The following is a 72,089-nucleotide window of genomic DNA, read 5'->3' as shown; positions in this document are numbered from 1 at the left end:
ACGAAACTAAAATGAGCTCTAACATGGTAATTAAGCGTTTCCGGACACATGTCCACATAACATCTTTTCTTTATTTGTGTGTGAGTAATGCTTCCTGAATGTTTGGCCGTACCTTTTTGTAACACCCTGTATAAATGATTTAGGAGACAGTCTAAGCAGCCATCTTAGGTTATTTGCAGATAATACTGTCGTTTATCGTCTAGGACAGTCATCGGAAGATGAAAACCAATTGCAAAAAGATTAAATGAGATATCTATTTCGTGCGGAAATAGTAACTGACGTTAAGTAACGAAAAGTGTGAGGTCATCCACGAGTGTGCTAAAAGGAGTCAGTCAGCCTCCAGTTATACGATAAATCAATCGGATCCAAATGCCGTAAATTCTACTAAATACCTAGGAATTACAATTAAGAACAACTTAAATTGGAAAGACACATAGAAAATATTTTGGGGAAGGCTGACCAAAGATTGTGATTTATTGGCAGAACACGTCGAAGATGCAGCAGATCTACTAAAGGGACTGTGTACGCTACGCTTGTTCTGTCCTCTTTTGGAGTACTGCTGCTCGGTGTGGGATGCTTACCATATAGGATTAACGGAATACGTCGAGAAATTTCAGAGAATAGCAGCACGTGTTGTGTTATCGAGAAATAGGGGAGAGAGTGTCACTGATATGATAAGGGATTTGGGTGGACATCATTAAAACAAAGGCGTTTCTATTGCAGCGGGATCTTCTCACCAAATTTGTATCACCAACTTTCTCCTTCGAATGCAAAAACAGTTTGTTGACGCCAACCTACATAGGGCGAAATGATCGTCATAAGTAAAATAACGGAAATCAGAGCTCAAGCGGGAAGACATAGGTGTTCGTTCCTCTCGTGTGTTGTTCGAGAATGGAATAATAGGGAATTATTGTGAAGGTGGTTCGATGAACTCTCTGCCAGGCACTTAAGTGTGATTTGCAGAGTATTCATGTAGATGCAGATGTATACGAAGGCCGCCAGACCGATAGTGCAAAGACCAGCGGAAGATCGCTTAGAGTTAACCGGATGAATATCGCCCAGAACCGTTGCACTTGGCAGAAGAAGTTGCAGACGTACCTGACTTCAGGGCTCGGAAGGGCACATCATGTAATGGTATAAATAACTGATTACGATGATGATGTCATTTGATTGCACCAACAATTGTGAGGCAGACCGAGTAGCAATTGGGAATATTTGGTAAGAGATTTTCAGTTCAGGAATTTACTTTACAACCAAGGGACACCTCCTGTAAAATCTGGTCAGAACCTGGGGATGGGCATTATGTTTAAATTAATTCTTGCCTCATATGTTCCAGACCATAATTTAACACACCGTGTGAAAAAAAACACTTCCGAATGAAGTCGATGGTTGGTTTGACATCGCAGGTGTTTCGACCTACGGTGACTAATTCCTCTAACGTTTGCTGTTTAGTTTCTTAATCAACACTCTACACTCATTTACTGTAGCTCTCTACCTTAAAAACACAGAATCGGTATGTATATTTCTCCCCTCGTACGTATAACAAGCCGCTGATTGTTCGCAGTAAAATTAGTAGGGACGAGTAATCCTAATTTACATCATGTTTAAGTTGCGCATTCGTCACGCTCTTTCAGAGTTGCGTTCTTTACATCCTTTCTCCTTTTTGTGCTCGTTTCCAGCACTCTCGAATGACAAAGCTCTTTGACTCGTTCTGTGTGCAAGTATTCAACCTTTACTAGAGGTTGCGAGCGCAAGTAGTTTAAGCAGTCGCCGCCTGTAGCAGCACCTCACAGTCCTCGTTGGGCGAGTAGTTCGGCTGACGTCCACAAAGATGACGCCAGCTACCAGGCAGTCAGAACTGCAATTCACAGCTTTATGTTGTGGATTTAGAATGAGTACGTCAGTTGTTAGTGAGTATTTAAGACGGCAAGTTGAACGAAATTTATTACTTGCACTGATATTGGTTATCCTACACATATCGACGGCCTGTCGTTGCATTAACCTTGTTTCTTTCCTTTTCTTCTAATCTGTTTATTGTCTAGGGAAACAAACAGCGAATTGCCAAAGTGTCGGGTTCGTCTCCCCGGTCACCGAAAATGTTCTCAATCCCAACAGGATATGGGAATTCATTTTTGGTACATTTGGAAACTTGACTTGGAAAGTTAGACACATGATTTAAACAAAACCATCTCTTCAAAAGAATTACAGTGAAACATGCGAATTTATGGTTACAGTAAATTAACATTTTTACGCTTGTGTACCGCTAATATATTCTTAAAAAGGCAAAATATAATTACAACACAATTTAAAATTTACACCTTAATTTTCTTTGAACAATAATTCGTACAATAACAATTTATTTCTGCGTAAGAAAAATTAAAAAAAACGAGAAGTTAAAGAACTGAAAGCAATCGACCATTAAAAAAAACTAGACATATCGAATCTTCCTAGCTTTCGCTTGCGAAATCTCTTTCATTCGACCCGCATAATTTAAATCCTTTCCTCTATTCACTGTTAGACAGTCTTTTTCTCCCGCAGGTCATGTCTACATACGGCCTGAAAGAACGATTAAGTGAAACGAACTGTTGGTGTCGGTATTTTTCCAGTATTTGTCTTCATCTTGCTTTTCTCGTCTCCACTTTGCCAATTTCTCTAAAAAAATTTAAAACAATAAACGAAAGTACGAAGGAAGCGACACTGGTGTAAATAAAGAAATGATTCCAGTATAAGTCTCATGGAGCTGAGGAATCCGTTCCTGTCCCGCAATTCGTTGACATTATTTCACACTCTATCGAAATCACAGAATCTTCTTTCCGAAATACCGATAAGGCATTCGAAATTTCGGGTTTCAGAAATAATTTTTTCTGGATTAAAATTCTTTAAGCTCATACATTAATAAATCACATCACAGTATTTTACAACTTCATATCATCAATTATTAATGACGTAACAAGTCAAAATTTATGCAAGAAATGGGTTTAAGTACAGACAGCAAATTAAATAACGTGCTGATACAACATTTTAAATTTAAACTTCTAAGCAAACAACAATTTTTTCGGCCATTATTTCGCATATTTTTGATTGAAAAAAAGTACACACACGCAAGGATCCTTGTTTTTCATTCAGATGTGTTGTGGTCTTCAGTCCAGAGACTGATTTGATGCAGCTCTCCATGCTATTCTATCCTGTGCAAGCGTCTTCATCCCCAAGTAACTACTGAAACCTACATCCTTCTGGACCTACTTGCTGTACGTGGTCTCCCTCTTTGGGTTTTACCCCTCCTACTTCGTTCCGGTACTTAACTGGTGATCCCTTGATGTTGCAGAATATGCCCTACCAACTGGTTCCCTCTCCTGGTAAGGCTGTGCTACAAATTAGTTTGTTCGCCAATTCTGTTCAGTAATTCCTCGTTAGTTACGTGATTTACCAATTCTAATGTGTAGCATTTTTCTATTGCATCACGTTTCAGAAGTTTCTATTCTCCATCTGCCTGAACAGTGTACTGCCTTGCAAAAACTTTCAGAATAGCCTTCGCGACGAAGCAACCTGGGATCTCTTTACTTTCTCTCTTATTTTGTCATATGCCTCCTTAAATTCATTTTATTTTCATTTTTGCCCAATTACCATTAACATGCATGAGTATAAGCTGCAGTTCTATAAAAGAGAAAGGTTGACCTCACCTTAAGGAGTATAGCACCCGGTCCCTGATTTTGTGGTTAGTTTTGCGTACATAATTAATTTCCTAATTTATTTTGACCAATCCTAGTTAATATCTTTTGCTACAGATCATTATAGGGTGAAATCAGCAAATGTTTAGTACCTATATTCTATTGTTGACTTATAAACAAATATAAATTCTGTACTAAATATAAACATTTGGAAGAAGAACTACTAGGATTCTTAAAGTATTTATTTTGCTCTATTCGAAAACACATTAGCAAAGCCAGCCCTTAATTAATTCCAAAATAATTACCAGGTTTCTCAAAAGTATTGTTTGTAAAACTATATTTGTTAATCTCATTATATAAACAAATAATTCGGCTAACCTTTGTGGTAGAAGGAACTGTTAAAAAGAAGGAATTTTTCGATGTATTAAGTTAACTGAATGAGTTATTTTTTATTCGTAATTTCAGTAACTTAAACATCGAACAATGTATCGTTTCAGTGCCTATTATGGGAGGATACATAAAGTACCGATTTTTGGTCTCGAGATAATCAGTCAGTCCAAGGCCGACTTTCAGACGTGAAACATATGTTGGTTAGATTAACAACAATGTATAAACTTAACAGTGGAATAAGTTTAACACGAATAGGCTATGTGTTACAACAGTTAATGACAATGTCTATTCAATTTATTCAAAATAGTGTCTCAGTACCATGTTATTCTGCAAGAAATCTGTGGTTGGGTTTTTACTGCTCATAGATGTTTAATAGCAAGCTATTGTAGGAGTATGGTGATGTTGCCTGCAACCTATTAATGAGATTTATTAACATTTATCAATAGTGAACTGGTCATATAATTGTGCAATATCGGGAGTTTGTGAACAGTGAAAGTAAAGAACCACGAAACTCAGTTGTGCAACTGTCGGCTATATCATTTACCGTAGTCAGTGTTGAACTTCCACCCCCCATTTTGCAGCCAGTATAAGAATGCAATACGTCGACACCGAGGACTATCAACGAAGAAATAAAGCAGGCGTATATCACAACATCCTAACACTTGGATATAAACATGATGTTAACAAATTTCTCTTCTTCACAAACTCGTTTCTCGTCATTGCCATCCTCTCAACTTCGACCAACGTGAGTTATTTTGCTGCCCAAATAGCAAAATTCATCTACTACCTTAAGCGTTTCTTTTCCTAATCTGATTTCCTCAGCATCACCTGATTTACTTCGTCTACATTCCAATACAGTTCTCCTGCTTTTGTTGATGTTCATCTTATCTCCTCCTTTCAAGACTCTGTCCATTATGTTCAACTGCTCTTCCAAGTCCTTTGCTGTCTCTAACAGAATTACAATCTAATCAGCACACCTCTAAGTTTTTATTTCTTCTCCCTGGACTTTATTTCCCACTCGAAATTTTTCTTTTATTTGCTTTTTTGTTCGCTCAATGCATAGATTGAATAACATCGGGGATAGGCTACAACTCCTTCTCACTACCTTTTCAAAAATTGCTTTCTTTCCATGCGCCTCGACTCTTATAAATGCTATCTGGTTTCTATACAAGTTGTAAACAGCGTTTCGCTCCCTGTATTTTACCCCAGCTGCCTTCAGAATTTCAAAGAATGCTATCCAGGGAACGTTGTCAGAAGCTTTCCCTACGTCTGCAAATGTTATAAATGTAGATTTGCCTTTCCTTAATCTATTTTCTATGCTAAGTCGTAGGGTCAGTACTGCGTCGGGTGTTCCCACATTTCTCTGAACTCCAAACTGATCTTTCACAATGTCAGCTTCTACCATTTTTCCCATTTTTCTGTAAAATTCGTATCAGTATTTTTCAACCATGGCATATTGAACTGTTATTCCCACCTGTCATCACCCGCCTTCTTTAGAACTAGAATTATTATATTCTTTTTGAAATCTGAGGGTATTTCGCCTGTTTCATACACCACTGGCAATTAAAATTGCTACACCACGAAGATGACGTGCTACAGACGCGAAATTTAACCGACTGGAAGAAGACGCTGTGATATGCAAATGATTAGCTTTACAGAGCTATCACAGAAGGTTGGCGCCAGTAGCGACACCTACAACGTGCTGACGTGAAAAGTTTCCAACCGACTTGTCATACACAAACAGCAGTTGACCGGCGGTGCCTGGTGAAACGTTGTTGTGATGCCTCGTGTAAGGAGGAGAAATGCGTACCATCACGTTTCCGACTTTGATAAAGCTCGGATTGTAGCCTATCGCGATTGCGGTTGCATGGGGGCTTAATTATTTTAGATGCAAATATTTTTTTTTAATTTTTAGTAGCTGACTGTCAGGTTATGCAGTCTCGTACCGGTTGGCCCTAATTAGTATTAGTACGCAATCTGACTGCATAGAATAACAAAAAAGAATGAGAGAAAACTTCCGTTAACACAATTAATTAGTTAAGTCCCCAGCAACTATAAAACGTACGAAACAACAAAACACGTGTGTAGCTGTTCTGTGTATGGAAGTGTGATTCAACGTACACACCTGGCACGGTTCTTCCTCAATAAGACCAGATATTTTAAACATCACTTATACTGAAGTAATTAAAAAAATAAACAGAAATACTATAATTGCACACAGAAACCAGAAATACAGTCTAATACAAAAACACGAGCCAGATGCTTTGTTGACTGAACCTGTGACGAAGAGGCATTATTGTTTAAGACATTGAAATAATACAAAAAAAAGGAATTTTTTTACCTTCATACATATTGACGAAAAGCACATTACAGCATCCCTAATCCAACAACATCTGGTGTCTAGCCCATCAAAACAATATGACAACATCTGAACAAGCACTCTCCATGGGAACCTCTCAACAACGACTCACCACTGCTACATCTCAACAAGCACTCTCCACCACGACTTCTCGATAAGAACTCTCCACTACCACATCTCAACCAACACTCTCCACCACGACTTCTCGACAAGAACTGCCAGTGGAAGCGGCTGAATTATACTCTTTGGCGCGATCTCTGGCGCTGTGGCTCAGTGTAGCCACCTTTCATATGCCCCTCCTCCAAGGGCCAGAATTTGATGGTATTTTTGCCAGAATTGGTGGTGAAAATACCACCAAATTCGTCCAAAAAAATACAGACTAAAATAAGAGATAATATTAATAAGTAAATATCACTTCACTAAATAAATTTTGGCTTTGAACTGACCCTTCAATAGCCTAATATATAAAATACATTAAGTAATACAAATTGAAACGTCCCCTTTGAACAATTATACAAGACTGTCCTTAAACTGATACACAATATTTTTTTAGCGCAACGCAATCTGACTTTCAAAAATCCCTACAAAAAAAATGGCCCTGACTAACATTAACCTATGCGTTTCACAAATCGCTTACCTCACAAAAATCTTGGTTACTCGAACTACTGCAATACAGCGCGCGCCACTACTGCCAGCTAAATAAAAGATTCAAGCTATGGAAGGCACTAGCTACTGATAGGGATAGTTAGAAAATGAAAGATATTAATAGAGAACAAACAATGTATTTACCTTAATATCATTATATATATATATATATATATATATATATATATATATATACATATATATATATATATATAGCAGTTCATGACAAATTTCAAAACTCCGCCATCTCTCTCCCCACATCCACCACTGCTGGCGGCTCACCTCCAACTGCGCAACACTACGCGCTGTTCAAATCCAGCTGCCGCTGCCCAACACTACAATGGCAGACAACAATGCAAACTAGCCACAGACTGCACACAGCACAGCCTACTTACATAGCCCCCATGCTCCCCACAAAAAATTTTACAAATTGTTTTGGGCAGTGGCCAATAATGATTTGATAAAATTTTTCGTAATTACAATAACAAAGATATGAAATGCTCACACTTATTGATACAATGTTGGTCAAAAGCTAAACTTTCTCACAGTCCATAAAGACAGTCCTAATCGTTCATCGCAGTAAAATAGCGATGTTTTTCTCAAAGTCTGAGCAGTAAAAGAAAATGCACATGGAAGTAGTGGATTTCCATGCAGTCTTGAAGAAGTAGTGTTGTCCTTCCAACGGAAAGACAGTGCTGACTCTTGACATGCAGACAAGTAATGGATCACAACAGAGCAAACCCACAGCAGAGTCATTCGAAGTTTTGAAGAACATTGGTAGGTAGGTCATCACAGAGCATACCCATTGTAGTCCTGGTAGAGATTACGATATTGGTGGGCCACCAGAGGTGCAGACCCACTGTAGTCCTTGTAGAGATGGCCAGCAGCCATCTGTTGTGACTGTGCAGGTGCACAATCACCATTGAAGAGTCTTGCAGAGAATATAGCAAGTCCATAACCACCACTTGTGCACTCACAAAGTGTTTGGAATTGTCCTTAGAACCAGCAATGCTGTTATCCTGTCCCTTGATGAATTATTAACATACGTGCAGACACTAACAGTCCCTACTTCTCACATATTGTCCATATACTATGACCAACAGAAACGTGTGCAGTGAAATGAAACTTACAAGTTAATAATATGATGAACTGGTGTCAATTACAATTATATAACATAAGAATACAATTACAAAGGTACAAAATACATCATTAAAGAACATAACAATACAGACAACATTTGTAGTAACACAGACTTTACAAAAGAATAGAAATAAACATATACATCAGTGTTACAAAAATAATAACATAAGTACATACATAAAGATCAGAATAACTTTTGAAACATCACCTTCACATATGAGCAACAAAACAGAATAAATAATGTCTCAACATCTTTACAAAGTAAATAACATAGTATTAGAAAAATTCCACAACATAGCTCTCATCAGCTAAACACATAAAGACAGGAAAAACACAAATACACAAGGGTACACAGACATATAGAGGGATGACACAAAAGGAAAGGACAGGGTTTGTTTTACTGCAGTATTTTGCATGGAGATCTCCCTTTGTTCATCATTATTCCCAAAAGTACTATCTAAGCCTGCTTTCTGTATTCTGTTCACATCCTCTTTCAAAATAGTTTTTCTCCACTGTACACTACTTTTTTTTTGGCCAAACCATTTTCTTATATCTTCTCAATGCATTTCTTCCAATTCATCATAGTTAGTTTCTTATATAGTCTACCCCCTTTTAAGCTAACTTAAAACTACTGAGCTCAGATGCTAAAACTAAGGGACGAGGCAATGCAGCAGCACAAAACAATTAGCACAAACAGCAATGATAAAAAATACAAAAGGCAAAGCCAGCAGCATAAATTACAACCAATATAAGGCACTGTGCGGCAAACAAGAAAAATAAATCAGTAGTAAAACTGGCTTAACAGAGTAATACAAAGTCAAATTCAGTAACATTATGCCTGGCAAACAGCAGCAGAAAATGAAATAACTTATACCTAAACATGACAAAGCTCAAGCAGAAAAAATAGTACACTAAAAATGGCCATGTCTAATACCTATGTCACATCTTAATACTAGAGTGATGCATCACTGTAACTTGCTCTAGCAGACAAGTTACCAAGTCACTGACAAAAATTATGTATGCAATTCCTGTGAAGTGGAAATGTCTTTTTGTGCTCCCTAATTTTTTTTGGAGTACATCAATCATTATTTTTTACTGGATCTGTAGGCATAAAACATCTATATTAGTACATCTATAAAATTTTATTTTAACCAATGCTGCAGTGCAGCTAGAAACTAGATATTAAACAAAATGAGCAATTATATATATATATATATATATATATATATATATATATATATATATATATATATATATATATATATAAAGCAACATATGAAACGTCATTCACTAGGCAAATGGCGTCTCCAAAGGCAAAAAATTCTCTCAACTAGAAAGACAATAGATGTAAAATGTTTCTCATGATTTCATTAGGCATTTTAGTAAATATCATAAATTAAGAGCTCCACAGTGTAATCATATGTTTTCAAGTTCGACCATGTCGTTTTTGCGATGCTTTCTACAAAGGAACGTCATAGCGAGGATAATGGCTTCCCTTTTTTTTTCTCCACCTGTGCCTCTGAAAGGGGCACACGCTAATGGCTTTTTTTCCAGGCGACTGTCGCCCAGCTGGGTGCCCACGACACATTACGTGCAGGTGGTCACTTAACTTTCTTACCGAACTATTTACGATACCAGTTTCCGCTACAGTGACAGTCTCATATGAAAATTTCACAGGTCGAAAATTTACGTTACAAATGTGTAGAAACAAAATCCTATAAATATAACAGTGTGCAAAAAATTTTCGCCTGCATTGTGATACAGTCACGCATTTACACACATTTCATAACTCTTAAAGTACGATTCTTGGTTTCCAACAACCTTTTTCACAAACCAGAGTCCCTAACCACTACTCATTATTCCTTAACTTATTCGTCGACACTTCTTCAATATTTCATCATAACATATGTAGCATAATCAAATAACTCATATAGCATCAGCTTATTGATCATAAACATACCGCAACAGCATAATACATATAGTCATCGTAATAATAACATCATAACACCTCAGTCAACTCTCAAAATCGTTGTAGCTTCCTCCAATAATTTCAAAACCTAAAAAAAATTCTCTGCTCTTGTCAAAAGTGTCATCTGCCTCAAACGTACTTTAAAAATCGTGATCCCATACCAAATATATCATTCAATGCTCTCATAATATCACAATGGGTCCGAAAAAATATGAACAGTTCACAAAGTACAGACAAAATACAATTTTGTAAGTGTGAAGTTACCCAACTGTGTAATTACGTAAATATCTGTCACTGATGTAGTAAAAAAAAGTTTCTTTCTCTGTTAAATGATCAGATAGCTGTGTAATTTATGTGTTAGAGAAATATGGTACCAATGTGTAAAGTTGTATAAGCAAATACCATATTAGCTAGGGCTGCTTGTGCCTGCCACACACATGGTACGCAAAGTAAGCGTGTACCCCCCTGAGGATTAATGTAATTATACCCTCAGGTGTTACAGATTATTGCAATGGAATGAAATGTATCACGGAAAACTTTCTTTGTAATTCAAAACATTTAAAAATAAATGTTTTAAGTATAAAATTAATCACTCAAATACGTGTACTGTAGCGCTAAATGTGCGCCTTGATGTAAGATAATTCTGTGGAAGTGTCGTAGTTATCGTCCTCTGTAAGCAAAGTTCTGCAGAAGCCAATGTACTTACCTCATGATAAACCAAATTTCAAGGAAACCAAAATGTTGCATTAAAATCTCATTAGCAGTACTGGTAAATGTTCTAAGTATGTGAGCCTTATAGTCGTTACGTAATCGTGCAACTAACAAGCAAGAATGCACACACACAATAACACTGTGTCGTCTATTCACAATAACAATGCATTCGCAATTTCTGTTTAAATAAGTTCTCTTGGTTCTTGATTGGATATTTAACTTCGAACATTGTTGCTTGTTAACAGATTCTAAGTCTGACAAAGCATACTAGCAATGTAAAGTGAAAAGTTATATGCCAAAGACAAAGTTAAAAAGCAGATTATCTTTCAATAAACGGTTTTACATGTGAAATGTGGTGCAAACCTTTACTCTTCCTAGTACGCAGAGTTTCAACTTCAACGCAATTATCAAATGGTATACGTCGGTAAAGAATGCTGGAATTTTTCTCAAGGTTAGCATCCATGTTATTTTTCTCTGAGCCAGCTGGCGCACGCGGCTGCCTGCTGTGCGAGTCATTGTCTGTCTCTTTGTTGGCGGGCGCGTTATTAGGATTAGGAGACCTAACTTCTACAAATTCACCTTGACGAGAAGGCCCTGCCCTGTTTGAAGCTCGCCAGTTCTGATGGAATTCAGGTCTGTCGTTTTGTCGGTAGTTTACATAGTTTCTTGTTTGTCGGTCATGTGGTGGAGAATATCTCCTGTAATCGTAACTGCGCGCTGAACTGTTGTGTCTGAAATTACTCTGTCTCCCTTGATAATAATAGTTCTGGTTACCATATTGTCTGTTTCTATTATTGTCTCTGTCATATTCATTACTACGGAAATAAGAACTTTCTCTGTAACTATTACTCTGCCAGTGGTTGTCATACGGGTGGTGTCTGTTTTGGTCACGATATGTGTTGTGAGAATAGCCTTGTCGTATCCAGTTATTATTTCTTTCATCGCGGAATTGTGACAGATGTGACCTGTAATTGTTGTGCTCCTGTTTCCGCGTTCCCCGATTGTCGGTGTCAATTTCCAGTTCTTGTAACAGTCCCTGAAAAGCCTCAATGTCTTCTTTACAACGTCCTGCTAAAATAATATGTCGTAAATGTTCAGGTAATTTAATTAAGCAAATGCGGATGAGTTCGGAGGGGCTGTATGGGTTTGACAGGTACTGCAACATGTCTTCAAAATATTTCACAAGACTGGAGAATTCAGATTGTTCGAAATGTTTCATTATTATGATGCCATGTTTTACTCGGTTTTGTGTGGCTTGAGACCAATATGCTGAGAGGAAGGCATGGTAAAACTCTCCTTCACTGTGGCAATCGTGAATGACCGATCGCATTCTTATAGCTGGTTCATTCTCTAAGTAGCCACACATAAATTCTAATCTGTGTTCTAACGACCAGTTGGGAGGAAAAGAATGAGAGAATTGATGGAGCCATGCTTGTGGATGAATGTCGCTGCCAGAATTCTTAAATGTTTAGAATTTACGTGTAGTAATGAACAGCTTGTAGTCAAAATCATCATGTCGGTGAGTCGCATATCGGTCATTGTTAGGTCGTGTCGGCCGTTCCATCTCAAAATTCGGTGCACATTGCCAATTTCTTTCATAACTTCCGAAATGCCCTGTGTTATTATTTTGCGGCTTTTCCGTATTTCTAAGTCCCTCTTCCCGTGTTGGAGCGCGAGTGTCGTCTGAAATACGTAATTCTTGTATTACCTGTGTCAGCTGATCTTGTACTTCACGGATTTCTCTTTGGTGTTGCGTATTAATTTGATTCAGATTTTGTTTCAGTTTCCTAATTTGTTCGCTCTCTTCTGTGTCATTAAAGACTACCGGTTTTCTGTCATTCAGATTATCATCTACCTTCGTAGATAAATTATTTAGCTGATCCGAAAGTTCAACTACTTTCTCTGATAATGAACTAATTTCCTCCATGTGTCTTTCTGAACCAATTTTCAGAGTATCTACTGTGTCCTTTAAGTTTTCTTGAGTTTTTGCAAGTTGCGTAACCGAATCGGTAGATGCAACTGAGTCAATTTTAGCTTACAGGGTCTCATGATGATGAACAATAGTTTGCAGTTCTTTTATGGCTGCTTCGTGATTCTGTAATGCATTTTCATGCCACGAAAAAATAGGTTGAAAATGCTCACAAATTTGTGTTTTTACGTCAATACAGACTTTTTGACATTTCGATTCAATGTTATGTAACTCAGTAGTTAAATCTTCACGTGTTTGTTCAAGTGTGGTGTCTAACTTTTGAAGATTTTGTTCCATTGTGTTTAACTTTTTAAGATTTTGTTCCACTGTGACTAACTTTTTGAGATTTTGTTCCACTGTGTCTACATTTTTGAGATTTTGTTCCACTGTGTCTAACTGTTGCTGTGTTTGGCTCTGGTGTTGTTCCATTGTGTCTAACTTTTCAAGCTTTTGCCCCATTTGTTGCATTAATTGTAATAACAATGCACTGGTGTCTGAAACATGTTCCTCAGTGCTTTTCGGCAGTGAATTTGCACCGGCAACATTCACATTTTGACATGCGGAAAATGTGTCTTGACTCATTTGAAAAAACGGTGAGAACCCAAAACCTGAATCTACAGTATTTGCAATATTGTGTTCTGTCATTCCCAATTCCTGAGGCGAACTGTTGCCGACCGATCGATCGATAATGCTGCCCTGTTCACTACATGTTTCACTGTCTACACCATTATTTGACGCCCGCTCCATTTCCCTATGCACACTTACCAAATTACTACTTTGAATATTAGTTAATTCATTACATGGTGGCGCTAACACACTGCTTTCGTCTTCACTGTCATTTCTCAGTTTACTTTGGAGCCTAGTATTACGTTTTCCACACGCCATTATTATCACAATATTTCACACGATGACACAGAAAAACACAATTTGAAGAACAAAAATAAGAGAACACATTAACATAGCACTGAAAATAATATCTAGTTAATTGCAAGGGCAGCTGCGAAATACTTGCAAATTTACATGCGTGCCACACCTGTTTTAATGTACAACAATGAAAGACTGCAACTACAAAGGAGATTCTCTCTACAATTACGCGCTAGCAATAAACAAAATCTACACTAATTACCCAAACTACAAGAAAAAATCAGAAGATTCCAGTGAGGTATCCTCGGCTAAGGGTTGACATATGAAACGTCCCCTTTGAACAATTATACATCACTGTCCTTAAACTGATACACAAAAATTTTTTTAGCGCAACGCAATCTGACTTTCAAAAATCCCTACAAAAAAAATGGCTCTGACTAACATTAACCTATGCGTTTCACAAATCGCTTACCTCACAAAAATCTTGGTTACTCGAACTACTGCAATACAGCGACAGCCACTACTGCCAGCTAAATAAAAGATTCAAACTATGGAAGGCACTAACTACTGATAGGGATATTTAGCAAATGAAAGATATTAATAGAGAACAAACAATGTATTTACCTTAATATCATCATATATATATATAGCAGTTCATGACAAATTTCAAAACTCCGCCATCTCTCTCCCCACATCCACCACTGCTGACGGCTCACCTCCAACTGCGCAACGCTACGCGCTGTTCACATCCAGCTGCCGCTGCCCAACACTACAATGGCAGACAACAATGCAAACTAGCCACAGACTGCACACAGCACAGCCAGTGATTTTTATACAAAGGTGGCGTTACCAATAAAAAAACCTAAACAGCCTACTTACAAAATGCTTTCGTACATATGATTTTACATAATAGTTTACAAAAGTATTATTCAATCAATGGCACCCAGTAATGTTGAGCAGGTGCAGACACCAACAAGTGACATAATGTCAGTAGAAGCAGGCCATCAGTGGCACCCAGTAATGTTGAGGTGCAGACACCAACAAGTGACATCATTTCAGTAGAAGCAGTCCATCAGTGGCACCCAGTAATGTTGAACAGGTGCAGACACCAACAAGTGACATTATATCAGTAGAAGCAGTCCATCAGTGGCACCCAGTAATGTTGAACAGGTGCAGACACCAACAAGCGACATTATGTCAGTAGAAACAGTTCCATCAGTGGCACCCAGCAGTGTTGACAGGTGCAGACAGCAACAAGTGACACCATTTCAGTAGAAGCAGTTCTATCAATTGCACGCAGCAATGTTGAGCAGGTGCAGACAGCAACAAGTGACATCTTCTCAGTAGAAGCAGTTCCATCAGTGGCACCCAGCAATGTTGAGCAGGTGCAGACACCAACAAGTGACATTATTTCAGTAGAAGCAGTTCCAACAGTGGCACCCAGCAATGTTGAACAGGTGCAGGCATGAACAACAGTTTGAATGTACACACAATTACTTTTACAAAATTATTCTCAGGGCTCTTACACTAAACATACAAATTATAACAAACACACAAATGATATCAGATAATTGTCATATTAACTATTACAATACACAAATATCAGTAAACTCATAATATTTATGGGTCTCATTGCAAGCCACAACAAACAAGTAAAATAATTTTTAGGAGATAGGTCGGTACCAATTATTTGGGATTAGGAAAGGAAAACACACTCACTCATCTTTTATCCACATTTAAGTACTACTGTGTAATTGAATAGTGTTAACTGTATAAATGCAATTCTGTCAAAATTTGATGTTCGACATGTGTATCAAATAGTAGTGGCAGCAATGTGTAACAGTCAATAATAGTTAGTCAATGTCGTAGTCATCATGTCAAGACCAATGTTTGCCAAGCCAAATCAAAATGTACAGTTGCTGAACAACTGTCAGTGTGCCAAGATATGCAAATGCTTCCTCTCTCCAAAAAAAAAGTATATACTGATTAGTGATTTAACAAAGTGTGTGTTTGGCGACTTGAGTGTTCTAGTCTGCCATCTTCATCCTACTTGTTCCATATAGACAAACAAAAAAAATATGCTCCTCACTTACTTTACCTCTTATCCACCAAAACTCCAATAATCATCAGCATCACATAATCTTGATACTTCAATAATACCTCTTACGTCGATACATATAAACCTTATTATCAATATCATTTACCTTTTCTCTTGTCCACCAAAACTCCAATAATTATCAACTTCACACAATCTCAATACCTCAATAATACCTCTTCAATATGTCGACACATAAACCTTATCGCTAATATCATTTCACTTCCATAACAACTCTTTCCTCTAGTCAGTCTCCTCGAACAAGTACAGATAAAATCAGAGTGCAAACTTCAGTTTATCATCCCATGCAATCTGAAGAAACAATGTCCACACACAACCTCTGTGTAGTCCACCTGAGCCAAATCTTCCACTCATTATGAATTATAAAATACATTTTGGTTACCTTGTCCATCATAAAATAAAAGAAATGCATACATGACCTCTAACAGCCTTTAGTTCGAATAACTTTCAGTAAGCAGGTGCGAGTACGTAGTATGAAAGATCACATAAGACTTTCAATGACTAAATCGTAATATTTCACAGTGTGTACACCACTTCAAGAATCATGGCAAAACAGAAGCAAACATGTGGAGTATTTCTTGTGTCAAGTGTCACTTGCTATTTCAGTTGCTCACGAAGAATGCAGTGTAATAACTGTCAATGGTCTAAACCTAGTTTTGGTATGTCATATCGTTAGCTTCCTTCCTAGTAACATAAATTTATACAGCTTCCATAAAACCTCCAGCTCATGTGACTTCAATGAAGTTTCTTGTACTAATGTCGTTTGTAGCATTATAGTAGTTCATTTTCTTATCTTAAAAATATAAGGCACTAAGCGTAAGCAAAACATGCAATAGCGAGTAAATATACCAGTAGAGAACAGAATGTCAACAAGTGGATGCAGCACAATCCCTACAACGAGGCTCTGCCAAGCGAACAATCTATAATTAATACCATAGTGCGACCTAAACTCCATGTTCGTACACTGTACATCAGCATTTCTATACACCAAATTAAAGAATAGTTATGACAACAAAGCAGAAATGTGTAAATATGCAATCCATACGCAATGCAGCAAATATATATCTCACATAATAAACAGATCATTAGCATCATATCAGCATAAGCAAATAAATGTTCATATGTAATCTTAATAAGTAAACATGAAGGCGCAAACAGATAAATCACAAAGTATAACCTACATACATAACCACAGTCAGCACAATTAATCAGGTGACAATTATAATTTAAATAAATAAGCACAGCAGGCACATAATAGAAAAATACATCAGTGAAAAAGCAGTGCAGCCAAGCGATGCATAATATACATAAGTAACAACCCTGTTCATTAATCAATCATTGTCAAATCAGTTAATGTACGCAAGCACGTCGCTTCACAAGTAAGTTCATAGAACATGAAATTTAGCACAAAGTATGAATCACGTAATCGCGAGCAGCAAATTACGTCTAAAGTACGTACCTAAGTGGAAATATGTTACCTGAAAAATAAACTCAATTAATAGTTACCTTTTTAGTTTATTAGTTTCTTCTTCGAAATTACATTCTTCCTGAAATTTTCTCGATAGCAAGTCCTCTTAACGTCGGACACACACAGAATTTACCTGAAGGTCTTAAATATTTTATACAACCGTATCCTGAAAAATACTGAACGTTAATAACATAATTTATCAAGTCACTATAGCTTTATACTGAATTTAATCAGAGAAATTAGACTGTGTATTTGTTTACGGTTTCAGTGCATTCGCACTGAGCGCTCGATCAGCTGTAGGTAAGCGTGACGTAGGAAGCAATTGTTTGCGGTCAACGACTGCCTTGTGCGCCGCGCAGACTTGACTGTTGCTTTGAGTATGTGCAGCCGCCGGAACACGGCGCGGTATCCTTGTACTCTCCGTGTGTTTAGGTATAACTGTTGATGTCTCACAAGTATGTCATTCCACAAAAATTTTAACGTTCGATATATGACGTATTCCCTTAGAGCGCTGAGGTTTAAGAGTTTCTACTTCGACAGTGTTATCATTAATAATTTTGCGAATCCTATATGGACCGTTATAAAGCAGAAAAAATTTGCGACACAAGCCTTTTCCTTTGTGAGACAAACGGTGAGACTTAATTAACACCTTTTGACCAACTGACAAGATTTTTAAACTACCAGGACGTTTAGCTGATTTCTCTCTTCGAGCAGCTGCAGATGCATTATTTTGTAGAGCCAGATTCACAACTTCAGAATGCCGCAGTTTCCGTGTAGGCGGAAAAGGAACGATTTCAGAAATGCGATTTGTCGGTGCTTTGTTTCTTAATATCAAAATAGGCGGTAAAGAAGTTGAATCATTAGGGATTTCATTCAGAATGTTTTGAAAAATATGAAGATACTGATCCCAGGTTCTGTGATTCTGATGACAATAAAGTCAACACAATTTATTGATTTCCTTCATCCATCTCTCTGAAGCGTTAGATTGGGGGTGAAAAAGTGAAATGGAAATTGGTTTAATCTTACGACGCCGTAGAGTACAAAGCCAAATTTTAGAGCGAAACTGTAATCCATTGTCTGATATAACCTTATCAAGATGACCCACTTCTTTAAGAAAATGTTTGATCAAAGCGTTAGATACTGAACGAGCTGTTGCTTTGCGTAAAGGTATAAAACACACATATTTTGATGTCAATTCCACTGCTACCAAAATATACACAAAACCATTAGTAGAACGAACCACTGGACCGAACAAATCGACTGCAGCCATCTCCTTTAATTTCGCTGGAATGATAGGAAACAACGGTGCTCTGTGAGAAATAGTTGGCGGCTTAGCCTTTTGACATAATTTGCATTTGGCAAGAACAGATCGAATACGTTTTTCCATATTACTGAAGTAGCAATTTTCTCGTAATTTATGAAAGCATTTTCTGGGACCAAAGTGTGCATAACTGAAATGTTTATACTAAATCAATTTATTAACCCACTCATCAGGAATGCAAACTAACCAAACAGAGTTGTCGACCGATTTTCGTTTAAAAAGAATATCATTGCGAACTAAATAATACTGTCTAATCACTACGCTTTCCTTTCTCCTCCACTTCTCCTTAATGTCCTTCCAGATTGGATCCTTATTTTGCTCCTTAGCGATGTCCTGGAGCGAAGACGAAATAAAATTCTCAAACGCAACACCTTGAATATACATCAAACAATAATTGTTTTCTTTGCAGTCCTCTTCAGCACTTTGTTTCAAACCCATAGGTGCACGTGGTAAAGCATCAGCGATAATATTTGAAGAACCCTGTATGTAAACAATACTAAAATCAAATTCCTGTAGATACAGCGCCCATCGTGACAATCGTCCATGTGTTAATTTTGTTGACATAAGAAATTCCAGAGCTCGATGATCGGTGTAAACCTTAGTATGTCTGCCATACAAAATTATGCGAAATTTTGTGAAAGCCCATACGACAGCCAAAGCTTCAAGTTCCGTAATCGAATAATTCTTTTCTGATTTAGAGAGAACACGACTTTCAAATGCAATAGTTTTCTGTACTACAACGCCGTTTTCTTCTATCTCTTGAAGTAAATGTGCACCTAGGCCTTTGTATGATGAGTCCGTCGCCAAACAAAAATCTTCAAATAAATCCGGGTGTGAAAGAAGTGGAGCAGCAACTTAAGCATCACGAAGTTGTTCAAATCGTCCAATCTAACAAAACGTCTAAGAAAATTACAGACACCAAGGAAACTACGAACATCACGTTTTGTAGTAGGAACTGCATAATTACGAATAGCATCTAGTTTCTCTGGATCAGGAAGAATACCTTCTGTAGAAATAATATGACCAAGAAATTTCACCTGAGAACGACCAAATTCAGATTTTTCCAAGTTCACTGTAATGCCAACTCTTGCAAAAATACGTAATAATGAATCCAAAATTTTGTTGTGCTCACTCCAGGAACGTTTAGCAATAAGAATATCGTCAACATATGAAGTAATATTGTCACGAAGATAAACAGGTAAAATTTCGTTTAAACTACGAATGAATGCTGCAGAAGATACAGTAAGTTCAAATGGTAATTTCCGAAATCACTTTTGGGTAAAATAGTCATATCCGGTTATTTTTTTTACCGATTCTTTAGATAGATTGATAGTCGAAGAGTTGTTTTGACAGATGCAAAGAATAGTAGAAGAGCAGGCAGCAGTGCAGAAAACTAAAAGGGAAATAGCACTACTACAGCTCGGGGCCCTGTGTATGCTACGGCACATATTCACTTAGTGTAGCGAATCCCCTGAGGACTTAATAGCCGCACATAATTTCCAGTTTTTGACTTAGTGGCCAATTTGGTGGAAGTGCGTACATAAATTGATCTAACCATGAACATGGATGTATGTCATTCTCAGAATTGCGAAAGATCTTAAATTTCCGAACAGTTAAAAAGTGTTTATAGTCAAAGTTTTCGCCTCGTGGCGACAAAGACCTACCGCGTCTGTCCCAGTCCGAATGTCGATTATTATCAAGTTCGCGCACCTGGCGCTCTCTTCTTGCATCTCGTAAATGAAATAAATTATTGTCTTCAAAGCCCTCTGCTATCTGTGATTCTAAATTTCTTCTGCTGTCTTTTCCTACGATTTCGCCTTCAATTTGTTTGACTTGCTTTTGTAATGCCTCAAATTCCCTTTTAACGCGTTCATTACATTTTCCCTGATTTTCAACATGCTTGTTTATGTTCTGGTACTCTTCGGTTTCAGCAAATGGCAATAGAGCTGTATCATCTGAATCTCTGTCCCCATTTAAACTAAGACTTGTCAATTTATCTTCAATCTCCTCAACTCTTTCCGATAAGTCACTTGTTTGTTCCTTCTGGTTATTTACGTCTTCCGTAAGTGTCACGACTCGGGTTTCAGTATTGACACATTTAGTAGTTAATTGTTCATACCGTTGTGTTAAGTTATTTATTCTGTCATTTAGTATGGATTCCTCGATTCTTTCAAATATTTCTTCCTTATCGTGTACACGTTGTAAATTTAGCTCTGAAAATTTTTGTACTATCATACGATCTCTTTCTTCCTGTTCTCTGTCCTGTTCCTCTTGTCTAATTTCTATTGAAATTAAACTATTATTGTGAGCATTAAAAATCGGTTGTACTTCTTCTCTAATTTCTTTCTTTGATTCATCTTTCGTATTTTTGAAACATGTCCCTATTCGTGAGTCTAATCGTGTTGTCAAAGTTTCCATCTTCGTTTTAATTCTTCCTATTTCTATTTTAAATTCAGATCGTAACTGTGATCCCAGATTTAATATTGCACCCATCAACTGCTCCATATCTTCTGTCGTTAATCTTGTATTCTGAAAATGTTTTGATTGTGAAAAATTTTGAACTGGTTCCGGACTATTTTCCCGACTCACTAAATTGCTTTCTACTTCATTATTCATCATCCTGTTCTTCTGTGTTGGCGAGTTCGCCATGTTAACAGTTTCGTCATTCTCACTATCCATCATTTTTGCCCTTTTCATCGATCGCGTAATCATCTACAAAACATACAAAACTCGTAACTATATGAGAATTACACACAATATAACACTTTATCACCAACAATACCATTCACACGAAATGCTTCCCTCAAACACGATTAACGAACAATTAAAATCTTCATAATTGCACAAAATTGTCAAACCCGTATACAAGACAACAAAAATTAAATGCTGCAGAAAATACCATTAGAAGAATGACGATTACCAAATGTACATATGCAATATAGACTACAATTACTAAACTACAAATTACTTCAACAATACTACTGTCTGCTATTTTTACAATCAGAAGAATTCCAAGGGACGATCCTGGCAGGGTCGCCACGTGCATGGGGCTGTAATTATTTTAGAATGCAAATATTTTTTTAAATTTTTAGTAGCTGACTGTCCGGTTATGCAGTCTCGTACCGGTTGGCCCTGATTAGTATTAGTACGCAATCTGACTGCATAGAATAACAACAAAGAATGAGAGAAAACTTCTGTTAACACAATTAATTAATTAAGTCCCCAGCAACTATGACAGCTACGAAACAACAAGGCACAAGTGTCGCTGTTCTGTGTGTGGAAGTGTAATTCAACGTACACATCTGGCATGGTTCTTCCTCAATAAGACCAGAAATTTTAAACACCATTTATACTGAAGTAATTAAAAAAATAAACAGAAATACTATAATTGCACATAGAAACCAGAAATACAGTCTAATACAAAAATACGAGCCAGATGCTTTGTTGACTGAACCTGTGACCAAGGGGCATTATTGTTTAAGACATTGAAATAATACAAAAAAAGGAATTTTTTTACCTTCATACATATTGACGAAAAGCACATTACAGCATCCCTAATCCAACAACATCTGGTGTCTAGCCCATCAAAACAATATGACAACATCTGAACAAGCACTCTCCATGGGAACCTCTCAACAACGACTCACCACTGCTACATCTCAACAAGCACTCTCCACAACGACTTCTCGATAAGAACTCTCCACTACCACATCTCAACCAACACTCTCCACCACGACTTCTCGACATGAACTGCCAGTGGAGGCGGCTGAATAATACTCTTTGGCGCAATCTCTGGCGCTGTGGCTCAGTGTAGCCACCTTTCACGGTTTACCGTATCACGACATTGCTGCTCGCCCTGGTCGAGATCCAATGACTGTTAGCAGAATATTGAATCGGTGGATTCAGGAGGATAATACGGAACGCTGTGCTGGATCCCAACGGCCTCGTATCACTAGCAGTCGAGATGACAGACATCTTATTCTCATGACTGTAACGGATCGTGCAGCCACGTTTCGATCCCTGAGACAACAGATGGGGACGTTTGCAAGACAACAACCATCTGCACGAACAGTTCGAGGACGTTTGCAGCAGCATCGACTACCAGCTCAGATACCATGGCTGCGGTTCCCCTTGACGCTGCATCACAGACAGGAGTGCCTGCGATGGTATACTCAACGACGAACCTGGCTGCACGAATGGCAAAACGTCATTTTTTCGGATGAATCCAGGTTATGTTTACGGCATCATGATGGTCGCATCTGTGTTTGGCGACATCGCGGTGAACGCACATTGGAAGCGCGTAATCGTCATCGCCATACTGGCGTATCACCCGGCGTGATGGTATGGGGCGACATTGGTTACACGTCTCGATCACCTCTTGTGCGCATTGACGGCACTTTGAACAGTGGACGTTACATTTCAAATGTGCTACGACCTGTGGCTCTGCCGTTCATTCGCTCCCTGCGAAACCCTACATTTCAGCAGGATAATGCACGACCGCATGTTGCAGGTCCTGTACGGGCCTTTCTGGATAGAGAAAATGTTTGACTATTGCCCTGGCCAGCACATTCTCCAGATCTCTCACCAATTGAAAACGTCTGGTCAATGGTGGCCGAGTAACTGGCTCGTCACAATACGCCAGTCACTACTCTTGATGAACTGTGGTATCGTGTCGAAGCTGCATGGGCAGCTGTACCTGTACAAGCCATGCAAGCTGTGTTTGACTCAATGCCCAGGCGTATCAAGGCCGTTATTACGGTCAGAGGTGGTTGTTCTGGGTACTGATTTCTCAGGATCTATGCACCCAAATTGCGTGAAAATGTAATCACATGTCAGTTCTAGAACAATATTTTTGTCCAAGGAATGCCCGTTTATCACCTGCATTTCTTCTTGGTGTAGCAATTTTAATGGCCAGTAGTGTACATCTTGCTCATGATATGGAATAGTGTTGTCGTGGCTGGCTTTCCCAAGGCTATCAGTAGTTCTACCGGAATGTTGTCTACTCCCGGGGTCTTATTGCGACTTAGTCTTTCAGTACTCTGCCAAATTCTTCTCGCAATGTCGTATCTCCCATGTCATCTTCATGTACGTCCTCCTTTTCTATAAAAATACTACGCTCAAGTACATATACCTTGTGCAGACCCCATATGATCTCCTTCCGCCTGTCAGCTTTACCTTCTTTGCTTAGGACTAATTTTCCACCTGAGCTCTTGATATTCGTATAGATGGTTCTCTTTTCTCCAAAGGCGTCTTTAATTTTCCTATAGGCTGCAACTATCTTTCGCCTGGTGATTTGTTCTCTAGCCATTCCTGTTTAGCGACTTTGCACTCCTGTCAGTCTCGTTTCTTAGTCGTTTATATTCCTTTTGCCTGCTTCATTTATCACATTTTTATATTTTCTGCTTTCATCAACAAAATTCGACATCTGTTTGTGTTACTTAAGTATTTATACTAGTCATCGTCTTTTTATCTATTTGATTTCCTTCTGTCTTCGCTATTTCATCTCTCAAAACTACCCATCCGTCTGCTACTGTGTTTCCCCCGTTCTTGTCTATAGTATTCCTCTCCTTTATTCTAGTCAACCGTTGCCTAACGCTCTCTCTGAAACTCTCGGCAACCTATGGTTCTTTCGACTCACCCAGGACGCATCTCCTTAATTTTCTGCCCTTTCTGCAAGTTCTTCTGTTTTAATATATAGTTCATAACTAAAAATTGTAATTAGAGTCTACATCTGCCACTGGAAATTGCTTACAACTTAAAATCTGGTTCCGAAATCTCTGTCTAACCATTTTATAATTAACTTGAAACCTTCTGGTGTCTCCAGGTTTCTTCTATGTTTACAACTTTTTGTCATGTTTATTAAACCGAGTGTTAGCGATAATTAAATTATGCTCTGTGCAAAATCCTACCAGGCACTTTCCTCTTTCATTGCTTTTCCCCAGTCTACATTCACCAAATAATTTTTCCTTCTCTACTTCTTCCTACAATCGAATTCTAGTGCCCCATCAGTACTACATTTTCGTCTCCGTTAACCATCTGAATAATTTCTTTAATTTATCATACATTTCTTCAATCTCTTGAAGAGTAACAGCTGATTTCTAGCATATCTGAAGTCACATATAGAATATTGATTTACTAAATAATGATATCGAGATCTGATACATATACATAATTAAAAATCACCTTATGGGAATATTGTGGAAACGATTAGTATATAATAATGTCTTATGTCTTAAAACGCACTGCTGACACTGGTAGGAATGAATAAGATTATCTGGCTCTTATGTAATTGGCAATACATAATCACAAAGAGTGAGTGATGCAAAGTAATTTATCAAACATTACCGCCACCATATTTCAACGTAATATTAACCCAAATGTATTACTATTGAATGTTATTAAACTTTTGAAGTGTTCAAAGCCAGAGGAGCAAGCTAATTTGTTCAAGCTGTACAGTTCATGGCGAGGACATTTTTAAAAAACGTAACCAAATTTAGCTTTCTGATAACCAAGGCAGATACATAAGTTTTGCTTATATCACAAAATTCTATATTTAATTTCATCTCTTAATGTATTGTAGAAACTTTCCTTATTAACTAGTTTGGTGAAAAGCAAACATAGAAGTAATTGAATAGTTGTTAAATTAAACATATCATTCACTATGACAAAACATAAAAATTACCTTTTATTTGAAAATATGTACATGTAAATAAGAAGTATATTGACATCTGAATTGTCAACCCAATGTAAAACTTTTAAATATAACGCACTTAAAGTCTCTTTATAACAATTAACCCATTACAATATTTATTATAAACAATGGCAGATATTTGTAGCGAGCAGGTCAGTCTTCCGTCGGATGTTGAGGCAGAATCTGTGTTGTCAGCTCTAACAATGTGATAATAAACAATATTATTTAAACTGCTGCAACTGTAAACGTGATTATTGTACATATCACACATAAAGTCTGCAGATCGCAAGAGTTCCACATTATCTACGAGAATCAGGTGTTGCAGCGAAGAAGAAAAGAAGAAGATAAGTATTTGTATTTACACCTATTTACAACTATTCGCAATACTGTCACGAACAGCAGAACACTTCAGCAGATTCTGAAACGGTGTAATGCTATTATCTCCATTATATGCAGAGCTAGTTGGTATCTAAACTTGCACTGGTGTGGTGGGTGTGCGGTTCATGTCTATCTAGGATACAATAATGCGTTCACTATGCTGCTCATTGTGGTTTATCGGCATTTCTGTTTTCTTATCCATTATTTAACCTACACTTACATTATCTCTATTTAATGTTGTATTTATATCCCCGTAATCTCCTGACCAGAGGTCCTGTTCCTCCTGCTGTCGAACTTCATTAGCTCCCACTGCATCTACTTTTAATCAATCCATTTCCCTTCTTCAGTTTCCCAACCTACCTACCCGACTGAGGGATTCGACATTCCACGCTCCAATCCATAGAGAACCAGTTTTACTTCTCCTGATAACGAGGTCCTCCTGAATATTCCCCTCCCGGAAATCCGAATTTTACTCTCGCAATATTTTATACACCAACATACCACCAACATTTAACCATACAGTAGAGCTGCATGCCCACAAGAAAAGCTACGGCTGTAGTTTCTCCTTGCTTTCAGTTGTTTGCAGTACGAGCACAGCAAGGCCGTTTTGGCTGATGTTCCATCACGCGGACTGTTGCCTCTGCATCTACTGAAAAAGCTGATGCCCATCTTCTTGTCTGGTTGTCTGGCCGCTCAACGGATAACCCCTCCGTTGTGGTTGCACCTTCCGTACTGCTATCTGTATCGCTGAGGCACGAAAGACTCCCCACCAACGGCAAGGTCCATGGTTCATGGGAGGGGGCAGGGGGGTTCCTATCAAGTACTTTAGAGAAATATGAACGCTCCAACACGTTACATTCTTCGTTGATCGGAAATAATCGAACGTAAGAAATAATATACTGTTGGGAAGACTTTAAAGATAATTCTACAGAAACAGCTGCACTATTCAGCGTCGTTCATAACACATTTAATTATCAAGACGTGTGTAAATAAAAATCAGTAGCCGCATGTATGATAGATCATCACTTGGGAACGGCTATAATTTGTCGAGACAAGGTTTGTATGAAAGCAAATTTTTGGAAAATACTCCAGAAAAGTCAGAAATTAAAATAGATTGTTAGTGGTAATCAATGGCCAAGATAGACACGAAGACCAAGCCTACCACAATAGTACAACTAGATCTGCAGATGACGAAGAAATTGAAGAAATGTATGATGAAATAAAAGAAATTATTCAGATAGTGAAGGGAGACGAAAATTTAATAGTCATGGGTGACTGGAATTCGGTAGTAGGAAAAGGAAGATAAGGAAACGTAGTAGGTGAATATGGATTGGGGGGAAGAAATGAAAGAGGAAGCTGTCTGGTAGAATTTTGCACAGAGCACAACTTAATGATAGCTAACACTTGGTTCAAGAATCATAAAAGAAGGTTGTATACATGGAAGAAGCCTGGAGATACTGACAGGTTTCAGATAGATTATATAATGGTAAGACAGAGATTTAGGAAGCAGGTTTTAAATTGTAAGACGCTACCAGGGGCAGGTGTGGACTCTGACCTCAATCTATTGGTTATGAACTGTAGATTAAAACTGAAGAAACTGCAAAAAGGTGGGAATTTAAGGAGATGGGACCTGGATAAACTGAATGAACCAGAACTTGTACAGAGTTTCAAGGAGAGCATAAGGGAACAATTGACAGGAATGGGGGAAAGAAATACAGTAGAAGAAGAATGGGTAGCTTTGAGGGATGAAGAAGTGAAGGCAGCAAAGGATCAAGTAGGTAAAAAGACGAGGACTAGTAGAAATCCTTGAGTAACAGAAGAAATATTGAACTTAATTGATCAAAGGAGAAAATATAAAAATTCAGTAAATGAAGCAGGCAAAAAGGAATACAAACGTCTCAAAAATGAGATCGACAGGAAGTGCAAAATGGCTAAGCAGGGATGGCTAGAGGACAAATGTAAGGATGTAGAGGCTTATCTCACCAGGGGTAAGATAGATACTGCCTGCAGGAAAATTAAAGAGACCTTTGGAGAAAAGAGAACCACACGTATGAATATCAAGAGCTCAGATGGAAACCCAGTTCTAAGCAAAGAAGGGAAAGCAGAAAGGTGGAAGGAGTATATAGAGGGTCTATACAAGGGCGATGTCCTTGAGGACAATATTATGGAAATGGAAGATGATGTAGATAAAGAAGAAATGGGAGATACGATACTGCATGAAGAGTTTGGCACAGCACTGAGAGACCTGAGTCGAAACAAGGCCCCGGGAGTAGACAACATTCCATTAGAACTACTGACGGCCTTGGGAGAGCCAGTCCTGACCACACTCTACCATCCGGTGTGCAAGATATATGAGACAGGTGAAATACCCTCAGACTTCAAGAAGAATATAATAATTCCAATCCCAAAGAAAGCAGGTGTTGACAGATGTGAAAATTACCGAACTATCAGTTTAATAACTCACGGCTGCAAAATACTAACACGAATTCTTCCCAGACGAATGGAAAAACTATTAGAACCCGACGTCGGGGAAGATCAATTTGGATTCCGTAGAAATATAGGAACCCGTGAGGCAATATTGACCCTACGACTCATCTTAGAAGCTAGATTAAGGAAAGGCAAACCTACGTTCCTAGCATTTGTGGACTTGTTGACTGCAATACTCTCTTTCAAATTCTGAAGGTGGCAAGGGTAAAATACAGGGAGCGAAAGGCTATTTACAACATATACAGAAACCAGATGGCAGTTATAAGAGTCGAGGGACATGAAAGGGAAGCAGTGATTAGGAAGGGAGTGAGACAGGGTTGTAGCCTCTCCCCGATGTTATTCAATCTGTATATTGAGCAAGCAGTAAAGGAAACAAAAGAATAATTCGGAGTAGGTATTAAAATCCATGGAGAAGAAATAAAAACTTTGAAGTTTACCGATGACATTGTAATTCTGTCAGAGACAACAAAGGACTTGGAAGAGCAGTTGAACGGAATGGATAGTGTCTTGAAAGGAGGATATAAGATGAACATCAACAAAAGTAAAACGAGGATAATGGAATGTAGTCGAATTAAGTCGGGTGATGCTGAGGGAATTAGATTAGAAAATGAGACACTTAAAGTAGTAAAGTAGTTTTGCTATTTGAGGAGCAAACTGATGATGGTCGAAGCAGAGAGGATATAAAACGTAGACTGGCAATGGCAAGGAAAGCGTTTCTGAATAAGAGAAATTTGTTAACATCGAGTATTGATTTAAATGTCAGGAAGTCGTTTCTGAAAGTATTTGTATGGAGTGTAGCCATGTATGGAAGTGAAACATGGACTATAAATAGTTTGGACGAGAAGAGAATAGAAGCTTTTGAAATGTGGTGCTACAGAAGAATGCTGAAGATTAGATGAGTAGATCACATAACTAATGAGGAGGTATTGAATAGGATTGGGGAGAAGAGAAATTTGTGGCACAACTTGACTAGTAGAAGAGATCGGTTGGTAGGACATGTTCTGAGGCATCAAGGGATCACCAATTTAGAATTGGAGGGCAGCGTGGAGGGTAAAAATTGTAGAGGGAGACCAAGAGATGAATACACTAAGCAGATTCAGAAGGATTTAGGTTGCAGTAGTTACTGGGCGATGAAGCAGCTTGCACAGGATAGAGTAGCATGGAGAGCTGCATCAAACCAGTCTCAGGACAGAAGGCCACAACAACAACAACAATCACTTGCGAATTACTCGCCCTTTTGGTTTATGTTTTCTTCCTTTCTTTGTTAACTGTGGATGGTGTGGTATGTTTCGCATGAAAAAGAAAACAAAACACTGCGCAGTTTGACAGTTAGGGTGTCACAAGTTGTCATAGCAAAAAAATCAGTTTGAAAGGTGACATGTTGTCACTGAAAACCTAATAAAGTTCGTGACCGATTTTCTACAAATTTTTTGCAGCACACTCTAACGAGTGATTGGACGGTCTTAGGCTGCATTATATATATATATATATATATATATATATATATATATATATATATATATATATATATATACGTGTGTGTGTAAAAGGGATGTGTAGCCACCAGAAATATGGAGAAGTTCTTGACGTATTTATGTATTTATGTCAAATTTTTACATGATATTCTCACCAACGCTTGGACGGACAACATTTAAACTGACACAGGGAGACAAGCTATATACAGAATAAAATTTGGCTACCGCAAATTTGGAAAAGATCTTCTACGATTTAATTTAAATTTTTCCATAACACTCTTGTGAACATTCAGATGGTAAAGAACATAGAGAGGGGGAAGAGGAGATGGCCAGAGAAAGTGGGGAGGAGGCTACGCACAGAGAGATGAGTGGGAAGGAGATTTACATAGAGAAGGGGGGGGGGGGGGCGTTGAGAAAATGAGGGGGTCAAGGAACTTAGGATATATATGCAATCCTCATTCATATTTATTAATTACGAAGCATTGCTGGGTTCACCAGTAATTTCTATGAATTACCAAATTATGTGTTTCTTAACCAAATACTTTAGGAGCAACAACAGCATGTAATTGTCACTCCAACAAACTGTATTGTTGATTCACTGTACATGAAATTAACTTTGAATTCTGCAAACCAAAATATCTAATACTGTTATATTAAAATCAAATCCCTCTCCCTTGTTGAGCTTTTGTCCGTTCTGTGAAATGTAATCTTTCCCTACCCCTTCCTACGATTTTACTAAACTTCTCATACAATATCGAAGCGAGCGTTATAGAAAAGTGCAGCTCGACGAGAGGGTTTGGCTTCATGTTGCGGACGCACAGTTCCTTTCGTCCATTACTTGCACCTACCTGTGAACTCCTTGCAGCAGATTGCCGGTGGATAAGTTGAGCTGAAACCTACCGCACTGCAACCCGTACCAGGTTGCATAGGACGTAACTATTCCCATAATCGGGAAAAAGGTTTTAATTTTGAATGAAAGGTGGAAGTACTGGCGAAACTTGGGTATATTCTGAACCTTGATAATATACACTCCAGATCACGTAAGAAACAGATTGACCGTCCTTACGGCGGAACAGGCAATCGTAAAAATAGTTCTCCTGTCGATCAACAGATGTCACAGGCGACGCTACAATGCTAACTGACATGTCCATGTCTCGGAATTGGCAACGCTGTATTTTCGGTGACTTGAATGAGACTGATTTGTGTTCGGCTAGACCGCTGTGCGCGAAATGCATTCGTCACACAGCTGACTGCAGCACATGATCGTCTGTGGTGTTTCCCGAGTTTGCAATCGAAGAATGTAGGTTAGCTCCTGTAATTCTACAAACCAAGTTTATTTCTGCTGTAGGGATACTTCTCGCAATCATATGTGAAATGAAATAAATGAAAAGTAACACACAAACATTTCTCGCGAGTTACTGTTTAAATGCAGACTGTACTGCAATCGCACAGGTTTTACACTTGCCTTCCATGCCGTCTATTTCCTCTTTGTTATACATCTCTTCTCATAGGGATTATAACCCCCTCTTCCTGCCTCTTCCTCAGGGCTCCCTCTCCTCCCCCTCCCTCCTTCTGAGCGGATTTCCCCTCCTACTCCCCCTCCATCTCTTGTGCCTTCTTTCAGTGTCTCTGCGCTCCCTCCTGCCCTGTCTTCCCTTTTCCTCTCCCGCCCCATGTGTCTCCTGCCTCTTCGTGACCCCACGGTTGCCCCTCCTCTCTTCATCCCGCCGCTTCCCCAGCTGCCCCATGCTCTCCCCTCCTTTTCCATCCTCTCTGACCTTTCCCTCGGCAGGTCCCACCTGGTAGTTTTATTCTTCGTTGTGTGTGCTCCGAGTGGGTTTTAAGTGTGTTGTTTCGGAGTGTTTTTAATACTGTGGCCAACTTTTAACCTGTGCATGCGCATCCAGTGTCTTCTCTGTGTTTTAAGAATAGCCAACTGCGTTTTTAACTTTCTGGTGACTTTTTTAACTGTCCCCAATGAACGTCTACATGTCAGTGTATTTTTACCTCCATTTTCTCCCCTTACTCTGTTTTATGTTCCCCCTTTTTACCTCCTTATGTATGTATTATTTTATTCTTGTTTTAGTTGTCATGTCACTCGGCGGAAGAGCGGCGGATTGTGATGCTGACAGCCCTCCCCTGCCCATATGGGGCAGGGGAATGAAATCACAATAAAGAAAAAAAAAAAGGGATTATGGTGGTAAAAAAGATTTCAACGTGCAGGTTAACACTAGAAAGCTTACAAAATCTTCTCAACGTCTTTGAAATATAATCAGTTAATTTACTAACAAATATTGCAGTGAGTTTCACGTCCTGACCTTACCGACATAATTATTTATTTTGCATAGAGTATGTATAGGGATTAGATGAGTTATAACGACAATATATTTTTCGCATTGAGACCGTAAATGAGTTTAAGAAACAGATTTTGCTTCTTTTCTAAGTATGTCTGTAAGCGTTCTTAAGAATAGCCACATTCTACATTTGATTACTATTAGTTGTAAACGAATATAATTTCATGTACGCACTTAACAACATCTTCGAAAAAAAATAAACATTTTAACTTTGCAGTCAGCATATCTACTATTGTGACAGGCAGTACTGTTTTGCTCAGTTTAACACATTGTTTCTCTCTAGTTAAAAGTGGTAGAGTGATCAAGGAAAGGGAACGAAACTCATTTGTGCAGTCTAACGGAGAATCTTTATTTGGTACTTAACTGCAACATGAATAAACTACTCCTTCCACAGTTGATATCCTCGCAGGCGTCCGCATGACGACTCGATCCACTACCACCGGTATGTCAGAAACAGCTGTACTTCACAGACGCCAAACAGTGGAAAGCTGCACGCGTTCGGACGATGTTGCCACGTATTTCACAGAACGAAATGCCATCTAGTAGTTGGTGCCACAAGTAAGGGTGTGACGCTGTCGCTGCCTGGTGGCCGTTCCCTGACATGGGTTGCCTGCTAGACCAAGCGATTGGGCAATCTGTTTCTTACTTGATCTGGGATATACACGTTCGCTGCCAAGTCCGTGCTAATCTTAACCCAGTCATGCACAAACCGTTTCATTCATGTTAGCAAGATTATGGTAACATATCTCCTGAAATCTGAACCGCTACTAAGCACGGACTGGCCTTAAATGAAAATGCTCCCCATACTATTAAGTTTATCGATGTCTAATGCACTCACGTTTTTAGTCACCGATCTGCTCAATATGCCATGTGGAATTACTGTCTCTTCGCAGGCACAAAATTCCTTAAAAATCCGTACTTTTTAAAAATAAACACACCGAAATAAATACATCTTCACTTTAAAACACTTTTGAAGCGTGTAGCACAATTGCAACAGGCAAATTATAACTTCTTTCGGAGCTCATATTACACACGACCATACAACTGAAAGGCTGCGCTCCGACTTCCTAGACTGCTGTAAGCATTCCATATCTCCAAGAGAAAAGATGCGTGAAGAATACTGACTGGTCAGTTTTCTTAAAGGCCAATAGAAAAACATTATTCTCCCGCGTTAGACCGCGCTTTTCATGACAGACCAATGAACAAATAAAACACTTTCGCAATGTACTTTTTTCTGAAATAAGTATTTAACGTTCTGATATTTTGTTTATACTGTACATTATTAACTACTTTCATTTGCACTCGAATTAGCTTTCCTTTTACCATAAACTTACTTAACATATTATGATACAAAATTCCCCATCGTCTGCATTCACACTGTCTTAAAAATTATTCACGTTATTCGCACAGCGTTTATCAGTAGAACAAAGATCTAAATATTTACGTTAGACTAGATTCACGAATCATTCACACTAGTAAAAGCATATACAAAACTGCACAAACATAAATAAACAAAAAAGCCTGCAAGAAATAAACAGAACAATTCACAACAACACTCTCTTGACCTGTTTGTTGAATGTCCGTGCGCTACTGGACTCTGGTGAATGAAAATTAGAACTAAGTACTCGACTGAACCCGCTTCAGACCTTCTGTCACTGTGCACGCTAGCCGGCCGGTGTGGCCGCGCGGTTCTGGCGCTGCAGTCTGGAACCGCGAGACCGCTACGGTCGCAGGTTCGAATCCTGCCTCGGGCATGGATGTGTGTGATGTCCTTAGGTTAGTTAGGTTTAACTAGTTCTAAGTTGTAGGAGACTAATGACCTCAGCAGTTGAGTCCCATAGTGCTCCGAGCCATTTGAACCATTTGAACTGTGCACGCTTGAGTCATTCTCCCGATACACAGGCTGTAGACAGGAGGGATATAAAGCGCCACGCCTCAATGTGTCAGTAAGGCTCCATTTCGTAAATTTTCATCAGCTTCGTCTGAACTCGCTGTTTCAGATGTGGTGCATAGCGGACACTATGCAAATCTTAGTAACATCCGCAGAGATAAGGAGAGGATTTCTCATAACGGCAAGCAAATTTTTTTAACTCTTTGATTTGTAGTTCTCAAATTTAGAATGTAATAGAAAGTAAACAGAAAAATAGTAATGCGCTGCACTGCGATCACTCATTAGAAAGAACCGCCACTGGACTTACGTCGTCCTTATCACGTATTAGCTCTTTCGTGTCTGATTATTCAACAAAGATTCATTAAGAATTTTCTAAAAATCAGTCATCATAATGACTTGTCAAGCATGCAAATGACTCAATTCGTTGATTCACTGGGTGACTGACTGACTGGGCATTTGGGCCCGCGGCGGCGATCTAAATACTGAGTGGCCGAGAGGGCGTTGGTGACACATTTCTTGTGAGTCTGTCTTTGGCTCTCTACTGATAGGCACATTGAATGAGCACAGTGTCGATCTTCTCGCAACCTCTTTGTCGTCTGGTTTGCTGACGATAGCTTACACCAGCACAGACAGAGGGAGAGAGAAAGATGAATGTGCTTTGTATTTACTACGTGACACACACGGTCTTTTTTGGAAGATAAAAGCTACGTTTTCTCTAAACTGCGCTGAAAGGTATAAACTTCATAACAATGTAGCCTTCAAAATTTCACCATAGTGTTCAGACAAGGCAAACTGTCCATCATGAAAGTTTTCAAACGCATATTTTCAAGGCAAACAATTAGGTAACGATATTTTAGGAAGTGGCTGAAGAAGATGTACTTATTACAAATTAAGAATACTTATCTTTTACTTTGAGAAACTTGTTTTTGTCGACCTTCTACATCTACATCTACACGGATGCTCTACAAATCATATTTAAATGTCTGGTAGAGGGTTAATCGAACCACCTTCACAATTAATCTATTATCCCAATCTTGTATAGTGCGCAGAAAGAATGAACACCTATATCTTTCTATGAGAGAACTGATTTAACATATTTTATCGTGGTGATCTTTTCTCCCAGTGTAGGTCGGTGTCAACAAAATATTTCCGCATTCGAAGGAGAAAGCTGGTGATTGGAACCACGTGAGAAGATTCTGTCGCAACAAAACACTGCTTTCTTTTGATGATGTCCAGCCCAAATCCTGTATCATTTCAGTGACAGTCTCTCCTATATTTCGCGATAATACAAATCGTGCTGCCCTTATTTGAAGTTTTTCGATGTTCTCTATCAGACCTATGTGGTAAGGATCCCACACTGCGCAGCATTATTCTAAAAGAGGACAGACAAGTGTAGTGTAGGCAGCCTCCTTAGTAGATCTGTTATATTTTTTAAGCATCCTGCCAATAAAACGCAGTCTTTGGTTAGCCTTCCCCACAACATTTTCCATGTGTTCCTTCCAATTTAAGTTGCTTGTAATGGCAATTCCTAGGTATTTAGTTGAATTTACGGCCTTTAGATCTGGGACTCTGACTGAGTGTTCGGATGCAACTGCCGAGAATTCTTCCGGGTTCTATGGCCGTGGTCCATGGAGCTCTTCTATTCCTGACATTTCGACCAAAGCTACGTTGGACATCTTCGGAGGTGCTCCTGGTAGTGGTTAACTGAAAAGAAGAAGCTATGAAACTCAGCGAAATATGGACAGTGGCGCCACAGATTCGATGAGAAGTTTTTATCTTTGATGTACTGTGATCGACAGTCATATTTTATCCTTGACAAGGTTTATCTCTGCTGACACCTGAAATCCAGGCCACACCCACTTTCCACGGTATTTAGGCCGTTCTTCGACGTCCGACCCGTCAATCGGCAAGACTCTGAGCAACCAGGAGCACCTCCGAAGATGTCGAACGTAGCTTTGGCCGAAACTTCAGAGATAGAAGAGTTCCATGGGCCACGGCCATACAACCCGGCAGAATTCTCGGCAACTCAAACATCCGGTCGTGAAAGCCTTTATTGTATGTTTGGCTGCAAGCTGAGCTGGTGATTCTTCGTGCACAATGCATCGAAGCACGTCTGTCGATACCTGTATGAATACCAATTTGTTACTAATTTCCTTAACTCCCAAGTAGTGCCCCAGAACTTTTTTCTGTCTTGTAATGTATTTTGCGTATCTAAGCATGTAACACGTTGTATGAAATTTAGACATACATGGTGTGGACAACACTGAAACCACAACAGGTTGCCTTACCTAATATGGTGTAGGATAACCGTTGACATACAAAAAAGCTTCCAGTCGTCTAGGTATAGATAAATGTGGACCAATATGAATGGAATCCTGTACCATTAGTCCGGCAAAATAATGGCAAGTTCGGGTACGATGACGAAGGTACATTGCGGCCACCACGCACACTCTCTTCAAAGTAGAGCACAAATGTTGAATAATACTGAGAGCTGATGACTGTGGTGGCCACCGGAGATACGACAATTCATCCTCAGGCTCATAAAATCAGTGCTGGACGAAGCGAGCTGTGTGACATTGGACCTGTCGTCTTGGTACACAGGATCACCATTGGGAAACAAAAATTGTACAATAGGATGGACCTGATTAGCGAAAATTGTTGCACAATCGTTGGCGTAATGCGACGTTGAATAGTGACCATGGTATCCATAAAATACCGCGATATAGCTGCCGAAACTATCAACAAAACCCTGTTATGTTTCACTCTTGGGACGTACGGTCGGCCAAAAAACTGGAAAGTGTGAAACATGACTCAGGCGACCAAATGACATTCATTCATTACTCTTTAGTCCGCGTTTTATGGCATTACGTTTTCCTGTAAGGAGAATTTGGATGACTGACGAATGGTCTTGGAATTCCAGCTCAGCAGCAATTCCCTGCTACTACATCTCCCTTCGTGATGTTTTGATGCCGATAGGGTTCGCAAGTGTGACATTCACCTTTGCAGTGACTCATGCATCTGTCGTCACAACGCTGTTCAATGACTGTGCGTCACGGTCACTCAATACACACATTCCTCCGCTTTGTGACTAAGTGTATGGTGTTTTTCCTCTATTCCATTTATGCAATACAAATTTTCGATACGGTGCCTCTTGAGACACCAAACACTTCCTCTAACTGGTTACGAAAGTATTCACCAGACGAACGTCTACAATTTGCTCACATTTGAACGCATGGAGCCTCTACATATTGCATTCACAACTACACAGAACACTTTTGCGACGCCGAGCGATATTAGTCGAGCGGTCTTGGGCGCTGCAGTCATGGACTGTGCGGCTGGTCCCGGCGGAGGTTCGAGTCCTCCCTCGGGCATGGGTGTGTGTGTTTGTTCTTAGGATAATTTAGGTTAAGTAGTGTTTAAGCTTAGGGACTGATGACCTTAGCAGTTAAGTCCCATAAGATTTCACACACATTTGAACATTTTTGGAACTGTTGCGACCACGATTGACATTTGCAACGTTCAGAATGTCTTTTTAGATGTCTGCAGCGGTATGAAAAATAAAGTGAGAGATGCATACGAAGAAGCTTATACTGATGTTTAGTGTGTATGAACTGTCGAACTGTTTGTCAGTAGATCTATAGTACTTGAACCAATATTTACTGCAGCATAACCACATAATAAGGCTATAAGATGCTATAAAACGGTTAGACCGATGGTTGACGTCGAAAGTCCAGGAGTTATTCCTCGCTACAATAGCATTATAGGAGGAATGGAACTCGTAGGTTCACTGATTTTGTTGTACAGAATTTACACCCGATCGCCGGCCGCTGTGGTCGAGCAGTTCTATGCACTTCAGTCCGGGATCGCGCTGCTGCTACGGTCACAGGTTCGAATCTAGCCTCGGGCATGGATGTTTGTGATGTCCTTAGGTTCGTTAGGTTTAACTAGTTCTAAGTCTAAGTGACTGATGACCTCAGATGTTAAGTCCCATAGTGCTTAAAGCCATTTGAATCATCATACCCGACTGGTGAAGTAATTGCTAATCTTCTTTCACTTTCTTGAGGTAACAAATGCTTGGTTCTTATGCAGGAGAACTGTGAATCCTCCTCAATCCCAAAAGGTAAGTGGAGCCCACTTTCTCAGAGGAAATCTGAAGTATTGTTTTAAGAAATACAACAACCAGCCACTTTTTTATGTATTTTTATTTGTAGCATTACATACTTCCGGCTTTCGCCCATCTTCAATGCGCATAACACATATTTCGATCTTGTGTTAGTACATCGATATAAACATCTACTGCAGTTTGGATGGTGCTGCTGGCTGTGCAAAATAACAATTTTGTTTAGCTACTATACTTCCAGAGATGTGTATTTACGGCGTGTAACGCGTTAGATGTTTTACTTTCAACTGTGATTGTTGTTGTTGCGATTTTAGCACTTATAATCCAGGCACAGATATTTTTCATTTCTGTGTTGCACAAACACAGCGTAATATCCGCCATGCTGGCCGTTGTGGCCGAGCGGTTCTAGGCGTTTCAGTCTGGAACTGCGCGACCGCTACGGTCGCAGGTTCGAATCCTGCCTCGGGCATGACTGTGTGAGATGTCCTTAAGTTAGTTAGAATTACTTAAACCTAAGTTCTAGGGGACTGATGACCTCAGATGTTAAGCCCCATAGCGCTCACAGCCGTTTGAATATCCGCCATGTTGCCGACTAACATCTTTGTTTACACCGGAAAATTGTGCCTACGGTCAAAGTGACATTTTAGTTGCATGTACTAAAAGTATTAATTCTATTGTACGATTCTAAAAAATGAAATTGCTTGCACGGATGCAGCGAGTGCTGTTTATGGCTGTTTAATGCGCGCAGTAGTGATCGGTTAACTAAACTATACTAAGGACTGCAAAAATAATATGTAGTATATTATATAAAAGAAAATTACGTATTTCACTTACAGTTGAAATGCAATTTACAAATCATAAAGACGGAGCAACTGTCTTACATGATGTAGATCTACTGTATGCATTGGGTGGGCTCACAGTGGATGTGACAACAGAAATTTGTAGTCATTTACTTATTATTACTGTTATGGTTCTTCACGACTCTACTTAGTGTGTGTTGTATAAGTAAATTACGGAAGATTCTTAGAAAAGTTTTGTTGGGCTTTATCGGTTGCTTGCCAAGTGGAGTATTTGCAAGTTCTGTGCTATGTCTGTCACTTGATGTTGATCTTCAGCTACACGTAAGCAAATGTGGATGTGCCGTGTGTTCTCGGTAACATATTCTGAAATCTCTTGATTGTCCAAGGTATATCTTGGAATTGTAGATAAGTTAGTACAACAGGCGATCAAAAAGTTTCAGCTCGTAGGCCGTTCAGCCCAGAATTGGCCTGGCAATCGGGCACAATCGCCTTGAGCATTTAGGCAATCATCATACAGTTCCACAAAGCTCAAGATGGCTGTCTGATAAAACACCATGTCCTGCTGCGTGAAGAAGTCCATAACTGTCTGTTGCACATCCTCGTCCCACAGGAATCATAAAAAAATGTTCAAATGTGTGTGAAATCTTATGGGACTTAACTGCTAAGATCATCAGTCCCTAAGCTTACACACTACTTAACCTAAATTATCCTAAGGATCAACACACACCCCCATGCCCGAGGGAGGACTCGAACCTCCGCCGGGACCAGCCGCACAGTCCATGACTGCAGCGCCCTCGACCGCTCGGCTAATCCTGCGCGCAGGAATCATCGACAGGGCCTTTTTTAACGCACTGAAGGCTTGATAATTGCATGGGGAGGGATCAGGACTACATGGCGGGTGCTGGAGTCTCTCCCACTTGAGCTGGCGTAACTTCTGCTTTTGCGATGTTGGGACGTGCGTTAGCATGAAGCAGCAGCTTCCTTCCGCTCACCACTCCACAGGTGTGGTTTTTGACAGACATGTTTCCCGATACACATTCTTCATTCTCTGATGGATGTCTACTGGTGTTTTCCCTTCGGCAGCCAAGAAAAGAGTAACAACACGTTCACCTCTTTGTACTCATTTGGTAATAATGTCGCGTTTCTGCATTTACTGCACGCGCATGAGAAGGACACGAATGCCTCATTAGTCCCTTGCCCACAGTGCTTACAACCGCACGGGAGTCGCGCTGCGTTGCGTGTATGCTGCAGCAACGTCCTCAAGTGGGATGTTTTTGAACGCCTCTTATATATTCCCGATTAACTGTATGGTTTGCTGTTACTTTTAATGCCATAGGTGGAATTGTCTTTAATTTTCTGTTTGTATAAAAGCTGCTTTTGACATATTTTTCTCGGGAATGGTTTGGTACTTTACATCTACATCTACATTTATACTCCGCAAGCCACCCAACGGTGTGTGGCGGAGGGCATAAGTGTCAGTTTTCGTTTTCCAAAAATGGAATACTGACGAACTGTCGTATTAGCTGTTATGTGATGTTATTTAGTACTGCTTTTTATTTGTTGTTAGTTTGGTCAGCTGTCTGAAATAGTTGGTGACCTGTGAGTACTAAATGAAAAAGGATGTAGGTGGTAGAAACAGAGGAAGTGGTGTTTGAGTGTAAGCCCTCTTCCCCGGCCCCTGAACGTGTCGGAATATCGTCCTGGTACTCGCCTGGCCGTCTGCTCTGCCGTGGTCGGAAGCAGTATGTGCAGAACGCACGCGAACCTACGGCGCCACACTGTCTACAGCCGAGCAGACATCGAGGGGCACGCCAGGGCTGAGCTGGCCATTTCTGAAGTTTACTTGGCGTCCTAATGTAGGGCAATTTGGACCATTCGGCCAGCATGTTTGACGTCCACGAATTGCCTAGCAATTTCGCAGCCATCACTTATTCCCGGGCAGTCTCGACCCTGTCACGAGATGCAGTGGTTTCAGTTCAGGACCGGCAGTCGCTTCCCACCAGAATGAAGGCCTCAGCAGCTGTCCTTGTATTTCTGCTGGTGTGTCAAGAATCTGCGGGACACCAGAGCTACATCACTGACGTCATATCGCTCACCCGCGACTACTTCGTCGCGAAGAGAGTCTCCCTCGTGACTGTGTACACCTGCTGGGATCCATGTAAGTGGCTGCCACCTGCAACAGGAACACAGCACAGTGGGGTACAATTCGCGTAATGACTGACACATCTAGTTAACAGGAGAACTAGACATTAAGAGCCACACACTAAAAGTGTTTAACTCTATCGTTGATTCACTGATGAAACTAGAGCCAGACGAGGACATTAATGGTCGTTACTTAAAGGACTGACCTTTGTAAAATTTCTTCGTTCATAGTTGGATAAAAAATTAGAATGGAGTCAGAAAGGAGATTACATAATCAGTTTCATTATCACTCGCTCTTAGCAACATCCGAGCACTTACAAAATTCACGAATATTCATGCGCACAGAAAGCAAGTTTCACGTCGACTCTCCAGCCTTTTCTGAGATACAAGTGGTGTCGCGCATAACGAGCAGACAAGTGATAACGAGACAAACAGGTAAAAAAACAAATAAACCGTTAATTATGTCCAACGTTTTTGTCTTGTTGTGGTCTTCAGTCCTGAGACTGGTTTGATGCAGCTCTCCATGCTACTCTATCCTGTGCAAGCTGCTTCATCTCCTAGTACGTACTGCAGCGTACATCCTTCTGAATCTGCTTAGTGTATTCATCTCTTGGTCTCCCTCTACAATTTTTACCCTCCACGCTGCTCTCCAATACTAAATTGGTGATCCCTTGATGCCTCAGAACATGTCCTACCAACCGATCCCTTCTTCTAATCAAGTTGTGCCACAAACTCCTCTTCTCCCCAATTCTATTCAGTACCTCCTCATTAGTTATGTGATCTATCCATCTAATCCTAAGCATTCTTCTGTAGCACCACATTTCGAAAGGTTCTGTTCTTGTCCAAACTATTTATCGTGCATGATTCACTTCCATACATGGCTACACTCCATTCAAATACTTTCAGAGACGACTGCCTGACGCTTAAATCTATACTCGATGTTAACAAATTTCCCTTCTTCAGAAACGCTTTCCTTGCCGTTGCCAGTCTACATTTTATATCCTCTCTACTTCGACCATCATCAGTTATTTTGCTCCCCATATAGCAAAACTCCTTTACTACTTTAAGTGTCTCATTTCTTAAAGTAATTCCCTCAGCATCACCCGACTTAATTCGATTACATTCCGTAATCCTTGTTTTGCTTTTGTTGATGTTCATCTTGTATCCTCCTTTCACGACACTGTCCATTCCGTTCAACTGCTCTTCCAAGTCCTTTGTTGTCTCTGACAGAATTAGAATGTCATCGGCGAACCTTAAAGTTTTCATTTCTTCTCTATGTACAACGTAATCGCAATAAATGTTAATACATTTATCCCACTCTGAGACAAGACGGTCAATGTCTTCATGCAACATCGTTTGAGGTTGCCTACGGAATCATGATTATATCCTGACGTGCCCCGCTTCGTCTGAAGCAAATCAACGGCAAACTCTCTTCAGGACACTAAACATACGCAAATCGCTTTAGGAGATGTGACTGTATGGAGAACATGTAAGGCCTTCCCAGCGAAACTTCTCCAACGTAGCCGAAACAAATTTGGCACGATGTGGGACGGAAATGGAAACGGAATATAGCCTTAGGGGTTGACAGGGTATGTGACGGTACGTCAGTGATTAGAAAATTGAGTCAAATTCACAGATAATTAGGCATTGTGAGCTCACTGATCAGTATGACGTTGCTCTCGCTCTGGTTTTGATGCACACACTGATTCGTCTGGAGGAGATGTCAGGGTAAACTCGTTGCTTCCACTCCTGAGATTAACTGGTCCACAGCTGTTACGACTGGCGCTTGATATTCTGGATAATGAAACAGAGACCGAGTTGATGTCCGAGGTGGTTCCACACGTATTCTTTCGAGGACAGATCTGGGGATATTGCTGATGTCACGTAGATAGTTCACATAGACGTGCCATGTGCGGATGCGCATTGTCCTTTAGAAAAATGGCACGACGATACTGTCAGTTGAGAGGTCACACATGAGGCCACAGGGCGACCATGGCGCTCTGATGTGCCGTTAGATTTCCGTCACTCGCTACCATGCGTGATCTGAAGCCACATCCGTTGACACCCCACACCATTACGCCAGGAGTAACATAGGTGTGCCTCTTCAAAACAGTGGAAGAATGGAACGTCCTCAAAAGCCTCCGCCATACCGGCCGATGGTACTCATCCAGGATACTGCAGAAGCACGATTCACGCTGAATAAAATGCGACGCCATACATCAGCAGCTCATGGTTCCCGGTCACGGCACCACTCCAAACGTAGGCGACTGTGAACTGGTGATGGAAATGAGCGTTGGGCGTCATTGGCCGGGAGGCCCCTTATGGGGATGGTCCGGCCGCCTTGGTGCAGGTCTTATTACATTCGACGCCACATTGGGCGACCTGTGCGCCGGATGGGGATGAAATGATGATGAAGACAACACAACACCCAGTCCCTGAGAGGAGAAAATCCTCGAGCCAGCCGGGTATCGAACCAGGGCCCCTTAGGACAGCAGTCCATCACGCTGACCATTTTTTTCCCCATTATATCAATTGTAATATAAATAGTAAAGAAAATGACAGTGTTGAAAATAAAATAAAAACTGACGTACGGAACTCGATCCAGCAATTACGGGTTTGAACGCCAACCACTTTATTTTTTAATTTCATCTTGTTCTATAGTGTTCGTTGAATTTGTTCAGGGCGGACGTCCGATGACACCCGTTCAGTTGGTTCGTTGATCCGTTTGCTCAGTTTTTTAATTACAAAGGGTAGCTAACGCTCTGGCCGAACACGCTTTTTTTTTTTTTTTTTGCAGAATGGTGTAACAATAACAAACATAAACTGCTTCTACCATTTTTTTAAATATATAAGACGCTGACTTTTATAAAATAACATTCTTCTGGGAAACGTAAATAAGTGGACGTTTTTTTTTACATGATAGTGAAAATTAATCCTGCTTCTGGCAGTACAAAACAATAACGGTCTAAGTTCCTCTTTTGGGCGCGGACCTCGCTAATCCCGTCATACCTCGCGTTGGTGTCGGGTACGTCTTCACGTGTGTTTGTGGATCCTCTCCACTGTCCTGGTCCTTTCTTGTTCTGATACTTATAGTCAATAATTACATTCTCCTACCCGGGACACCCCAACTGGGTGGGGGATCAAGCAAGGCACTCCCTAAAAAATTTGCGTAATGTGTTCGGTATCGCGGATGTCTCATAAGCTGTGAGTGATGTTCTTGTAGTAAGGCCCAAAAGTCGAGCACATTCTTACTGCCGTCTCGGAAAAGATAACGCACAGTCAAATCTCGAATCCAAGTCACTGCGTTTGTCTTTGTTCGGGGATAATATGTCCTATCTGGGAGAAGTAGTACCCGTGGTGCTATTGTTTGCGGCCCCACCCGAAGGAGGAAGGCAATCATTTTTTTGACCAAACACCATACGTCCGCCGAAGGTCCGCATATCTGGCGATGCTCCTCTGTGTCTATAACATTGCACTGCGGACACAGTGGCTCGTCCGCCATATGAATTGTATGCAATCTGGAACGAGTCACGTTTTTCCCATTTACCACCTGATACCACAGTGCGCGCGTTCCCGTATCAAGGTGTGGGTGGTGCACTGTACGCCATACCACTGACCACGTAACTGTTGGTTGGCGGCGCTCTACGGCATTGTTCGGCCATCGTCGAGTCAAGATGTGACATATATCACGTGCCGTCGCCGTCCTGGTAGTCGGTAGTTCCATATGTACATAACTGTGTTCCACAAAAAAGGTTCGCATATGGGCAAGCGATGGTGAGATGTGAGACACCGCTACCGGAGCCGAACGAGAAGGTGGAGCGAGTTCGTCTATCATGCTGCCCGTCAGACTTGCCTGCTGTCATGTCCACATCTTTATCATTGCGGTTACATAAATAGCCACTGCTCGGTCGCGTACGTGGACTAGTCCAAGACCTCCACGACTACGAAAAATGGTGAGGGTTTCGTATCCTACCTTAAAAAGCAGACCTGTGCTCACAAAATAACCTAGTGCCGCCAGGATTCGGCGGGCCAACACCACCGGCATAGGAAGAACTTGTGCCAGGTGGGGGATGCGAGAGGCTAGATAAGTGTTGGCAAAGGTGACCCGTTGTATCATATCCAGTGCCTCTAACCTGTGACTTCGGACAATCGCACGAATCGTTTGCGGAAGATGTCTGTAACTCAGTGCCGCCGTGCATCGGACGTCTGTAGTGAAGATAATTCCTAGGCATTTCATCTTGTTGATCGGCTGTAATGGTGCTAAACTTCCAGTCTGGAGTCCTCTCCCGATGTTCATCGCTCCCGACTTTGCCATGTTCAGGCAACTTCCCGTAGCCATACAATACAAATTAATCCAATGTAAGGCCGCTCTTGCCTCGTCGCCTGACCGTGCTAAAAACACTAGGTCATCCGCGTACGTTCTCCTTATAAACTTGTTGTGCCTTATGGTCATTCCTTGGAGTCGATTCCGGAGCCCGCAGAGCAGCGGCTCGACAGCGATGGCATACAGTATCGGTGACAGCGGGCACCCTTGTCTGACCGATCGTGAGATGGTGATGGGCCCCACCAAGCGTCCATTGATGAGCACTTTGGATGCAGCTCCGTGGAGTAGTCTCATGACGACGGTGACAAAACTTTCTGGAAACTTCATTTGCATCATCACGTCCGTGAGATAAGCATGGCTCAGCCTGTCAAATGCGCGATCGAAGTCTATCGATACCAATGCACCCCGGAGACGACATGTTGATGCCAGTGCGATAACATCGCGGTAGTTGCTGAGTGCCGTTTGTATATTGCTATCGCCTCCTAGCTGGGTTTGGTCGAGTGATGTCACTTGGCGTATTACGCGTTTAAAGCGTGCTGCAAGTATCCTGGTGTAGATCTTGTAGTCGCAATTAAGAAGGGTCAGTGGCCGGTAGGCCTCTATCCCTGTGCCGCCGGATGGTTTGTGGATTGGGATGATCATTCCTTCCACGAAGGAGAGTGGAATGGGCATGTTGGGAGACATCAATTCGCAGTACATGGCAGTCCATCGTGGAGTCACGAGATCTTTAAACGTACTCTAACGGAAACCCGTCTGGCCTCGGCGATTTGTGCGACGCTCCCTTATCAATCGATTCCATTACGTCGTCAACTGTGACTTCACCAGTTATCTCCAGGTTGGCCGTCTCGTCGAGACACGCGGAGAGTGTTCGTCGGACATCATGAAAAGCCGCCTGATCGTGTTCCGCTTCTTCATAGAGATGACCGTAGTGTTCCACAAAAGCGTTGGCAATGTCTTTTTGCGCTGTCATACGGCGACCATCTGGCAGAACGACCGTCTGTATTAAGGTTCTGCGGCTACGTTGTTTTTCTCTGATAATGTGATACATCGACGGTGATGCTCCACGGCCCTTGCACGGATTGCGACACCCTCCAGACGGCGGTGCGTTATGGAAATTATTTGGGCCTGTGCTCGTTTGATACCGGCCCGACGCTCCTGTGAAAGTGCTTGTACAGAAAGTTCGCGGAGCATCGTGAAATAAAATTCCGTCGTGTGTCGCCTCCACATCATCTGCTCTCTTCCGTATGCAATAAACGCTCGGCGCAATGCGAGGCTTAACGCATTCCAGCCACCGCTGCAACGTCGCCGGATATGTCGGATGGCTTCGTTCACACACGTGCCAAGTGTCTTCGATTAAGCGTCTACAGTCAGGTTCCCTGAGGTGTGCTGTATTCAGTTTCCAAACACTGCGACTCCTCCACACTTGTTGACGACTCAGGGAGACCGTGCACATATATGCTATGTGATCTGAAAAGGCGACAGGCCACAATTCCGCATCGAGGATCGCAGGTTCGAGACGACGTGTTACGTAAATGCGATCGAGACGACTTGCAGAGTGACTCGTGACGTAGGTGTATCCACGTCTGTCGCCATGTATCGTCTCCCATGTATCAATGAGATTCATGTCCTGTATGAGTTGCCGCAGCTCCGAGCATGAAGTATAACGTGGGTGTTGATCTCTTGGTGCGAGCACGCAGTTGAAGTCGCCTCCAAATAAGACATGTTCATACCGACCTAAGAATAGTGTTGCAATCTCCTCTGCATAAAATCGGGATCGATTGCGCCGTCTGTCGGACCCCGACGGTGCGTAAATGTTAACGACCCGTACTCCCAGCACTGTGGGCGCCAGTCCTCGCGCTGACGGCAGGTACACCACGTCCTCGGCTAATATGCCGCTACGTAGAAGTATCGCTGTTCTGCTGCCGCCGTTGGTAGTAGGTGTAATGTACGTATCGTACTCATAGAGGTCGGGGAAGCTCTCAACACATACTTCCTGCAGAAGAACGATGTCGACGTCCGACGCATGCAACATGTCTCGTAATAATTGCAATTTGACAGGCGTTCCGATCGTATTAATATTAATAGAGGCTGTTCGATATGCCTGCCGCTGTTCCTCAGTGCGTAAAGCGCACATGAACGCTTATGTTAATTTGTGTGCTGCTGCCCGGTGACATGCTGTCTGTGCGTCAGTCTGCATCTTCTGCGCGGTTAACATCCGGTGGACACAGCACTCGCCATGGCGGGTGCGTCGTCGGTGTGGGGGTCAGTATCGTATTCGTCGGCCCAGTTCCTGTGCTGGAGGTCCAGCTCTCGTCGTGTCTCTCCGGCCGGGCTAACCGAAGGCTGTGGCGTTGCTGCGGTGGGTGGAGGGACTCCTTCCGTCGGCTTTCCGTCAGGTGTGTCTGTATTCAACCCCTGTCTAGCATGATTTGCGTCGTACTGCTGTGTGGGAGGTAGAACCTCCCGTTGCGCATCCGGATGCACTGTATCGACGTTACACCCAAGTCCATCCGACGTGGACTGCAGTAAGCAGGTATCCGACGGCGCTAGGCGTAGTTTCTTGTGGCGCTTCGGCGATCGTTGTTTGCGCGTGTGCGCACTCTTCCATATGGGCGTAAGGCGACAATGACCAAGTCTGACGGAATCTCGAAGGGAAGTTCGAAAATACGTATGTTTCGTAAGCCCAGTCCTGCGTGATCAATAGTTACTTCTCCAACAAGTCCATCAGAGTGACGAAATTTGAGTCCGTGTTTAGTATCTCGGATGATTCTGTTGCATATTGCATCGTTAATCAGCTTGACGTAAACAACACTGCTCACTATGCAGAGGTGTATTCCGACAAGTTCGTTGTAGTCAAGTTTAACTTCTTCTCGTAGGAACCTTTCTATTTGGTAGGCTTTCGGTCTCGCATATTCATTCGAAAAACTAATCTTGAGAGTCGACTTTCGGTATGCATGTGCCATTCCATATCGAATCGTCTAAACGCGCGAGTACGCCGAAGAGGTAAACAACTGCGCGAGCGTCGGACGTCTCCGGCAGGGACGTAAACAGACGTCCGTGCCGTAGCGCCGCCGAAGGCCGACTATCATTCAGCTATCGGGGCGGAAGTGATGCGGTGATAATGGAAGCATACATATGAGACGATAATTACGCAGACCTGGTGCAGCTAGTCTCCATGGAATAGGAAAGAATGTTGCAGGTATCCCATTAGCTGTTCACAAATGGTGGGTACATTTGTGAGGGGTTACTAAGCGCCAGGGGCACCGTCATGGTAGTCAGACGTGGTCTAACAGAATGACATGTGTGCCAGCCCTCTCGTTCCTGTTTAAGCCGACATCTGCCCACTGCCCCATCTAAATGCGCCACAAATCTAGATATTGCACGATTCGACATCTCGGCCAAATGGAGACCCCCAATAATGCTGTTTTTAAACTGCGTTGACAGCGCTGCCTCACAGGAATACACGACATCTCTGTGTCCTCCACAGTTATAACTGCACATTTGATTTTGTTCACAACCCTTATGTATCCTACCACTGAATGGTGGCAACACTAACCACTACAATGGTAAGGCATTTTGGTGGCGGTTCTGTCTGTCACAAAGGATTACAACTCCATTCATATAAACACACGCAGTTAGTGTGTACATGTACGAAATTATAACCACATCCGTCAACGTATTTTGAGTGTTTCACGTTTTTGTCAGGCACTGAATTTTCCTTGGAGATTGCCATTGAAACCACAGTAAATATTAAGTAACCAATAGTGGGTAAGCAACAGCTACAATGACGAGTGTAAATTAGAAGGTGTCAAGTTTTATTTTCCAGTTACTTTATACTTGCCACGGTGCTGATATAGCGCATCAGTGAAGACATTGTATTTGCCTACCGACGATATCAGTCAATGTACACAAATGCTGTTGATTGGCTAAACCGGTTTCGGCACTTAGTTCATTGTCAACTGCTTCTTAGCCGATGGTTGCGTCAGTATGTATTAGCAGCATGTGTTTCCTCAAGCTTTCTACTGTTTCCCTAGCACGAAACATAAGGAGACTACATAATAACGCCGCAGTTTGATGTTATCTGCATGTTACCTTACTAATGGTACTATCTTACTGACCAGCAGTGTGTAAGAAGTTTGTAAGTTGATTGAAAAATCATTTATACGGGTCGTTGAGGCTCCTGATTCCCAGTCACAAACGAAATACCTAAAAACCAAAAGTGGAACTGTAGTCTGATATTGCGGTTGCAAGGTATCAGAAATGGCATTATTTGTCATCGTTATTCTCATATCAGCGATTAAAGTATTACAGTACTTTAGTTACTCCCATCACAGTAAATGATATCAAAGAGTAATAAACCACAAAAGCAGATAAACAGCTTATGGATCGAAGGTGCTGACAAGAATACTATTGAGAAGGAATGGAAGAGAAAACTAAAGATCTAGTTTGGTACTGGGAACGACAAAAAACAATGCAGACGAAAATCAACAATATATTTCTTATTGTTTCAATTGCTACATAATATTTCACCTATTATCACTTACCTAAATACCACCGACAGCCTGCCAGATCTCTGTCAAACAATAAAAACCAAAAATAGAAAAATAAATTGCTTAAGACAGAAATATTACGTGTAGGTGTGCACGACCCCAACAAATCAGAGTTGCATAACAGTAAGAATACGACGCGTAGTCAACGTCAATGTTGTGTACTGTGTCGATTTTGCTCCATAGTGCCGCTACGTCTTTCATATCAAGTGATATGTTTACTGAGCGCATTTCAAATATAATACATAGCAGAGAATAAAGGCTCTGTTTACAACTCTGATTTCATCTTTGGTGAACCCAGTGTGGTACGTCATTTTGTAAAAGAAATTATTTGTATCACGTATACTGACTTACAAACAACAATGGTAATTAAAACTACCGCTCATTTACACAGGTAACCGCAGACTACCAGGTTGAATATAGTCTGCGTGCATCTCCAAAACCTACTTCGATGATTTTTTATTACTCTAATATCAGCTGTGAGTGCCATATCTAACAATAAGTAATATCACACACATTCGTCCTATTTCACAAACTGGACAGTATGCAACTGTTGTCCTGCTATCTTTTCATGCAATGAGTGAAATAATACATAACCATTACAATATGACAAATCCATCCTTAGTGAACAAGATTACATTCCTTTCACGCTGTTTCTGGTGATTTAGCGACAGCTGCAATTGTCTGTAATAGGCACCTGCTGTATACAACACTGCCGTTTGTTGTTTCATATTACCAGACAACAGTTTATAAATTTATGTCTTTGTGGCACTGTATTAATTTCATGCACAATGAGAGCGGTTTTTTATGGGCGGCATTACATTATGTTGTTAGTTCCGAGCGGCATTGCGTCGGTAGCCAGGATTCCTGCCTTGCCGACACTTACTGGCTTCACCGGTGGTAGCAGTAACCAGAACTGCCGAGAGATGGCAGCAGCCGTCACGTCACAAGCAACTGGCGCAAAGGACACTTGTCCATTAGATTGTTTCCTTCTCCCGTTTTGGCCAGTGCTGAAGAAGTTCACCATAACGCGTACAAACTTACTGTCGTAACACAAAATTTCGTCTTCCGATTTCTACACATTACATGGCTGCTGCAAAACTTGCAGCATTTAGCCATTACAGTACGCTAAATCCAAATCACATTTGCTGCAAGGATGCCAGAAATGTTTCCTTTTCTAACATGGCGACAGAGGAAGTTCTCTGTAAGTAGGAAGTTGTTTCTGCAAGTGCATCTGAAAGGCCCAAGTTCTCTTCAATATATGTGTGGTTCTTTTCTTGGTTATTCCAAACTTGTTTTCTTCTGCATGCAGTTTGACTATCAGTACCACATTTTATCTGCTTTGTAACCGGTTGTACACTGTTTCATAACATTTAGTTTTGTTGTGCTTGGATAAATCTCTGACATATACTACGGGACCACTGAAATGTTAATGATGGTGTTTTTAATGAGTTTAAAATACTGTATGTATATTCCGATATATTTAAGATTTGTTTGAGATTCCTACTTAACAGAAAACATTGGATGTAATCGTTACACGTCCTTCGAGACTAACTGTCAGCAGTTAACATGCAGTAAATGTAACTCATTGGACAGAGCGCCGCATCAAACTTTTCATCCACACTGCTTGAATAGCATGAAAACTAACTTCGACCTACACTACACGGTTAATACGGTATGGCGGACAGAAAAGCCTGGCAAATACGTACGAAATGGGTCATAATTGTAAGGGAAGGTTGCAACAAAGCAACTGTTATTATGGTTGTAATTTTTGGTAATAAGAGTCATACCTCGCGTGGAAATTATAGTATAAACGGCTATAGACATGTATCGTAGAGTATTCAGACTTTTCATAAAGAAAGGAAAGGACACGTTGGCTACCCTTGAGTTCGAAAAGAACCCGGACATCGTGCGTTAAGAGCAGTTAAGTTACATGGCGTAATAGAAAATGTGTGCCGTATGCAGCCTGTGATGCGCAGAATTTCGACGTTTGTGTATAGGAATTTATGACTGTTCCCACATAGGATTAAATAAGTTTTAAAAATCACACACATTAGTGACGCAACTGTAAGTAATGTTACAACTACAATACAGATTAGATTAGATTAGATTAGATTAATACTAGTTCCATGGATCATGAATACGATATTTCGTAATGATGTGGAACGAGTCAAATTTTCCAATACATGACATAATTAGGTTAATTTAACAACATACTTAAGTTAATACAACAACTTTATTTTTTGTGTTTTTTGTTTTTCTTTATTTTTTTTATTTTTATTGTTTTTAATTTTTTTAATTTTTTTTTCTTAATTTATATCTAAAAATTCCTCTATGGAGTAGAAGGAGTTGTCATTCAGAAATTCTTTTAATTTCTTCTTAAATACTTGTTGGTTATCTGTCAGACTTTTGATACTATTTGGTAAGTGACCAAAGACTTTAGTGCCAGTATAATTCACCCCTTTCTAATGCCAAAGTTAGATTTAATTTTGAATAGTGGCACCATGTGTAACTATGTTGTGTACGTGGTCTATCTATTTTCTTGTTGCTACAGTTATTAGAGGCATTTTAAAATAGCCAAAGGCTGATACTGGCCATAATGGAATGTGTACTTTGATGCAGTGAGGTTCATCTTTTGAAATAGAATTTGACAGCCTACGATACTTATACAAAATTTTTTATTATTCAGAAAATATCATATTTTCAGGAGGGAGACTACATTCTGATACAATTTTAAAGGGTGTTGGGGCGTTGATGTGACCCGCACTAGCATTCAAGGCTGTTTGCAGCCGGTTGTACGAATTTATACATTTTCATACAAATATTATTTATTTGTTGTTGTACTTTTTTACCCGTTGCCTTGTTATTTATAACGGAATGAAATATGTACAATGTCTTTGAAAATTTCACATCGGAATAATTAAAAAGATATTTTTTTTAAAAACCTAAGGTTTGATTAAATATAATCGTGAAACATAGACTAATAATCATGCTTAATGAAAAAGAAGACTACCATAAAAAGAAAGAAGCTAAGCAGCTAAGCTACGGATTTCCACCAACAGTCATCTGGCTATATGAGTGTCTGGGAAACACTTTGAGTCTATTCACACGCCAGCAATGTCGGGATCAGTGATTACATCTATTGTTAATAAATGTGTGTTTACTGCCATCGGTTCATTTCACCAAATATATGAAATTCCCCAATGGTTTCTACAGAAAACTACGATTTTTAATGACACACAGTCTACAGTAGTGACATATTCTAAAAAATGTAACCGCTGTAAACACATTGGAGGTACTACTAGATTTAAGAATATGGCTATTCCAACACAGTCGGAGAGCCTCTGCAGTGCTGATCGAGCTTAGAGGGAATACGACGTGGACTGAGGCATGAATGAGGATTTGGAGTGAGGAGGGAGGCGTTCTACGGTAGTCCGTGCGGTTGAGCAAAGCCACTGTGCCAGGGTGGCGTAGTGGTTAGCGCATCAGCCTCTGCAGCCCCAGGTTTCAACCCCGGCCTCGCGACAAATTTTCATTCGTTACTTCAGTTTGCATGTATACATTAAATAGTAGTTCTAGCTAGCAACCGATTAATACACTACTGGCCATTAAAATTGCTACACCAAGAAGAACTGACATGTGATTGCAGTTTCAGGCAATTTGGGTGCATAGGTCCTGAGAAATCAGTACCCAGAACAACCCCCTCTGGCCGTAATAACGGCCTTGATACGCCTGGGCATTGAGTCAAACAGAGCTTGGATGGCGTGTACAGGTACAGCTGCCCATGCAGCTTCAACACGATACCACAGTTCATCAAGAGTAGTGACTGGCGTATTGTGACGAACAGTTGCTCGGCCACCATTGACAAGACATTTTCAATTGGTGAGAGATCTGGAGAATGTGCTGGCCAGGGCAGCAGTCGAACATTTTCTGTATTCAGAAAGGCCCGTACAGGCCCTGCAACATGAGGTCGTGCATTATCCCGCTGAAATGTAGGGTTTCGCAGGGATCGAATGAAGGGTAGAGCCACGGGTCGTAACACATCTGAAATGTAACGTCCACTTTTCAAAGTGCCGTCAAGGCGAACAAGAGGTGACCGAGACGTGTAACCAATGGCACCCCATACCATTACGCCGGGTGACACGCCAGTATGGCGATGACGAATACACGCTTCCAATGTGCGTTCACCGCGATGTCGCAAAACACGGATGCGACCATCATGATGCCGTAAACAGAACCTGGATTCACCCGAAAACATGGCGTTTTGCCATTCGTGCACCCAGGTTCGTCGTTGAGTATACCATCGTATGCGCTCCTGCCTGTGATGCAGTGTCAAGGGTAACCGCAACAATGGTCTCCGGGCTGATTGTCCATGCTGCTGGGAACGTCGTCGAACTGTTCGTGCAGATAGTTGTCTTGCAAACGTCCCCATTTGTTGACTCAGGGATCGAGACGTAGCTACACGATCCGTTACAGCCATGCCGATAAGATGCTTGTCATCTCGACTGGTAGTGGTAAGAGGCCGTTGGGATCCAGCACGGCGTTCCATATTACCCTCCTGATTCCACAGATTCCATATTCTGCTAACAGTCATTGGATCTCGATCAACGCGAGCAGCAACGTCGCGATACGATAAACCGCAATCGCGATAGGCTATAATCCGTCCTTTATCAAATTCAGAAACGTGATGGTACGCGTTTCTCCTCCTTACACGAGGCATCACAACAACGTTTCACCAGGCAACGCCGGTCAACTACTGTTTGTGTATGAGAAATCGGTTGGAAACTTTCCTCACGTTAGCACGTTGTAGGTGTCGCCCCCGGCGCCAACCTTGTGTGAATGCTCTGAAAAGATAACAATTTGTATACCACAGCATCTTCTTCCCGTTGGTTAAATTTCACGTCTGTAGCACTTCATCTTTGTGTTGTAGCAATTTTAATGGCCAGTAGTGTATTTGCGTAAAGGTCCATGTGCCTCTGTCTATTCAAAACTGACCCAAGCAAATGGTCACTACGCTGTAGGTAACACAAGCGATAAGGACTGTCTACTCCGAAGCAGTGAGTCTGGTTCACATAGAGCTTCACTAATTGCTTCATTACTCATACTGTCTACCTACCAATTTCACGGAAACACTACAGGTTTTGTTCGCTCGAAGCCTGTTCTGCGAAATGATAGCAAATCGCATCTCATAAGCTTTCCCGATCTCCCTCAACTCTGTGTCTTTCAACAATTACGTTCAGCTGGTTTACTTGTATCATCTCTGCGCAGACTTTGCAGTAGGCACTGGAATACAACGTGAACTAGGAAACCACCCATTTCACATTCACACACTCCACCCTGATTCTAGATAGTTATCGTGGATAACGGCCATAGTCAGTAAGTAGTGGAACCACGTCGAGAATGCGTGAACATGATGCAACCTTAATCTCTCCAAATGTTTGGGATGATATTGTATACACGCCGATGCTTATTAGGGAACCATACACCAGCTGAGCTTTATTGCAGTTTATACTGTGGAGTGGTATGCATGAAATCCTTAATTGGAAAAATGCCGAAATGTGGTGCTACAGTATCATCAAGAGATGAAAAGGCTTTGTGGCGGAATATCGACCAACTGCTGAATGCAACAAGTCGGGGAAGAACTGAAAAAATGTCAGTACGAATCTGTTCAGTAGAATACAAGACACCATAGAAGAGCATGGACTTCACGTCGGAGGTTCGAGTCCTCCCTCGGGCATAGGTGTGTGTTTTATCCTTAGCGTTATCCTTAGTTAGATTCAGATGGTTCAAAGCACTACGGGACTTAACATCTGAAGACATCAGCCCCTAGATTTAAAACTACTTAAACCTAACGATCCTAAGGACATCACATACGTCCATGCCCGAGGCAGAATTCGAACCTGCGACCGTAGCAGCAGCGCGGTTCTACATCTACATCTACATCTACATCTATACTCCGCGAGCCACCTTACGGTGTGTGGCGGAGGGTACTTATTGTACCACTATCTGATCCCCCCTTCCCTGTTCCATTCACGAATTGTGCGTGGGAAGAACGACTGCTTGTAAGTCTCCGTATTTGCTCTAATTTCTCGGATCTTTTCGTTGTGATCATTACGCGAGATATATGTGGGCGGTAGTAATATGTTGCCCATCTCTTCCCGGAATGTGCTCTCTCGTAATTTCGATAATAAACCTCTCCGTATTGCGTAACGCCTTTCTTGAAGTGTCCGCCACTGGAGCTTGTTCAGCATCTCCGTAACGCTCTCGCGCTGACTAAATGTCCCCATGACGAATCGCGCTGCTTTTCGCTGGATCATGTCTATCTCTTCTATTAATCCAACCTGGTAAGGGTCCCATACTGATGAGCAATACTCAAGAATCGGACGAACAAGCGTTTTGTAAGCTACTTCTTTCGTCGATGAGTCACATTTTCTTAGAATTCTTCCTATGAATCTCAACCTGGCGCCTGCTTTTCCCACTATTTGTTTTATGTGATCATTCCACTTCAGATCGCTCCGGATAGTAACTCCTAAGTATTTTACGGTCGTTACCGCTTCCAATGATTTACCACCTATGGCATAATCGTACTGGAATGGATTTCTGCCCCTATGTATGCGCATTATATTACATTTATCTACGTTTAGGGAAAGCTGCCAGCTGTCGCACCATGCATTAATCCTCTGCAGGTCCTCCTGGAGTACGTACGAGTCTTCTGATGTTGCTACTTTCTTGTAGACAACCGTGTCATCTGCAAATAGCCTCACGGAGCTACCGATGTTGTCAACTAAGTCATTTATGTATATTGTAAACAATAAAGGTCCTATCACGCTTCCCTGCGGTACTCCCGAAATTACCTCTACATCTGCAGATTTTGAACCGTTAAGAATGACATGTTGTGTTCTTTCTTCTAGGAAATCCTGAATCCAATCACAAACCTGGTCCGATATTCCGTAAGCTCGTATTTTTTTCACTAAACGTAAATGCGGAACCGTATCAAATGCCTTCCTGAAGTCCAGGAATACGGCATCAATCTGCTCGACAGTGTCTACGGCACTGTGAATTTCTTGGGCAAATAGGGCGAGCTGAGTTTCACACTGAAGTGCGTAGAATCGCTCGGCCACAGCGGCTGGCGCGTAAGTTAGTTTACGTTAGATTAAGTAGTGTGTAACCCTATGGACCGATTACCTCAGCAGTTTGGTCCCATAGGAACGTACCACAGAAAATGTACAGGGTTATTACAAATGATTGAAGCGATTTCACAGCTCTACAATAACTTTATTATATGAGATATTTTCACAATGCTCTGCACACACATACAAAAACTCAAAAAGTTTTTTTAGGCATTCACAAATGTTCGATATGTGCCCCTTTAGTGATTCGGCAGACATCAAGCCGATAATCAAGTTCTTCCCACACTCGGCGCAGCATGTCCCCATCAATGAGTTCGAAAGCATTGTTGATGCGAGCTCGCAGTTCTGGCACGTTTCTTGGTAGAGGAGGTTTAAACACTGAATCTTTCACATCACTATGCGTGAAACTTGCCCGCACGCGTTCAACCGTTTCCTCGCTCACTGCAGGCCGACCCGTTGATTTCCCTTACAGAGGCATCCAGAAGCTTTAAACTGCGCATACCATCGCCGAATGGAGTTAGCAGTTGGTGGATCTTTGTTGAACTTCGTCCAGAAGTGTCGTTGCACTGTTATGACTGACTGATGTGAGTGCATTTCAAGCACGACATACGCTTTCTCGGCTCCTGTCGCCATTTTGTCTCACTGCACTCTCGAGCGCTCTGGCGGCAGAAACCTGAAGTGCGGCTTCAGCCGAACAAAACTTTATGAGTTTTTCTACGTATCTGTAGTGTGTCGTGACCATATGTCAATGAATAGAGCTACAGCGAATTTATGAAATCGCTTCAATCATTTGTAATAGCCCTGTATATGTATACGAACATGGAAAAGGATTCACAAGTAAAATTGGTCAGTCAAGCTACAAGAGCCTTGACAACCAGTTGCTCCTGATGAAGCCAATGGAGCATTTCGTTGAAAGCTCGAGATTTATTTGGATTTGACGCAGCAAGGAAACCAAGAACGTTTTATACAAGGATGACGTCGGGAGAATCTTCGTCCTCATATCCACATTGTTAACGGTTCGGAATCAGCGGATATAAATCTAATTGCAGGAATGCTCGAAGCAAGTATTATAAGGCCCTTACTTCTCACAATGCATCTAAATGTAGTGGATAACATCATAAAATCCTTAAGATTATTCGTTAATTGTACTTGACTGTAAAGAAAAGTTGCTATGCCAGAAAATTGTAGCGACTTACAGGAAGACCAGCAGACGATAGATGATTGTTGCACTGACTGGCAGTTGACTCTGAACATTAACATATTTTGCGAAATTTTGTCGCTAATTGTGAATTCTTTGACATTAACTGTGTTAGCTATAGGTGTGCTACTTACTAGTGATACACAGAAATTTGTTGTGGTGTCACCGCCAGACACCACACTTGCTAGGTGGTAGCTTTAAATCGGCCGCGGTCCATTAGTACACGTCGGACCCGCGTGTCGCCATTGTGTGATCGCAGACCGAGCGCCACCACAAGGCAGGTCTCGAGATACGGACTAGCACTCGCCCCAGTTGTACGGACGACTTAGCTAGCGACTACACGGACGAAGCCTCGCTCCTTGGCCGAGCAGATAGTTAGAATAGCCTTCAGCTAAGTCAATGGCTACGACCTAGCAAGGCGTCATTAGTGACATTGCATGTATCTAAAGAGTCTCACTTGTATCGCCACAATCTCCAGATGTACCACAAGGATGGATTAAAGTTAAGTATTCCAGCAGCTACGTACTTTTCTTTATAGCATTCATTCCGTATCCTGTTTCAGACCTCACGCCATCCTGCTTTAGCTTAGCGCGTGCCTTTCGGCTTCCTCTCATTGTGTCTAGGCTGTCTTGTCTAGACACAACATTTGTGCCAGACCGGGACTCGATACCGGATTCACCATTTATCCCGAGTGGTCCCCTTAACCATTTCGCCTATTTGTGGACGCTCCCTGTACACATCAAAACCTTTATATGCCACACTGTCTACGTCCCCTAATACTCGCAGCATTAATTCCCACAATAGGGAGAATCAGACTACGTGTTCGACGTTATTGTCATCGTTTCTAATTCTTATTTTTACAATGTCTGCATGAATATCTAAATGAAAAGAAAATGTAAAGTAAATGTTAACGTGTTTAGTGTTTTACACACACATAGGCAAAGAAATCCATTACCGGTCGATTACACAGTTGGCAACGTATGACTGTAGACAATATTTTAAAAAAATTGTCTTCGAATAACAATCCGGAATGACCTAATGTGGAAAGACGAAATAAAAGTAATACTACGGAAAGCTGAGGCCAGGGTGAAATCCACTAGAACAATCTTAACGAAATGTAATTCACCCACGAAAGAAATTGCTTAGAAAGCACATGATCGACCGAGTCTTGAGTTTTGGTTTTCAGTCTGGGACCAAGTTAGATTAAAAGAAGACCGTTTAATACGAGCGAGAGACAATAAGACAACCGTAATCGTCTTGGCGAGGCTTACTGTTAAAATTCTGCAAGTGTACTTTTCAAAAAACGTTATTCAACAATTACTTTCTCCCACCCATGATGAAATAATCAGAAAGATTTGATCTCATAAGCAGGTTTAGCGATGCTCGATTTTTTTTTCTAGGGCAGTATTAATAATAGGAACTGCAAGGACAGTATATCATACTGATCGTATCTAAAGATGAGTTTTAGAGCATAAATATAGATCAATATCCTACATTTAATCTCCTGCTGCGATTCTACCATCTTACTTTATATTTATTAGATTATTAGTGTTTTGAAAGATGGCGTGAGTTATGGAGTGTGTACAGTAATGAGTTAAAGTATCATCGTGACACCTCCACATGGCGAGACCGAGTGCCACATGGTAGCGTTCTGGGCACATGCTAAGGAAAGGACTCAAGTGGGAGTCGAATGAGAAACCATTCTGGCGACAACGTTGGATAAAGATCGAGGAATCCAGTTACATAAGCTACTTTAAAGAAGGCGGGATCTTAATAGACCTGAAACCGGGAAGGAGCATTTCTAAAGTGGCGAAGATTATCGGTTGTTCGCGTGCTGTTGTGAGCGTCCATGGAACGTGGTTCAACTGCAGTAAGGTTCAAATGGTTCAAATGGCTCTGAGCACTATGGGACTTAACTTCTAAGGTCATCAGTCCCCTAGAACTTAGAACTACTTAAGCCTAACTAACCTAAGGACATCACACACATCCATGCCCGAGGCAGGATTCAAACCTGCGACCGTATCGGTAGCGCGGTTCCAGGCTGTAGCGCCTAGAACCGTTCGGCCACCACGGCCGGCAACTGCAGTAAGGCAACAAGTAGGAAATCAGGTGTTGGATGTCCACGCCTCCTCATAGAAGTTGGATGTCGAAGGCTTGTAAAGCAGGATAACCAGCGCTCTGCCGCAGAGCTTATGCCAAACCAGAATGTTGGTGCAGACACAAGTGTTTCGGAAGCACCCCATTGTTTAACATGGAGCTCCGCAGCCGATGATACTTACCTTTCTATGTTGTCCCAACGATATAGAAAGTTACAATTGCAGTTGGTACAGGATCGTTGAGAATGGATCGTGAACCAATCTCATCCGATCACTTTCTTGAGATCGATCGTATTGGGACACGTCATCAGGGAGGCTAAAGGGTCTTCGAAAGATGAACAGTTAGCTGGGCTTCCACGGAATCTGTGGCAGTAATCAAAGACCTGAAGACGCCCGTGGACTACGTGGACTTCAAGGCGGACCACTTTCATCCCTTTCCTGTTAGAATTTTTATCCAGCGGCGATGCTATGTTACAGCGGGATAACTGTCCGTCTCACAAGGGCAGAATCTAGCTAGACTGGTTTGAGAAGGATGATGCGGTACTGACGTTGATGTACTGACCACAAAATACGCCTCACCTGAGCCCGATGCAACGGGCCTGGAACATTACTGAGAGCTCAGTTCCGCGCCCAGACACCACCGACTCATAATTTACGGAATACCCTTGGTCTGTGGATAGACATCTGGTGCTACATACCCCCGAAAACCTCAGAGGAATTTGACGAATTCATGCCACGCAGAATCGTTGCTGTATTGCGTCGCGAAGGTAGCCCACCAAGTTATTAAGTTGGTTGTCATAATTGTTTCTCTCATTTGTTTATCAAGATGCAGATTCTAGCTCAGGTACCCTGGTTCACAACTTCTCTGTCTTGCTGTGTTATATTTTTTTTATTTTTACTACATAACGACAATACATACAGATAAAACTTTGCTATGTTCAATTTGCGAAAAATCGTCTCTGTGTAACATGTGTGTAGTCATGACAAGATTTCACCTAGGGGCACTTCAGTGATTGTTAGTAAGGAAATTGGTTTATATCTGTGTGATATCATAGAAATGAGTCAAAAATACCAGTTTTAAACATTAAAAGAAAGAAAATATAACCTTAAAAAGTAATGTGAAAATAAAAATTATCTGGGACTGTGGGTCTTACCTCCAACTTTAAAATTATAATTAAATTTTGGATCTAGCTGATGGATTTATAACATAAAAACTGTATGTTTTGTGTTTGCATTCGCCATGCACACAGGCGTGAATAGAAACAGCAGTGTTAATCTCATTATATGTTCCATTTACTGTTACTTGGGGTGAATAGTGACATGCCAAAATCCTTCTTGGTTCTCTGAGAATAAGAAACAAAATTTATGTGGTTCACAAAAGCTTTGTTCAATACAAAAGCTAAAAATATTGTATGAGGTTTGATTTCTTATTCTGTTTTCTGAGTTAAGATAACAGTATATCTAACCACTTTATTTATTATTTAACTACTTTATTTATTTATTGTAACCAACTACATTATTGCTTTGAAGTGTTTAACTTGGTTTGTTTGTTAATATATTAAATAGCTGACATTTTGTTTAAAAATGATGTCTTTAACTCTACAAGTCGTAACCCCAGAAATAAGGAACAGCCTTCGAGTAACACCTCCTTGTCTAAAAAATTACTCCTTACCTGTTAAAATATGCGAGTTGAATCTGTCTGGCATTAAAAAAAATCAACAGAACATTTGCCTTCTAAATAACAAATTTTACAGGCACACAATATAAATGACTGCTTACTTATCCCACATACTTTAATCGCAGCATAACCAGTAGAGATAGGCTGTTCTTCATTTCTGTCAAAGTCTTGGTCTTTTTCCGATGAAACACCGACGATTACCATTTCTGATCATCCTAAAAATTTCGAAAACACAACCCTACAATTTCAGTTAGCCGTGACGTAAGTGAGGTTAAAGTATACTTTAAAACTTAAATTCTGGCTGGTGAAACGAAATTGCAAACAGTCTTACCACGTATCTAAATTAAAACGACACAATTTACGTTGATAGTTACAAATAAAGTTCGAAGTAAGCAAATTCAGCACCACATCCAGCGTTTGTCGCGGAGTGAACAAGAAACCATGTGACACCGTCGCCAGCTTTCAAATTCCTACATTCCCTGATTGATTGCAACACTGTCAGCATAGATAAACAAATTTTTGAATGATATTTGTGTTTACCTTCGGACACAATAACAAGAGTTTTTCCGTAAAATTCGTTTCTATTCCCTCCACTGTTTCTAACTACCACGTTTTGCCGTACAGAAATAAACCTCACGTCGTAATAATATTATACACACACGCACATGTACCCTCGACATCGTGTTTGTCGGTTCGCGAATTAAGGTTTGGCACAGACTCCGTGGATCTTGTATTCCATCTCAATTTCGATAGAACACAATTGTGTGATATGCAGGTAGCAATAAAATAAATTTATATGTTTGCGTAATGATTAACTGGTCTTCGGCTGATACGATCATCTGTGAACATATACTAACTAACTAAATTCCGCCCGAATATATAGGTACTTATTTTTAGTCTGATTCTGTTAGTAAGGCGAGTTTTAGATAGTTGATTGAACGGTGCAAGTATTCCATACGAAACTAGTAATATATCAGAATGGATCTTGTAACTATGTTATAACAAAAGACAAAGTACGTTTGAAGAGATATAATACGGCGCTTGAAACTGAAATGTAATTCAGCACATGTTTCAGACATATAGTTGTGGGAAATAACGCGTTACTTGACTACGCTTCTTTACTGTAAATTAGCTCGAGCTGTCCAGTTGTCGTCCTTTGTTCAACGCTCCAGACGGTTTAAGTTCTCCTGTTAACGAATGGAGCGGCATTAATGAGCATCATATCTCGGGGCTGACTTTTATTCGACAATAACCATGTCGCGACTGCTACACTCTCCGTGAAGAACACTCGATTTTCAACAGGCAGCATTTTACATTCTGATGGGCGCATTAAAGAATTATCCGAAAACCGTTAATCCATTATATGGAATGAAAGTAAATGGATGAGCCACGATTTTAAAGTATGTCGGATCGGCTGCACGCTGTGTAGCGAGTAATTAGATCGGAGAGGCATCGGGGCAGGAGGCCATTTGCACCCCACCCCAGTCACTTTCTCCCTCCGCCCCTCTCTCTAACAAGTCGAGCGGCGTTGGGGGTGGGGGTGGGGGAGGGTGGCGAGTCGCCAGGGCAGCTGTCGCCCGGCATTCCCGTCCAACGGCCACCCCCGCGATCGCTCGAGCCGCCCCCGTAATTGGTCTCGGCGATATGCCCGCGCATTAGTCTGGAAACGACCGGCTAATCGCCTTACGCCTAATGCGACAGTTTAAATTTGTATCTGCGACGGTTGCGACGGAATCAAAAGACAGGCCCTGTTTCGAATCGGACGAAAATCCTCGTTTGTTTGGCTGTGGAAATCTGCTGATCGAACACATTTTGCCTAAAGTCTTCTCTGCAAAACAAAGTAAAGAGGAACAGTTATATTTTAAATAGTAACAATAGTAATTATAGTGCAGTTAACAGAGGCGCTTTAGTTTGTCTAAGGATAACTGGAGAAAGGGGTGTATACTTGTTTCCTGGTCTAGAAGAAGGCTTTCTTAGTCAACGGAATTACACTGCTGAGAATTTTTAATTATGTTGGTGTAGACTGGAAAGAGAGGTATACCGAGAAAAAAGCGAAAGAATTTTGATGATGACTGGCGCCACAACCTTCGTGAAATTTCTAAATAAAGTCATTCCGCATTAAAGTGTTAAAATATTATTTACTGCGATTGCAGTTTCGGCACATGGATTTTGTCAAGCATTCTGAAAGCAATCAGTCACCAAATAAAATACACGTATTTACAAAACTGACAAACGTTGATGGAATGTGGATCTCAAGGACACACCGAAATCGCAGGAGTAATCCGTTGTAGTCGCCACCTATTTCTTTATTACAATCATAAAGCTTCTATCAAATCCCAATCATAACAATAATACAAAGGTGATTGCCTTATAAAGCTACATAACTTTAACAAATGACATACAGCTACATCTACATCTACGTGATTACTCTGCTATTCACAATAAAGTGCCTGGCAGAGGGTTCAATGAACCACCTTCGTGCTGTCTCTCTACTGTTCCACTCTCGAACGGCACGCGGGAAAAACGAGCACTTAAATTTTTCCGTGCTAGCCCTAATTTCTCTTATTTTATCGTGATGATCATTTCTCCCTATGTAGGCGGATGCTAACAGAATATTTTCGCAATCGAAGAAGAAAACCGGTGATTGAAATTTCATGAGAAGATCCCGTCGCAACGAAAAACCCCTTTGTTTTAATGTTTGCCACTCCAATTCACCTGTCATGTCTGTGACACTATCTCCCCTATTTCACGATAATACAAAACGAGCTGCCTTTCTTTGTTCTTTTTTTATGTCATCCGTCAGTCCCAACTGATGCGGATCCCACACCACACAGCAGTACTCCAGAATAGGGCTGACAAGCGTGGTGTAAGCAGTCTCTTCAGTAGACCTGTTGCAGCTTCTGAGTGTTCTGCCAATGAATCGCATTCTTTTATTTGATCTACCCACAGCATTATCTGTGTGATCGTTCCAATTTAGGCTATTTGTAATTGTAAACTATAAGTATTTAGTTGAATTTACAGCCCTCAGATTTGTATGACTTATCGCGTAGTCGAAATTTAGCTGATTTCTTTTAGTACTCATGTGAATAACTTCGCACTTTTCTTTATTCCGGGACAATTGCCACTTTTCGCACCATACAAATATCTTATCGAAATAATTTTGCAAGTCGTTTTGCTCATTTGATGACTACAAGACGGTAAATGACAGCATCATCTGTAAACAATCTAAGACGGCTACTCAGATTGTCTCCTATGTCGTTAATATAGATCAGGAACAATAGAGGGCCTATAACACTTCCTTGGGGGACGCCGGATATTACTTCTGTTTTACTCGATGACTTTCCGTCTATTATACGAACTGTGACCTTTCTGACAGGAACAATGCCCATAAAACCTGAAAAATTGAATGTGGCTATGTGAACTAACTCAGATAAATTTCATTACTTGGGTGAAAGAAATGTCCACACGATTCCTATCAGACCTCTAATTACTTCCAATCGCAAAGAAAATACATGAAGTCCAGAACACAGATCTTGCAACATTTGGCTAGCCAACTTACCTAAAATAAAACAATATTCATAAAGACTTTATCAGTAAAAACAAGAACCACTCCACGACTAATGAGGTGCATTAATTTCACCAAACAATTCTTTTAAGTTTGGTTACCCAAGATGATTAATGAAAAATATTCATAAAACCACTGCTAGTAGAACATAACAATATGACCAATAGCCCCTAAAATGAGGCCGCTTCAATTCTGCTTATGAATCAGATAGAAGCTAGCACACCAAAGGATTTTAACCAATACAAGAGATCCACGCGACAGAAAACGAAATAGAAATGTACTCAACTTTGCACTGCAATTTAAACTTCAGACATCATAACTCTTCACCGGAAGGATGGAATCACAAAACAGTAACAACATAACCCGATATGCATGGCCGGTGGGGGGGGGGGGGGGGGGTTTAGGGGGGGGGGGGGGGCAGGGCCTTAAATATCACTCTGCCACCGTGGTACTCAGTTCCCGGTTTGCTCGCGTCGACCACTGCCAATAATCTGCAACATAAAACAATCAGCGGCAGACAGTATTCTGAGGCATGAGATACACAATCTTATCCAGAGAACAGGTTATCAATAACTTCCAATGATATGCGTCACAACTAAATGCAAGCACAATTAACTCCGGAGTTTCTTGGCCAGTCACGGCTCTTAAAATTTAATGAACCAAATGCTTAAAACCACCAGTACAATAATTGCCTAGAAGTTAAAAAGACACGCAATTATCTCGGCGAACATTTAAACACCAGACTACAATAATGAACTGCAAGGTAGAATGGGAGAAATATCCCGGCGTGGCTTGGAACGCCATACACCGACTTACGCACTACTTGTTGCTCTTCTAGCTACGTACTTAGCCATACTTAGTGTATGTCTGTTGGGCGTAGCTACACTTCCTTAACCAACGCCTAGGGCCGGCCGGAGTGGCCGAGCGGTTCTAGGCACTACAGTCTGGAACCGCGCGACCGTAACGGTCGCAGGTTCGAATCTTGCCTCGGGCATGGGTGTGTGTGATGTCCTGAGGTTAGTTAGGTTTAAGTAGTTCTAAGTTCTACCATCTGGTGAGCAAGATGTATGAGACAGGCGAAATACCATCAGATTTCAAGAAGAGTATAATACAGAATGAGATTTTCACTCTGCAGCGGAATGTGCGCTGATAAGATGGTAGAGCACTTGCCCGCGAAAGGCAAATGTCCCGAGTTCGAGTCTCGGTCGGGCACACAGTTTTAATCTGCCAGGAAATTTCAAGAATATAATAGTTCCAATCCCAAAGAAAGCAGGTGTTGACAGATGTGAGAATTACCGAACTATGAGTTTAATATGTCACAGCTGCAAAATACTAACGCGATTTCTTTACAGACGAATGGAAAAACTGATAGAAGCAGACCTCGGGGAAGATCACTTTGGATTCCGTAGAAATGTTGGAACACGTGAGGCAATACTGACCTTACGACTTATCTTAGAAGAAAGATTAAGGAAAGGCAAACCTACGTTTCTAGCATTTGTAGCCTTAAAGAAAGCTTTTGACAATGTTGACTGGAATACTCTCTTTCAAATTCTGAAGGTGGCAGGGGTAAAATACATGGAGTGACAGGCTATTTACATTTTGTACAGAAACCAGATGGCAGTTATAAGAGTCGAGGGGCAGGAAAGGGAAGCAGTGATTGGGAAGGGAGTGAGACAGGTTTGTAGCCTCTCCCCGATGTTACTCAATCCGTATATTGAGCAAGCAGTGAAGGGAACAAAACAAAAATTCGGAGCAGGTATTAAAATCCATGGAGAAGAAATAAAAACTTTGAGGTTCGCCGATGACATGAACTTCAACAAAGCAAAACGAGGATAATGGAATGTAGTCGTATTAAGTCGTGTGATGCTTATGGAATTAGATTAGGAAATGAGACAGTAGTAAAGTAGCAAAGGAGTTTTGCTATTTGGGGAGCAAGATAACTGATGATGGTCGAAGTAGAGAGGATATAAAATGTAGACTGGCAATGGACAGGAAAGCGTTTATGAAGAAGAGAAACTTGTTAACATCGAGTATAAATTTAAGTGTGAGGAAGTCGTTTCTGAAAGTATTTGTATGGAGTGTAGCCATGTATGGAAGTGAAACATGGACGATAAATACACTCCTGGAAATTGAAATAAGAACACCGTGAATTCATTGTCCCAGGAAGGGGAAACTTTATTGACACATTCCTGGGGTCAGATACATCACATGATCACACTGACAGAACCACAGGCACATAGACACAGGCAACAGAGCATGCACAATGTCGGCACTAGTACAGTGTATATCCACCTTTCGCAGCAATGCAGGCTGCTATTCTCCCATGGAGACGATCGTAGAGATGCTGGATGTAGTCCTGTGGAACGGTTTGCCATGCCATTTCCACCTGGCGCCTCAGTTGGACCAGCGTTCGTGCTGGACGTGCAGACCGCGTGAGACGACGCTTCATCCAGTCCCAAACATGCTCAATGGGGGACAGATCCGGAGATCTTGCTGGCCAGGGTAGTTGACGTACACCTTCTAGAGCACGTTGGGTGGCACGGGATACATGCGGACGTGCATTGTCCTGTTGTAACAGCAAGTTCCCTTGCCGGTCTAGGAATGGTAGAACGATGGGTTCGATGACGGTTTGGATGTACCGTGCACTATTCAGTGTCCCCTCGACGATCACCAGTGGTGTACGGCCAGTGTAGGAGATCGCTCCCCACACCATTATGCCGGGTGTTGGCCCTGTGTGCCTCGGTCGTATGCAGTCCTGATTGTGGCGCTCACCTGCACGGCGCCAAACACGCATACGACCATCATTGGCACCAAGGCAGAAGCGACTCTCATCGCTGAAGACGACACGTCTCCATTCGTCACTCCATTCACGCCTGTCGCGACACCACTGGAGGCGGGCTGCACGATGTTGGGGCGTGAGCGGAAGACGGCCTAACGGTGTGCGGGACCGTAGCCCAGCTTCATGGAGACGGTTGCGAATGGTCCTCGCCGATACCCCAGGAGCAACAGTGTCCCTAATTTGCTGGGAAGTGGCGGTGCGGTCCCCTACGGCACTGCGTAGGATCCTACGGTCTTAGCGTGCATCCGTGCGTCGCTGCGGTCCGGTCCCAGGTCGACGGGCACGTGCACCTTCCGCCGACCACTGGCGACAACATCGATGTACTGTGGAGACCTCACGCCCCACGTGTTGAGCAATTCGGCGGTACGTCCACCCGGCCTCCCGCATGCCCACTATACGCCCTCGCTCAAAGTCCGTCAACTGCACATACGGTTCACGTCCACGCTGTCGCGGCATGCTACCAGTGTTAAAGACTGCGACTGAGCTCCGTATGCCACGGCAAACTGGCTGACACTGACGGCGGCGGTGCACAAATGCTGCGCAGCTAGCGCCATTCGACGGCCAACACCGCGGTTCCTGGTGTGTCCGCTGTGCCGTGCGTGTGATCATTGCTTGTACAGCCCTCTCGCAGTGTTCGGAGCAAGTATGGTGGGTCTGACACACCGGTGTCAATGTGTTCTTTTTTCCATTTCCAGGAGTGTAGTTTGGACAAGAAGAGAATAGAAGCTTTCGAAATGTGGTACTACAGAAGAATGCTGAAGATTAGATGGGTAGATCACATAACTAATGAGGAGGTATTGTATAGAATTGAGGAGAAGAGGAGTTTGTGGCACAACCTGACGAGAAGAAGGGACGGGTTGATAGGACATGTTTTGAGGCATCAAGGGATCACATAATTAGCATTGGAGGGCATCGTGGAGGGTAAAAATCGTAGAAGGAGACCAAGAGATGAATACACTAAGCAGATTCAGAAGGATGTAGGTTGCACTAAGTGCCGGGAGATGAAGAAGCCTGCACAGGATAGAGTTGCATGGAGAGCTGCATCAAACCAGTCTAAGGGCTGAAGATCACAACAACAACCAACAACAAGTTCTAGGGGACTGATGACCTCAGCAGTTAAGTCCCATAGTGCTCAGAGCGACTTGCACCATTTGCCGCCTAGGTATCAAGTCACGACATCGAATTGAGTGATAAACAACTGGAACAGTCCCAAGTGGTTTTAGTTCACTGGATTATTCAGTGAAGATGCACACAACCCACCAAAGCAACTCGACGACTCCAATTCATTCGGACTGTGTAACTTGTAATAGACTCGACTCGAAGGAACTACTCCTTCCAGCCTCTAGGAAAACCCATCAGCATGGGTAATGGATCTGCCTTGCGTTTATACACGTCCTAACGGCTGGCCACTCTGCTTCGTGATTCCGACTCGGCCTCTGGTACATACATACACAGTCTGACGTCACTCCACCTCACACCGTGGATACCCGCTCCAGCCTCTGGCAGAGCGCACGCACTGCCGTTAAATCCCCCCCCCCCCCCGGCAAAGATGTGAAGAAGACAAATAAGCATCGACGTCGACGCGAAGATCAGAATGACAATGGATGGAAACTGGCGCCAGAAAAGTACCAGCTCAGTTGAAAAATGAAAATTTCATCGCAACTTAGGAGGGATGTTGTAACCCACTCAATAATATAAAGCTGAGACATGCTAGAACATAGTTCCCAGTAGTTGAAAAGCAAATGCATGCTGTGATGAAAGTCGCAAAAACTTGATTCATCCGAAGAGCTTGTAAGTAGGCTGTTTAGGTTTTTTTTATTGGTAACGCCACGTAGCGCTCTGTATGAAAATCACTGGCTGTGCTGTGTGCAGTCTGTGGCTGGTTTGCATTGTTGTATTGTTGTTTGCTATTGTAGTGATGGGCAGCTGGATGTTAACAGCGCGTAGCGTTGCGCAGTTGGTGAGCCGCCAGCAGTGGTGGATGTGGGGAGAGAGATGGCGGAATTTTGAGAGCGGACGATCTGGACGTGTGTCCATCATTTGTAATATTGGATATCATGAACTGATATATATATTATGACTTTTGAACACCATTAAGGTAAATACATTGTTTGTTCTCTATCAAAATCTTTCATTTGCTAACTAGGCCTATCAGTAGTTAGTGACTTCAGTAGTTAGAATCTTTTATTTAGCTGTCAGTATTGCAGTAGTTCGAGTAGTGAAGATTTTTGTAAGGTAAGTGATTCATGAAAGGTATAGGTTATTGTCAGTCAGGGCCATTCTTTTGTAGGGATTATTAAAAGTCAGACTGCGTTGCGCTAAAAATATTGAGTGGCAGTTTAGTGATGACCAGAATAACTAAAGAGAGAATTGTCTGAGTACGTTGAGTTTTGCTCAGCTGTTTGAAAATCAAATAACGTAAGGGGTTTACCAGCACAGTAATTCACCTAATTTTTCTAAGGGGACGTTACAAGCTGACACTCTTCCATTGATCGACAGCCGAATCCCGATTTTCCCGTGTCCACTGCAGTCGTAACTAACGACGTTGTTGGGTCAACATGTGAACACAAGAGGCTGGTCTCCATTTCATCTCCATGTTTAATATTGTACGATAAATCGTGTGCTCCGAAGCAGTTGTGCGTGCACCAGCATGATGGTCTTTCGGCAGAGATTCCATCAATCACCATCTGTCCTGCTTTACAGAGAAGGTAAGAGGAGTCGTGGACGACCAAACATTTAGTGCCTAGTGGTAGTTTCACTACCCTACATCTTTTGTGGATGCTCTCGACGTAGCATGTGAACATTCGACCAGCTTCGACATTTTCTAGATACTCGCTCACAGGTTCTTCGACAACCTCCCCTTTGTCAAAGTCGCTTATTTCAATGGATTTCCCCATTTACAGCCCATATTTTCGCTAGGGTGATCCCCAGTCGGCGTCTGTTGTGCTTTCGTACTTTTGTTAGCGCGTCACATGCCCACAACACCACCATGCTGCATGCAATGTCGCGGTGGGCAGTAGCCGTAATATGCCGGCCGAAGTGGCCGTGCGGTTAAAGGCGCTGCAGTCTGGAACCGCAAGGCCGCTACGGTCGCGGGTTCGAATCCTGCCTCGGGCATGGATGTTTGTGATGTCCTTAGATTAGTTAGGTTTAACTAGTTCTACGTTCTAGGAGACTAATGACCTCAGCAGTTGAGTCCCATAGTGCTCAGAGCCATTTGAACCATTAGTAGCCATAATGTTTTGGTTATCAGTGTATAGAGTCAGTATCACGTGGTTTGTAACATGTGTGAACAGACAGAAAACTGACAGAAATATATGTTGAATAAAAACGGAATCAACAAATTATGCTAGTATGATGTTGGTGTATACAGTCAATATCACATGGTTTGTAAAATGGCGCAAAGAAAAGTGACATAAATATGTGTTAAGTGAAAACAGAATGAACATATGATAACGAGAATGTAAATTAAATGTTGAGTTGCCGATTAAGTGGCTATTAAGTCACAATAAAACAATACGTAGCATTGTCTAGAATATTTGGTAGGATGAACTTGACTAAAGCCAACCATAAGAAAAAACTAAAGACTGTAAGATGTTCCTGAAGTAGTCTAGGAATCTCCTACTTTGAAGGTCAGTCTGTTCATTCAGAATGTATTCTGGCTTGTTTATAAATGACATTTTAATTTCGATCTCTTCTAAATATTCTAACTGTCTACCTTTCCCGTTTCATGGAGAGTATGTGATGAATTTTA

The sequence above is a fragment of the Schistocerca serialis genome, chromosome 1 (genome assembly GCF_023864345.2).
Source record: "Schistocerca serialis cubense isolate TAMUIC-IGC-003099 chromosome 1, iqSchSeri2.2, whole genome shotgun sequence".
Lineage (NCBI taxonomy): Eukaryota > Metazoa > Arthropoda > Insecta > Orthoptera > Acrididae > Schistocerca > Schistocerca serialis.
Note: the sequence above shows the minus strand (reverse complement) of the source record.